Raw genomic sequence first — 72,089 nt, 5'->3', positions numbered from 1 at the left:
ATTCATGGTTAATCTTCAGTTAGTCCGCTATCATGTACACAATTAATTGCCGATCGTTCGTGATTAATGTCCTCACCTTCTCAATGCTTTCGTTAATGACGGCAGTCGCTGGTCTTCTCCTACGGGGGTTGTCAGAAACACTTTCCCGGCCTCCTTGTAAACGGGCAAACCACTCGTACACACACTCCAACAGTGTTTGATCTTCATAAACACGTACCAGCATTGTATGCGTTTCTTTCGGTGTCTTGCCAGGCTTAAAACAAAACTGTACGCTGATCTTTTGGTCGTTCATGTTCCTGTTCACAGTTCAGAACCAACGCACTAAACACGCACTGCGTAGACAGGTCTTACACGGAACACTCACGATGCTCAACTGAACATTATTGGGAGCAGGTGGTCCAAACCTGCTGCTATGCAGTTTGTGCGTCGCCAGTGTTGCCGGATCAACCTTTTGGAATTCATTCACCGAACTTTATTGTCACAGGTTGTGTATATACACATATATACTAATCTCAAATAATTGACTAAATATTGTTTTATGATTAAATAAATGCAGAATTTACAAGTATGCATTTTTATTTTGCACAGCATGTCTGAAAGATGAATTAATTCATTAGGTTTTGAATAAGTGGGTTTCTCTTCATCTGTCTTTGCTTTGTTGCTTTTATCAGGAAAATTGGCAGTCTGAGTGTAGAGGGTTTGCTGTCTGGTTTCAAGTTGGCATATTAAATTCTTTTCTTTTCTTTTTTTTTGCTAGTGTCTTTACGTCGCACTGACACAGATTGGTCTTATGGCGACGATGGGATTGGGAAGGCCTAGGAGTTGGAAGGAAGCAGCTGTGGCCTTAACTAAGGTGTGAAATTGGGAAACCACAGAAAACCATCTTAAGGGCTGCCAACAGTGGGATTTGAACCCACTGTCACCCGGATGCAAGCTCACAGCTGCGCGCCTCTAACTACATGGCTAACTCGCCCGGTATTAAATCCTTTATAACCCTGATGGTATTAAAGGTTTTCATATACATCAGTCTCTTGAGGGAACGACTTTCATCACATTAGCGTTTTGAAATCCATAAACCTAGTTCTCATGACATAGAATCAATAATGATAACAACCTATAGGTTATGAATTTCATTGAGGTCCATATTGAAGATTGATCACTATCAAATTGTAGAGAAGAGTCCACCTATTCAATACCATTAAATTAATTTTATTAAAGATAGCTCTATGTCTGTTCCCTCTTGGCAACCAGTCTGGTATTGGTGTCCGGACTGAGTGCTCATAAATTACTAGGAACATGGGGCATTCTCTTCACATTGAATTAAAACATAGATAATTATATCTGATGGATAGGCCACTTATTCAAGTTGTGAATGTCCCCTTCAAACCTATATATAATGAATTTACCAGGCGAGTTGGCCATGTAGTTAGGAGTGCACAGCTGTGAGCTTTCATCCAGGAGGTAGTGGGTTTGAACCCCACTGTCGACAGCCCTAAGGATGGATTTCCGTGTTTTCCCATTTTCATACCAGGCAAATGCTGGGGCTGTACTGTAATTAAGGCCACAGCTGCTTCCTTCCCACTCACAGGCCTCTCCTATCCCATCGTTGCCTTTAGATGTACCTGTGTCGGTGCGATATAAAGCAAGTTCTAAGAAAAAATTATAAAATGTTCCTCATTCAGAAAAGCATAATTTGTAGATCAAATGGGTCCAGTATATAGAAATGATTATAAAGCTCCAAGATCAATTCAGGGCTCTAGAGTCACAACATTAATTGTGTTATTTTAGTTTCAATTTCAGATGTGTAGTCAGACATTTCATCACTGTTTTAAATTTAGGTTTTACTTAAAACATACCAATTTATAATATTTTATTGGTGGTTCTATGTATTCATGTATTTCCATGATGAATCTAGTGGTATCAAAGAGGTGGACCTTTCACTACTCTTTGATAATGATAACAACTTGACAGTGATTTCTTTTTTCAGAAACCATGACCTGCTGTATTGAAAATGTAATATTGCTAAAGGTTTAATATTCTAATAATGTTATATTGTCAGGTTTTTTTTTTGGTTTGTTTTTTACTATTTAATTTGGTAGATGAGAAGGATACCTTGTGTTGATATACCAGTGGTATTTATAGATTCATGCATTACAGTGCTGCCATGTTATTTTTGAATCTTCTGGAAGATTGATATGATGGAGCTCGAAATGCTGGGAGTTTTGATTTGATGGTTGCTCTTGAGATAGGCAAAAAGTTTGTGGTACAGTGCAAAGAGGGTGTAATCTTTCATAATTTGATAAGTCATTTGTTTTGTTTTCTTTGAGCTGTCACATGGTAGTGAAGTAATTATCTTCAATCTGTGGAGGGGAGATCTAAAGCAGCCTTGGTTTTCAAAGAATTTTATGTGGAGGTAATTAGGCATGAAATATACAGACAGAGTATGGGAGATACTTGGAATGAATAGTTTCGTGTAAGATGCATTCTGTGAGTTGATATATGTTTCAATCCAGATTTTGGTGTAATATTTTTTCAGTGAAAGCATCCATGGCTCAGGCAGCAACATGCTGGCCTCCTCTCACTGCTGGGTTCTGTGGTTTATATCATGGTCATTCCGTGTAAGATTTTTAATGGATAAAGTAAAGGTTGAACAAACTCATCTCTCGGTACCCTGCTCTTCCCTGTAATCATTCATTCCAATATCATTTCATCTGTCAGTTATTAATAATTACCCCAGAGGAGAGTAACAAGTTATGGCAGCTGGCACAGTTCCTATCCTTGCCACTAGATGGCATTCCTGCCTGGTTGAATGACTGGCAACAATCTATAGATTTTAATTGTTTCAGTAACTTCCTGCATCTTGTCAATGGTATTGAATTACAGGAAATGATGTGTAGAGAGCAGGGTGCAATTTTAGCTGTGTGGTCTGCTCCTTCATTCCTTCAAATTCTATCTTGCCCTTTGAACCAGTGAAAGTGATGTGGTCGTTTACATGAATGGTATATTTTCTGATTGCAAGAGCAGGAGCCGGCCCCATGGTGTAGGGGTAGTGTGCCTGCCTCTTACCTGGAGGCCCCGGATTCGATTACTGGCCAGGACAGGGATTTTTACCTGGACCTGAGGGCTGGTTCAAGGTCCACTCAGCCTACGTGATTAAAATTGAGGAGCTATCTGATGGGGAGGTTGGGAAGCGAATAATAATGGCCGAGAAGATTCATCGTTCTGACCACACGACACCACGTAATCTGTATGCCTTCAGGCTGAGGAGCGGTCGCTTGGTAGGTCATGGCCCTTCAAGAGCTGTAGTGCCATGGGTTTGGTTGGAAGAGCAGGCAGATGAATTCTGTGTCTGTTTGAGATGACAGTTGGTGCTTCTTGGCAGTCTACAAGGATAGCACGAGTGGTCACTTGATGGTTTGTCTTGAATCTAATATAAGGCAATCAAAGATGGAGGAATAAGCATTGAAGGGAACAAACAATTGTGAAACCAACTCATACAGAGAGAGACAGAGGAACACATGATAGTGGAGTTTTGCAATCCCAGTTCTTCTACTTCCATCTCTTTTCAGTCTCTGACGAGTTCTCCTTCCCAGCTTCAGGATGAAGGTGGGCATTAACACTCATTCAGGGGCCATCTTGATAGATCTTCAGTCTTAAAGCAGGAAGCAAGATAAATATGGGAGAAATATAAGATAAAGTTTAAATACAGGATGTAAAAAGTTGGGAACATGGGACAAACACGAAGTTTGCAATAGTTATTGGACTGTAAGAAACCAAGTGTCATGAGAAAATGAATGCATAATAGGATGAACATAATCACAGTCAGTGCAGGAAGTGGGTGGAACACAAACAGGAGATAAGGACAAACACAAAAACACAAAAGGACGAAGACAATCTGCACATCTTCATAGACTGCCACAGGCTTTCTGCTCACCAATTCCAATTCTACATCCCTTTTTCAGCCTGCGACAAACTTTTTGATGCTTCTCACCTTGATCACAAGGGTGGGCATCAGCGCTCATCATCGGGTCACCTTCACATTACTTCACTATTGATGCGGGAAGTGTAGGATAAGAAGAAAGCAGATAATTACAAAAAAAAAGAGAGGAAACATAAGCTAAAGATAAAATATAGTTGGTGCAAAATAAGGAATACACGAAGTAAGCACTTGTTAAACAGGGTTGTCCAGAAATTATTTATTTATTTCATTTTATTTTCATCAATATCATCTGGTGGGGACTTGTGTAGTGCCTGCATTACATCCCCTATCTCATGTTTTGGGAAACTGTTTCCGCCTGCGTAGCTCAAGTTCAGTTACTTGATATTACTTTTCTTGTGATCTATTTTTGTTGGTGCCTAGCTGAGTGACTCAGTTTCTATTCTGGGTCATTCTAGTGGTATTTGAAGGTGTTGGCCTCATGCCAGTAAATTTACAACATTTTTTCATTTTTTTTATCTTGTCACATTGACCTATTTTCTCAAGAAATCTATCTCTGGCAACCACCTAGGAGCAAAAGATTTTCTTGGTGCTAAAGGAAGAAAACATGCATAGTTAATTTTTTCTATGTTACAGGAAGAAATTATGATTGATCTGTCTTATTCTTCCTTCATGGATTAGATCTGCACAGTGTCACCCCTTACTGTTTCTGTATGTGAAGAGCATATTTAGAGGCAGTATAAGGACAAGCAAAACATAGCCCATCAAAACATAAGAAATTCATCACAACATGATGAACATGAAAAACAAGGAACATCATGTAACAGACCAACCTTTTGATGGCAACCCTTCAGAAATGTCGAACTGGAGTGATGGTGAAAACAGCCCCATTCCCTGGAAAACAATAAAGAGGGTGTGAACAAGAAAGCAAAATATATTGTATTAAGTTGTGTACCTTTGCCTGAATAGAAGATATGAGAACACCCATTACCATTAACAATGGACTTTATAAATTAAAACAATTTGAATATTACATTTGAAATGGTAAAACATGACATAATTCATGATAAGTTGATAACTAGGATGAAAATATTGAATTTCCTTTAAATAAAATAATTATTAGGGATTTCTTAATAAAATATAGTTAACGGAAATTAAACAATACAATGTTATATTTGGTCTACTCTCATTTACGGGGTTGAAGCTTGGAAATAGGTTTGAATCCCACTCTCAGCAGCTCTGAGGATGGTTTTTTATGGTTTCCCATTTTCATACCAGGCAAATGCTGGGGCTGTACCTTAATTAAGGCCACAGGCGCTTCGTTTCCACTCCCTGCCCTTTCCTATCCCATCGTGCCATAAGAGTGTCTGTGTCGGTGCGACATAAAGCCACTAGCAAAAGAAAATCATTCAACATTATAATAGCAACTGCTAATTATATAATATATACCTTCACCAGCTTCTTTATTCCTTTTCATCTAATTTTCCACTATCTATCCATTGTAACAGTTTCTGTGCATTTATGACAACCATATTTCAATGTTTTCAAATATAGTCAATATATTTACAGAATTCAACAATTCCAGAAATACTAATGTAACAAAGTGCAAGGTGAGGAAAAATAACACTGAACTCCAAGGATGACAACAACGCACCACAAACGAAAGTAACAAACCTTCAACAACATGAAGCAGTCGCGGAGTGATGCAGAAGATAAGAAACTTAGAATTTCCAGAAGGAGAGGCATGGGTGCAAAATAATTGTGCAGTGCAACAAAATGAAGGATTGAGGGATTCCCTCACCACCCACCGGTGCCAGGTTAATAAATAAAAGATTGCCTTGATAATAATACAAATCACCCATTAAACATAAAATAAAAAAGAACAAAGTAAGGAAACAGTGATATTAATGCCAAATATTGCAACAAGTAACTCCAAAAAATAGCATGTGGCCTACAATTACACTTGATGATCATTGTTATGGGGCTTCCGTGGTTTACAGAGGTGAAAGAAGGTGCTGGAATGAATGAGTCTATCTGCAATTATCAAAAGATTAACTAAAAGCTTCAAAATTTGAGTTATATTTCTGTTCACTGTTATCTTTTGGTTTCTTTTCAAAACAACATTACAGTTCAGGTACAGAAGGTCATAAGATGGGGTAACAGTTTTAGGATATCGAATAACAATTAAAGAACTGCTTAACGACCTTGAGCTTAAGGTCCCTAATTATACACTCTTCAAGAGCACTGTGGCTCCTTTAAAAAAAACAGTCAAGGAGACGTATCTCCCAATACCTTCTACATCATAATCAGAGCCTTTTGCTCTACCAATTTGTCTAGGAGTCTGCGCTCCAAACCTTATAACTTTACAGCCTTCTCGAGGCACAATTCAACTTTTACCTTTATAACCTGAGCATCTTTGCGCTGTAAATTTAGCACTTTCATGGCCCCTCTAGGCACAACCTACATTTAACAAACAGTACTAGCTGTCTTCTAGGCTCAACAGTCTGATATATTTACATAAAAGGAATGAAATAGATCCATACAGGGGTATCAAATACCCATTCTACATGGCCTTTGTGGAAAGAACAACAGTTTCAGTTACTGGCCCAAGAATCAAAATTGTGTGGAGGCAAACTCTTGCACTCCTAGAAGTTTACAATTAAATGGTTAAAACCCTATTTGGGCTTGTGGCACGAATATACAGAGGCTAAGCCTATACTATTGAGGTGACTAAATGGAAAGAATATTTAAATTACAGGGTTACAGATTGAAAAAGTTTACAAAGTCATAGTCACCTGAAAATCAATTTGAAATGGAATTCGAGAGGGTACCTCACTCTCTATTCCCTGATTTCAGTTAAGTTCTTTGAACTGGTTTTAAATTCACATTAGAAGGTTGAATTTTACATTTTAGGAAATGTGAAGTTACATAATTAAGATTTGAAACTTTCCCCTTGAGCTACCTCTCAAAGACTATTACAGAGTTACAACATAACTGCCATTACCTTAAGGTGGTGGACATCTTGACGACGAAAGTGGCAACCCCCTGCCTCCTCTCACAACCACACACTAGACTGGAGCGATTGATAATACAAGGTGTCTCGAAAAACTGCCAGTTTTTGTACCCGAGAAGAAGGATCCAGACAACTTTGGGCTAAGGACACACCCCAATTTCCATTGGGTAATTAAATAGGTACAAGATGTATGTTATTGGTGAAAAATACATATAGAAAATTTCCTATTGTCAATATATGAAGTTGGCGGAAGGAGATAGAATTGTTGTAAACTTTCTTTAACATACTAAAAACAAGGAATAAACGATTCAGTTTAGTAAACCTTAAAATAGCAATTTACTTTGCAATCTTAATACTCCGTGTTCACACCAGATGGCATAACATAAGTTTTTGCTAGAGACATCTGTAGAGAAAAGTCCAAACTTCTTATATTAGTATTTGTAACTTTAGGACTGGGGCTTGATTTAAATGAACGGGGCAGGTGTGTCTCCCTGTACTAACCTCCCACCCAAAAGACCTTCTTCGTGGTGACAGTCCTATTTTAAGCGCTTGTTTAAAAAAATTATGTTGGATTTTACTAATAGGAAATTTCTTGATGAAAGTTCATTTTAAAGAAATTATGTCTAACACAATTCTTGAAATCTTGTTGCAGCTGTGCAAGTCCGGGATGTACAATTCAGGATTTGACGGCAAGATCGGCCGCCACAGCCGATACCTGGGTGGGGTCCCCCGGACCCCCCAATTACCCTCAGATACAGCTCTCCCGCTACCTTGAGAAGGGTAGCCATGGTGAAGGTCACCGCGGATCGAATTTAGAAAACACTGCTCCCATATGAGTAGGTGGTTCAGTTACTGCACTTCAGTCCTTGTTGGAAGGTTGGTGCTCCAGCATGTCATTATGAAGGAGCCTGGGCTAGAGCAGAGTGGCCCCTTACCCCTGTATTATCTGATGGCCAGGCAGGCATCAAATTTTGGAAATGAGACATAGCTCTCATAGTGCATTGGCACTGCTGGTGGCTTCAAGTAGCCTATGCAGTGGCCTCCACGGTATGCACTAGCCTTGCGTCTTGGGTGGTGTGCTAAGTCCCAACTGATGAGCCTAACTTAGCACACGAGGGCGAAACGCAGGCAACCAAGAATGAGTTAGCTGGAAAATTTGTAATGTCCAATAACGGACCATTATATTGGTATTATAAATTTACTCATTCGGGACAAATATTTTAAATTCCCTTTGGGAATCAACATCTGTATTATTAACGGGTGTAGGTGACGGAAAGGGCACTGAAACAGTCAATTACTTGGCGACAGAGATTGTTTTTATGGAGAGAGAGTTTTTAATTTTACTGCAAGTTCAGATGAGGCTGGCAGCGTTGAGGATGAGTGCATGATTTGCGGGATTGGGTTTTGGAGGCAAGGGAGATAGGTGATTGCAGTCGGATAACGGGAGAAAATAAACGTTGCTAGAGGGTAGGGTTTTACAGGATTATGTATGTTAACAAGATAACACCCTAGGTGAGTATGGACAGAGCAGAAGGCCTCCCCATACTCCTTACAAAATAATTTATTTACTGACGTTGAAAGTTACTGAACTGTAAAGAAAAGAAATACGGCAGTTAACTTAGTGGCATATATTGCAAAAACAAGAGACTTACGTGGGTTTTACTTGGGAGATGTGAACCTTAAAGATTCTCTTCATAGCGGGGTTGCTCACCAAGAGGGTGACTGCCGTTAAGAAATCCGAAATGATACATGGTAAGCTTGCCTGCAGGTATGAAATTCTTAATCATGGCCTAATCTCCGACCTCTAAATCGGTGGGCCTCTGTCCACGATCATATCTCTCTCTAACCTTTTCATGAAAAGCATTGAGGTTACTTTTAACTTTCTTCCACAGGTCGCTAATATTATCAGTACTAATTGTCTCTGGCAACATCTCATTGAGAGACCAAAGATTAGACAGCGGTGTGTTGGGAACAAATTTAAACATGAGAGAAGCAGGAGCGAACTAGTGGGACTCATGAACGCCCGAATTTAGAGCAAAAAATAAGCAATGCAGAGAAGTATCCCACCTGAAATGATCTTCATGATGAAAAGCTATCAAAGCAGATCGAAGATAACAATTGACCCACTCAGCCAGATATGGTTGAGTGAAATCAGCGGAAGTAGTTACATGGGATATGGACAGATCAAAACCGAATTTTCGGAATAAATTAGAGGTGAAAGCCTTTGTATTGTCGGAAGCTGTATATTGACAAGGACGAAAAGAAGCACAGTTAGTATTGAGATGGCAGCCATCTTAGTCCGGAATAACCATGAAAATCTAGTAAAGCCATCTACATATACAAGAATAAATTTATTCCTGTTCCCCTTCGATGGAGGGAAGGGTCCATCGTAGTCTATGTACAACCACTCCACGGGGCGAGATGCTTGATGAGATGACAATAGCCGTAGCCTCGTAGACAGGGTAAGCTTTCTAAGAAAACAAGATTTACATGCTTTGACCAGTTAGTTCTCTGATTTCTCCATCCATGCCCTTCGAAATAAACATCCCTGATTTTCTCTCTCGTTTTGAAGATGCCTAAATGCCACCCGATTTGGGTCTCATAATAGTATTTGAAGATCATGGGCATAAGGAACGCTGGAATCACTACTTTCATCCTATGATTGTGCCTCGAAGGGAAACACAAAACCCCGTTCCTCGACACATGAGGGACGACATGTTCCCCAGAAGAAATGGTTTCCATAATAGGAGCCGCACTGGATCTTCTCGTTAATATTTCTCAATGTCCTGTAATAACAGTGGCATCAATCAAAATGGCACTAACACTAGAAAGGATGGTCGTGGGAGGAGAACTATCTTCTTGTTCACTGGTCTCGACCTCATTAGACAACATGTGGCTTAGTCCACCTGCGACTACATTTTTGGATCCTCTAATGTGTCGCACATCAAATCCAAGGCAAACAGGACTGCCAAACCTTCAAATTCATAGATGGAATACTTGGCTTCTTGAGCTGATGAAGTCCTAGATGCATAGATGATGGGCCGCCTTCCCAGTTTCCTGAAGAAGGACAGCAAGAATCGCAGATGAAGAGGCATCTGTTCGTTCTACGAATTTCTTAGAGAAATCAGGCATGGCTAATACTGGAATGTTGCAAACAGCTCATTTAAGATCCTCAAACACAGCTTGCTGCTTTGCCCCAATTCCAATTTGACACCTTATCTACGAAGTAGGTTCAGGGGCGCCGCCCTATTGGCGAAGCTAGGAATACATTTCCTGAAGAACTTCACCATGCCTACAAACCTAGCGATTCCTTTGATGTCCTTAGGAGGCTTGAAGTCCCGAATAGCCTGCATTCTGGAATGGTCGATAGAAACACCATCGGGCAAAACATTATGCCCTAAGAATGATATAGAAGGCTTAGTAAATTCTACCTTAGATAATTTGAAAGTCAACCCAGCCTTACGTAGTCAATTAAGGACTTCCTTCAGGTGATCTAAGTACTCTTGGAAGGTCTCCAAAAACACATCATCATCGAGATAACGATAAAGGTATTAAAATTTTATGTCGGAGAAGACCCTATCCAGCAGTCTAGTAAGGACGGCCGCGTCCCTGGGGATCCCAAAAGGCACACTGTTTTATTCATACACATACCAGTCAGTGGCAAAAGCCGTTAGATGTTTCGATTCTTCTGCCAAAGGTATTTGATTGTAGGCCTGGTTAAGATCTAAGATGGTGAAGAACTTAGCCTTTTGAAACCATGAAAAGCAAGAAAGGAGATCAGGAAGGGGCACAAATTGTAACACAACCTTATGGCTCAAAGCCCAGTAATTAATCAAAGGCCTGAAACCACCTTGGGGTTTTGGTACAAGAAGAATGGGCGATGAATATGCTGACTTGGAAGGTCGAATAATACCATCTTTCAACATCTGATCGATGATTTCCTTAAACCAAGGTCATGATCGTTGATCGTAAGAACAACAAACAGTCCACATATCCAACAGATCGGAGGTTGTGAAGTTGTACATCAGTATGTATATTTAAGCTCTTTACTGTCCAATTCTGGTGGTTCCAAAGATGAAATAAAGCGAAGAATTGAAATAGCAAAGGTAGCAATCATCCCTCTGCGGAAGATCTGGGAAGATAACGTCACCATCAATACAACAAAGAAACTCATTGAATCTATAGTCTTCTCAGTCTTCTTGTATAGTGTAGAGTCATGGACCATCCTCAAACGTGATCGTGAACGGATAGAAAGCTTTGAAACGTGGTGCTAGAGGAGAATGTTGAGGATTCCTTGGACAGCTCATTGCAAGAACACATCAATCCTGAACCGACTTCAGATAAAAGTTCTTCTGTCGTGTAAAGTCTCCCAGCAGATTGTAGGCTACTTTGGAAATATAATGTGCCGAGATGGTGGTCTTCAAAATTGATTGTTGAGGGCGAAGTACAGGGAACCAGACAATGAGGGCGAGTACCAACACAATGGATTGACATGGGGAACGGCCCCCTACAGAGTTCTCTCAGAGTAACCACATTGAAAGCTTTAGACAGGGAAGAATGGCTAGATGGATGAATATTATGATAGTCACGACGCCTCAGACATTAGGTAAAACGAAGAAGAAGAAGAAGAAGAAGAAGAAGAAGAAGAAGAAGAAGAAGAAGAAGCCTCAAGGAGGAAATCTAACTTGAATAGAGTGGGTTAGCTCAAACTTATATTCAATAAGGTTGGTGACGTGAAGGATTTCTGAAAATACATCAGGGAAATACTGGCATAACCTTCTAATACTTTCAGCCTGATCCTCTGGTAGATGCCTAAGATCTGACGAGATCTCACTCTGGGTGGGCGAAATAGATGCATATAACACAGAATTATACTTCAACAATGGAATGTTAACGTTACTAGCAAACTTGAATGTGCACAAGACCTGAATGGGATATAAAGTCGGCCCCCAATACATTCTGAGATTCGAACTTCAACCAAAATTAAATCTAAAATTTCCAATGATAACAAATTTGCCAACACAATAATCCAAAAGTTTACAGCAAGCCTTTAACTTAGAATACCACTCCTCAAAAATAATGGGGCTCTCGTTCCCTGAATCTAATAGAGCCATGACAGGTTCGTTATTTACTTCAATTTTGAGATATGGTACAAATCCTGGAGTTTTGGAAGCAATTTTAAGGCATTCCTTAGGGCCTTCAAATAATACATTAGACGGCTTCTCTTCCTTGAAAGATTCGTTACTTAATCTAACAGGGGCTGAGCCTCTGGAAGGTGAACAATGACTCAGCCGATGACACCAGTCACTTCCTATCGCCTGGGTTAGTGGAAGCAGCACTAGAAGTTGAACAAGACGGTGTGCTGTTAAGTGAAGTGCAATTCTTGGCAAGGTAGGAAATGACCTGTTGAAATAAATGTGAACTAAGCTTTCCGACATCTTGTATTTTTAATAATGTACACATTTTATACAGCTGCCAACCTACAAGACAAAGTATACTATAGTGATTAAATTTACCTAACATACCGCCCCACCAAAAGGCATTGGCCTTTTGCAGAAAAATAATAAAATGAAACATATGCACACAAAAATGCACTAGTCAAAAATAGGGCAAACACGATTTTTGTAACAATACGTTGATAATGTTCAAGCGTTTTGTAGTTTGATGATCAGTCCCAGCTCGTTTCTGGTAATTTACACAACTTGTTGATAGGACGTATCAACAGCTTTATCTTGTTTGAGGCAGAGTCTCTTTGATAAGAGACGGATTGTACAATTTTGATACAGACCCTAAAGGCCTTATTTACACTTTCTGGTTTCAGTGGTGATGTATCGTGCTCACTGTGAGTTTTCTTGCAGTTGGAAGAGAATCTGAGACACTTACCAACTGTTCTGAGTAATCTGTTTAAGGATGAAAATCTATTCAGGAATGTATCATCATGTTTTATGACAATAAGTGATGTTATAATTCTTTGGTCAGGAATCTTCGAGGTGTCGCATCCTGATTGTGATGGCCATGATGCAGGGTCTAGACGCAGCCAGCTGGAGCCTTCCTACCATAGTGCACTGTATTGAAGAAGCAGTGGCTGTATTCCTCGTGATGCAAGATCTGCAGGATTGTCCAGTGATCCAACATGACGCCAATGGGAGGCTGGTACAGTGTCTTGAATTTCTGCCACCCTGTTTGCTACGAATGTTTTCCATTTTGTACGACATGCGTATAACCAAGCTAATACGATTGCTGAATCAGTCCAAAGTAGTACACCATCAGGGGTAGTGCGTAGAGTTTCAAGCATTTCCTTGATGAGGCGAGCCAAAATTAAGGCACCACATAATTCGAGATGGGGGATTGAAATCTGTTTTAGAGGTGTAACCCTTGATTTTGCAGCAAGAAGTCTCGTGAGAACCTCGGCTTTGTGGTTGACAGAACTTATGTATACGGTAGCTCCATAAGCAGTCTTTGAAGCATCGCAGAAGCCATGTATCTCGACATTCTTCCCTATTCCTTCACTGAGGGCCAGTCTTGGAATTTTGAAATTATTAAGTAGTGATATTTGTTGACATAGGTCAGTCCAGGTATCGAGCAAATTCCCGAGCAGTTGATCATCCCATCCTGAACCTTCTTGCCACAGGCGTTGCATGAAGACTTTGAAGAGAACAACTACGGGAGTTATCAGCCCTAGTGGGTCAAATATTAATGATATTATGGGCAGCACTTTACGTTTTGAGCACTTGGATTCCCTTGAGATCGATTGATGTGGCTTCAGGCTACAGTTGATTTGAAATTGGTCCGTTGAAGGGTGCCAAGTTAAACCCAACATTTTTACTACGCTGCTCTCACCGTCAGTCAATGAATGTTTATATTCTCGTAAGTTCTCTGTGATTGATTCAAGGAGTTCTGGGCTATTTGTGCACCACTTTCCCAGCGGAAATCCTCCAAGCTGAAGGTCTTGAAGTTCGATTCGCAACCTTAGAGCTTCATCCAAAGTATCTGTTCCTGAGATGCAATCATCCACATAAAAATCATGGCGAAGGACTGAAGCCGCTCGAGGGAATCTGGTTGCTTCATCCGTAGCCAGCTGTACCAGGCGTCTTGTAACTAAGTAAGCTGCTGATGATGTGCTATGCGTGACGATAGTGAGGGCGTAGGCTTTTAGTTCGTCCTGAGAATTTTCTCACCATAATAAGCATTGCAGTGGTTGATGTTTTGGGTGCACTCTTACTTGTCGGTACATTTTCTCTGTGTCAGCTGTAAAGGCTATTCTATGCATACGAAACCTCATGACCAATGAGCATAAGTCGTCTTGTACTGTTGGTCCTACCATTAAAATGTCATTTAGTGCCGCGCCATTGTCGGTTCTTGTAGAGGCATCAGAAACTACACTGGTCTTGGTAGTACTGCTCGAATGCTTGTGAACCGCGTGATGAGGAAGGTAATACACTGTTTGTCTTAGTGTGGAATTTGGTTGAAGTTTGACCGTGTGTCCAAGTGCTTCATATTCCCTCATAAACTCGACATTATCTTGACGAAGTTTGCTCTGCACTTGCGATTTTCCTTCCAGGAAATGAAAGCGTTGTCTTGCAATCTCTTTGAGCTTCCTAGGCTAATTTCCTTTCTCATGAGTAGTTCTACTACATATCTTCCACTCTCATCCCTTAAGGTAGTATCGATGAATTTTTTATCACATTCCGCATGCTCTGGTGAATGAATTTAACGACTTATTTCCTCTATGGACCAGAATCGTTGTATTTGATTCTTAAGACTAAGGTCAGACCTAATGAAGAATGAATTAGATCTTTGCCCATTGTCTTTTCCTCCTTCATTCATTTGCCGTGGATACTGCCCGTTTAGAATCCATTCTAGCTGAGTGTTCTGCAGTGTTGGGTATCCTGAGCGAAATTTCCTCCCCTCCTTCATGAGATGCAAAAAGAACTGAGCTCCGATTAGTAAGTGAATACCCTGAGGGAGGTGGAAATCTGGATCAGCAAGGATGATATCCTTTGGGATATTCCATTCCTTGAGGTCAATGTTTGATGCAGGGATATTGCCAGTTATCCTATATGGTACTATACATTCCATATTGAAATGAAAGTCACTGATCGTCGAGTGCACTTCTACGTTTCCTGATGAATCAGCTTCGGAAGTCAGTTCACCGAATGCTTTCAGGGATATAACGGTCGTTCTTTTCTTCTTACGTGTAAGATGTTCTACTGCCTGCTCGGATATGAAGTTGCTTTGGGAGCCGCTGTCTAATACGTCTCGCATGCGATGATATCTTCCCTTTGAGTCCTTGATTTTAACCATGACTGTGCTTAGAAGAACCTGAGTGTTTGGAGTACTTCTGAGAGATTGATACGATTGAAGTGTGTCGTTACCCTGTGGGTTTTGTGCCATAGTGTTGTTTATGTTAGTTTTTTCCTCATTCTGATCGTTTTGGTGTAGCAACGTGTGGTGGTATTTCTTGCATACCTTACATGCGGTACTGGATCTGCATGCTTTCCAAGTGTGTGATGGACTAAGGCAGTTACTGCAGGGCTTGCTATCTTTGATCAATTTGAACCTTTCATTAGAACTCAAATTGAGGAAATCAGGGCATTTATAGTCTGTGCTCTTCTGAGCAGATGTAACATCTCTCTGCTGTTGAGATGTATGATTGTTGTTGTGTTATCAAGCGTGGTGCTGATTTTGGATAATTGTTAAGACTGACTGCAGGTGGTTGGGTAAAAGAGCAGAGTTGTAGTGTCTGACAGCATCTCTCCAAGAAGCTAATGAGTTCCTCGAATTTAACTGCATTGGAAGGAGAATGCTCCTTTTCAAATTCTAACCTTAGTTTTTTGTCTAGTCGAGAGAGTAGGAGTTCATTAAGAAGTAAATCTAGGATACTTGGTTGGGCGTTTAGGGCATTAAGAGCATCTATACTGCCCTTGAATACATTGATCAGCTTGCGTATTTCACTCTCCGTTGAACCTATTTTATGTGAAGTTTCTGTAATTTGCCTAATGTGTTCAGCTGCAATTAATTTGGGTGAATGATAATGATTGACCAGAATGTTGTAGGCTACTTGAAAGTTGGCGTCAGAAATGCTAATATTTCTTATGGTGTCCTTGGCTTCGCCTTTCAGAGAGGAGAGCAAATAGTGGAACTTCTCTATGTTTAATAGGTCATTATTGTTGACCACCAGGCCTTCAAACGTGTCTTTGAAATGCAGCCAGATAATTAGAGACCCACTAAAGGTACGGAGATTTATTTTTGGTAATTTGATATTTCTAGGCATGTCATGTGATGACTGAGTGAGCACTTCAACATTACCTGACATGTTTTTTAGATTGATGGCCTTCCTTAATTTAGCCTCCAGCTAGTCAATTGTGTCTTCGAATTCTTCTCGGTAGATCGTGTTAGATTCCTCATTTTCTTCATCATACGACTCTAGTTGGCTTTGAATTTGCTTGAATTCTTTGTTGGTGGAGAGCAATCTGTTTAATTTAACCTGAATGAGGTTGATATCGGCAGAATTTATTTCTGACTCAATGAAGTGTTGAATGTGAGTTACACAAGCCTTCAAGGTTGCTCTCCTTTTGGTTAATGTTTGTTTGTTGGAGTCCTCCATATTTATAGAATATCGTGGTGCTATAAATTGAGTAGGATTTTGATAAGTTATCACAGTGTAGTGGATATTATTTATTCCGAGGTAACACGTAACTTTCTGGATGAACGGAAGAGTAAGTAAAAACTAATTACACTATTTTATAAAGGTTCGTGAATTTGTTAATAGATAGTACTAGCCAGGGTTGTTGTAGCAGTGGATGGTTGTGGACCTTGTAAGAAGTTATGACTTTGGGCGAAAGGTAGCACTAGTTGTACCATAATCTAGCTGCAAGTTCTTTGATAAGTTGTGACTTTGGGCGAAGTTTGTCCTAGGTTAACTTGGTGAAGCATCTCATATTCATTTGAATTCGATCAGAAACATGAAATTTTATACTTAAGTGACTGTAATCCAATGGTTGCATTAATTACCTTACATAGGACGGTGGATTGTAGCAGCTGGAGGTAAGTTCATCCGGGCTGCGAGGGCCATGAAATAAATGTGAACTAAGCTTTCCGACATCTTGTATTTTTAATAATGTACACATTTTATACAGCTGCCAACCTACAAGACGAAGTATACTATAGTGATTAAATTTACCTAACACCTGTACTTAAAACAAACTTGAGACGGATCAGCTCCGTTCCTGGTTCCACTAGATTTTACCAAGGGGCGTTTGTTTCTAAATTGTTCTGTCGATCCATATGCAAAACATTTGTGTGAGGAGAATGTTCGGCGAGGTGCTGGCCGAGAACTATTAGATGAGGGAGGGGACTCCCTGGCGACTCGTAAAGTGTCAGCATACCTCACTCTTTCCGCTGACACTGCCATTGCCCCAAGTTCCAAGAAGGTTTGGGGTTGAGCAGCAAAACAAAGGTGCAACCTATAGGGTGGCGAGATTCCTATAATAATTTGATCTTCTGGAAAATGAAGAGCAAATACCCTAATATAAAACTTCATATCTTGGATAGTCGGCAAGGTTCTCATCCATTTCTGTACTCTGAAGCATTACTTCTGGATTAAAGATGACATTGGTTGCTCTAGCTGGAATAAAATTAGCCTGAATACGGGCATGGAAATCTTCTATCGAAGATCTATCGGCTATTGCTTTTACTGTTTTGAAGTACTTGAGAGTGAGAGAGAGCAAATTCTATGGCATGGTCTTGAAATTCGACTAAAAACCTTGAAATGATCTCATTAGTCAAAATAATAGAAAATATAAAGATGCCCTTAAGCAACATAGTGAAGGGGTGGGGCAAGCTGCTGAAACCGGGCGACATACTGGGGGACGGCATTGGAGGTTGAGAGAGTTCAGACACTGCATTACTCATAAAGAATGGTGGAAGTTGTCTTAGATGATTCGACACTTGTTCCGATGAGGCAGATTTTTGTTGTGTAGCCACAGATTTCCTACTCTTAATAGCCCTACTAGAGTCCTCCTCTGCAGCCAAGTTTACAGTTTGAACAGGGTCAACTTTAGCATTAGCGCCCCCCAAAAATAATTGACTAACTCTATTCGATATATCAGACAGGTGTTCCCGTAGATTACTTGCTTCCTTAGCATGATCATCCTTTAAAAGAGACAATAGGTCCCTAGCCCAGTTATAAATATGAAATAGTCTAGCTTGAACTCTTTTAAGTTGATTAGTAGAACGATCACTTACTTCAAAAAAACTAACTACAGAAGCTAGCTCGGTGGTATTATCAGTGATCGTGGACGAGCCTCATCAGTGTCCTCCTCCCCAAATACTGGGATACAAATGGGAAATTCTAACGATTCCTTATTAATTAGAAGCTCATAAATTAATTCCTCCTTGTGCAGGTACCCAGGTGCAAGGACTTCGTGAGGACAGGATATAGTGAACAAATTTTGAAATTTTGTTAGTAGCCGGCAAAAGGGGCTTATCCAGACCCATTCAACCATGTTCTGCTACCAATTGTTATGGGGTTCCTGTGGTTTACAGAGGTCAAAGAAGGTGCGGGCATGAATGAGTCTATCATGTTCAATTACTGGCCCAAGAATCAAAATTGTGTGGAGGCGAACTCTCGCACTCCTAGAAGTTTACAATTAAATGGTTAAAACCCTATTTGGGCTTGTGTCCTGAATATACAGAGGCTAAGCCTATACTATTGAGGTGACTAGATGGAAATAATATTTAAATTTCTCATTTACAGATTGAAAAGGGTTAAAAAGTCATAGTCACCTGGAAATCAACTTGAAAGGGAATTCGAGAGGGTACCTCATTCTCTATACCCTGATTTCAGCTAAGTTCTTTAGACTAGTTTGAAAGTCACATTGTTTTGGAAGTTTGGAGTTAAATAATTAAGATTTGAAATCCTCCCCTCAAGCTAGCTGTCAAAGACTAGTACTGAGTTATAACATGACTGCCATTACCTTGAGGTGGTGGACATGTTGACGATGGAAGCAGCAATCTCTTGCCTCCTCTTATAACCACACACTAGACTGAAGTGATTAATAAGGCAAGGCAGCTTGAAAAAGAACCAGTTTTTATACTGGAGAAGGAGGATCCAGAAAACTTTGAGCTAAGGCCCGACACACCCCTTGATTGGTTAATTAAATAGGTACAAGGTGTATCTTATTGGTGGAAAAATACATATACAAAACTTCTTATTGGTCATTATTTGAAGTTGGTGGACAGAGATGGGAGTGTTGTAAACTTTAGCATACCAAAAACAAGGAATAAATTATTCTGTTTAGTAAACCTTAAAATAACAAATTACTGTACAATCTTAATAGTCCCTCTTCATACCTGAGGGCATAAGATAAGTTTTTGGTAGAGACACCTGTAGAGAAAAGTCCAAACTTCTTTTATTAGTATTTGTAACTTTAGGATGGCAGATAGTGTTCTTCCAGGTGCTTGATTTAAATGAACAGGGCAGGTGTACTTCCTAGTCCAATAATAAAAACAAGAAATGGAAAAAAGTACTTCCAAAAAAATTGCATGTGGCATCCAATTACACATGTGGTTTGATAATCCCAATCATTCCTTGCAGAAATATTACAAACTAGGTAAAGTACTCATGCTTCGCTACAGTATTCTACTTTTTATACAGATTTCTACGTAAATTACTGTACATGCAGTGAGTAAGGTTATATTAAATACTATGTCCTTTAGCCCAACCTGAGAAACCAAACATGGAGGACTCCGTACACTGTTTCCAATGTAAGGTGGGTGCCAGGGAGTTTTGATGATAATGGCAGGCCACATTTCCTACTACCATTCAAAACAGAGTTCAGGGGTTTGTACCATAATGGCAAACTAACTTGCCATTGACAGGCCACATTTCCTGCCATCATTCAAAATAGAGTTCAGGGGTTTGTAGCATAATGGCAAACTTACTTGCCAATTGCCATTAACAACAGAGATGGGGAGTTTTCAATATAAAGACAGGCCCCTTTTGCTATTGCCAGTCACAATTGAGTTGGAGATAATTTAAAATCTCAGGAATAGAACTACCTTTCAGCTGGTTAGGCCATGTGTGTTTGCAGAGTTTTGCCCAGAAGTGCCACTTGGGCTCATCAGTTGGATTGGCATGCCTCTCCAAATCCATGGTCCCACCAAGTTAGCAAATAGGGATTGCTGACCTGTTAAAGGAGAAGTGAATTCTTCATTTTCAGAAATATGTACTGCTAACAGTCAGTCCCAAACAGTACATGTGTTTTTTTTAAAGTAAAAGCCCTGTCCCTGTGTTTTGATTTCCATGGAAGATTAGATGCTGCATGGCTGTGATACAAATATTGAAAATATTGGAGAACTACAGGCCTGTCTGCTTACTTCATTGGTCAATAAACTAAGACCATAATGGTGATGAAAATAGTAATATATATTTCTGGTACCTTTATTTCAGTAAAAAGTTAGTGGAAGTAATTTTTGGCTCATTTTCATATAAGAACTTCTGTTGCAGTGTGAAATGGGCCAGAAAATAGAGATGAAGGAGGATCCTGTCTGGCTTGAAGGCACAGCAAGTACATCCTTTGTAAGTATTGTTCCTCATTACTAAAAAAACCAAACCAAACCCCATGGCACTACAGCCCCTTGAAGGGCCTTGGCCTACCAAGCGACCGCTGCTCAGCCCAAAGGCCTGCAGATTACGAGGTGTCGTGTGGTTAGCACGACGAATCCTCTCGGCCGTTATTCTTGGTTTTCTATACCGGAGCCGCTATCTCACCGTCAGATAGCTCCTCAATTCTAATCACGTAGGCTGAGTGGACCTTGAACCAGCCCTCAGGTCCAGGTAAAAATCCCTGACCTGGCTGGGAATCGAACCCGGGGCCTCCGGGTAAGAGGCAGGCACGCTACCCCTACACCACGGGGCCGGCTTATTACTTTATAGTGATCATAATTTGATATTCAAAACATTTTCCAAGCTATAAGTTACAAAGTATTTCACCTAGAATAATGTCTGGAGAATAACAAGAGGCATAAACTCTCCAACTTTTAAAAGGTACTTTGTCAGATGATTCATTATGTTCCACTTTCATAGCATGACATATCTACGTGGTAGTCTGGTAGGTGTAGCTGTCAGTGGCCATCAGATGAGTGGTAATGGCATGCTGGATGTCATTCATTGTTTTTAGAAATAGCAGATAGTTGTTGACATTGGAACCCTTTTTTCCTTACTTTTCCCATGGATAATTTAATGATTGGTTACATAACACTAATTATTTTCAATGTAAAATAACTCAACAGGCCCTGTTCTTTAGAGAATGAGCACAGGGTCCCAGTAAGATTCTCAGCAAGTTTGAGATATCACTTCTTGAATCATGGAGTTGATTAGGGATCCTGTCCATGCTATGACATTTTCTCATATTGGTAAACTACTATAGCGATATTTAGGTAACTGTTTATGAAAAAATAACTGATTGTGACTGGTTGGGTCATTTTTGTCTAAAATCATAAGAGGATCGACTTCATTATTGCAGTATTGATAATTGCCACCAAGAGATTTATATAGATGTGTGTGTGGGGGGGAGTGTGCTAATAATGGGTCTCTTCTCCTGATTTTATAACATAGATGGTCCTTTAATAATCATATACAGGGAATCTGAAATATTTGTCCCTCTTGTGTAAATTTGTAATACCAAACTAAATGGTCCATTATTGGACATTATAAATTTTCCAGCTAACTCATTCCTGGTTGCCAGCATTTTGCCCCCGTGTGTTAGGTTGGGCTCATCAGTTGGTACCTAGTATACCCACCAACATGCATGGCTAGTGCATACCGTGGAGGCCACTGTGCAGGGTACTTGGAGCCACCAGCAGTGCCAATGCACTATGAGAGACTTTGTCTCATTACCAAAAATTGATGCCTGCTTGGCCGTCACATGATATAGATGTTGTTTTCCATAGGGAATCTGGAATATTTGTCCCGATTGAGTAAATTTATAATACCAATCTGAATGGTCAATTATTGGACCTTATAAATTTTCCAGCGAACTCATTCCTGGTTGCCAGCGTTTTGCCCCTCTCTGCTAGGAATGAGTTAGCTGGAAAATTTATAGTGTCCAATAATGGACCATTTATATGGGTATTATAAATTTACTCATTTGGGACAAATATTTCAGATTCCCTATGGAAAACAACATCTATATCATTCCTCTTCTTGCATGGCACCTTCACCGCAAGGCCACTTTTCTTCTCCAATCTTCACCATGGCAGTTCCTTCCCACCACTTGGATTCCTCGGAAACTCATCCATATTACAACTGTGTGAAGACAAATCAGCTGGATGAAGTCTTCCTCATAAATGCTGTCACTCTGTTCTGTGGGAGAAAATCATTACGGTATTTCCTTCACTCTATTTCGTATAGACACACCATTCTTTATCCATATCAATGTAGTGTCCAAAAATTGCATTGCACATGAATGAGCCTTATACAGTTTTTTACAGTGGTTAACATTCAAACACCAATATGGCAGGAAAGCAATTCAAGTAGTGGTGTTATAGTTCTTTTAATTGGTGCTACCCTCCCTTTTGTGAATATTAGTTGCAGACTGATTTCATCATGATGCTTGCCTCTCAAAAATACAACTGCCTCTTAAGCATATTTACTGGCATTGCAGAATGTAGGAAGTTATTAAGACTTCCTTACATTCATCCAAATTAAATCATCTTGGTATAGCGATACAAGCTAATGGAGGTAATTGTTAATTCCACTTTATGAAGATATGTTTTTTTTCTTGTAGTACCTCTGTGTCACAACTAATTCTCCTCTCCCAACTGTCCTGCGACAAGGTCTTAGGCATCAGTCACAGGATGGGAGAAACCAATGGGGGCAAAGATGCCATGACAGATAGATAGAATACTTGTCTTGTTACAGGTTTGTTATGAATTCTGCAATTTTTTGTGACAAGACCTAGCAGCCTGAGTACTGGAGAGACTGAGTGTTTTGTGCCGGAAAAAAGCATGCTACTTTCCCATCCACTTGCGACGATGAAAAACCTTGAAGCTCGTATGAGTATTATCTCCCCACCACAGAAATGAATCAACCCTCTTTACTGACACTTGTAGGAACACCTTATGTTTGACATCACATCCCCTGACCTCTCTCTAAACCTGAGAGGGAATAAGATTGATTAAGTTCGGATCTTTGTTCATGCAGTAATTTAGTGACAAATCCCTCTTCCTTTTACTGGATGTGGTGAATATGGGTCTAATTCACATAGTTGCACTGTCCTTAAATACATCCCGATGATGTAGAATATAGATTTTACCTCGATCCCCTTTATAATGTCTCTCTTCATCAATACCATCTTTAGCCCATGCTTGCAGTACTGCATCATACTCTTCAAATTGGTCTTCACAGATAATTTTCTCAGCCATAGGATATAGTCTTTTTTTCTGCAACATCCTTATGCTGTATTTTACTATTAATCCATATTGTTTCTCAACTCTTCTGTCAAGAAGACATTGATGTTGGTGAAATTACATTTAAGGAAGTGAAAACGGCAGTAAATAAAGTCCATTGTCATAAAGCAGCAGGAATAAATGAAATTGGACCTGAAATATTTAAATATAGTGGGAAGGAATGATACCATTCATTATACACTGACTGACAGAGCAAATGCAACACCAAGAAGGAGTGGTCAGAACTTTATGCCAATTGCAGGGTAGACTGACGTCACTGAGGTATGCTCATGATGTGAAATGCGCCGCTGTGCTGCGCACGTAGCGAACGATAAATGGAACATGGCGTTGGCGAATGGCCCACTTCGTACCATGATTTCTCAGCCGACAGTCATTGTAGAACATGTTGTCGTGTGCCACAGGACACGTGTATAGCTAAGAATGCCAGGCCGCCATCAACGGAGGCATTTCCAGCAGACAGACGACTTTACGAGGGGTATGGTGATCGGGCTGAGAAGGGCAGGTTGGTCACTTCGTCAAATCGCAGCCGATACCCATAAGGATGTGTCCACGGTGCAGCGCCTGTGGCGAAGATGGTTGGCGCAGGGACATGTGGCACGTGCGAGGGGTCCAGGCACAGCCCGAGTGACGTCAGCACGCGAGGATCGGCGCATCCGCCGCCAAGCGGTGACAGCCCCGCACGCCACATCAACCGCCATTCTTCAGCATGTGCAAGACACCCTGGCTGTTCCAATATCGACCAGAACAATTTCCCGTCAATTGGTTGAAGGAGGCCTGCACTCCCGGCGTCCGCTCAGAAGACTACCATTGACTCCACAGCATAGACGTGCACACCTGGCATGGTGCCGGGCTAGAGCGACTTGGATGAGGGAATGGCGGAACGTCGTGTTGTCCAATGAGTCACGCTTCTGTTCTGTCAGTGATAGTCACCGCAGACGAGTGTGGCGTCGGCGTGGAGAAAGGTCAAATCCGGCAGTAACTGTGGAGCGCCCTACCGCTAGACAACGCGGCATCATGGTTTGGGGCGCTACTGCGTATGATTCCAAGTCACCTCTAGTGCGTATTCAAGGCACGTTAAATACCCACCGCTACGTGCAGCATGTGCTGCGGCCGGTGGCACTCCCGTACCTCCAGGGGCTGCCCAGTGCTCTGTTTCAGCAGGATAATGCCCGCCCACACACTGCTCGCATCTCCCAACAGGCTCTACGAGGTGTACAGATGCTTCCGTGGCCAGCGTACTCTCCGGATCTCTCACCAATCGAACACGTGTGGGATTTCATTGGACGCCGTTTGCAAACTCTGCCCCAGCCTCGTACGGACGACCAACTGTGGCAAATGGTTGACAGAGAATGGAGAACCATCCCTCAGGACACCATCCGCACTCTTATTGACTCTGTACCTCGACGTGTTTCTGCGTGCATCGCCGCTCGCGGTGGTCCTACATCCTACTGAGTCGATGCCGTGCGCATTGTGTAACCTGCATATCGGTTTGAAATAAACATCAATTATTCGTCCGTGCCGTCTCTGTTTTTTCCCCAACTTTCATCCCTTTCGAACCACTCCTTCTTGGTGTTGCATTTGCTCTGTCAGTCAGTGTAGTTATTTTCATGGAGTTACAGATGGTTGAACTATCAGTTAGCCTAACATTATTAAGATAACTTATGCATTTTTTCAATATCAGTACAAATTTTGGGCTCGTTGGATTATCTGTTTGCGGCCTTGGTTTGTTTACTCATAGGATAGCATGAATTTATTATATTAAATGCAAGATTTAGGAACATTACAAACTGAATTGTACTTTCACAAGCAGTAAGTACTTCATGACCTATACCTCTGCAAAATTTACAGAATTACTGAAGATTTATGCACCTAAGGAAACATTAATCTTCTGTCTCACCCAGTCTAAATTATTCCTCCTTAATCTATAACCAGTGTGCAGGCCTTTCACTTCTTGTAATAGTACCAAATTTTTCTAGGTATTTCACCTCAGTAATATTTTGGTGGCCTGGAGCTCTAACATCTATGACAACCTGCTTTTCTGTTAGCAAATTCATTGCAAGTTTTATATTGTGAGCAGGACCAAGGGAAGATTACGCCTTTTGCTCAGAGTTTGCTGGATGAGGAAAACAATACTAGCAGTTCAGTCCAACAAACTTCATTCCTAAGGCTGTTAACCTCAATCCCATCACCACTGTTGGCAATATGATTTTTTGTACTTGTCTCTTGCAGTTTTCTCAAATATTCATTCACCAAATTTTACTTCACTTCTTCGAGCCCTTCACCCACTGGTATTTTTGAGCTCCTATTCAGTGCTGTCACCATAAAATCTAATGCTTCCTTGGCCACTTCATACTCACCAGTATCTAAATATCCCTTACCTAAGTCAACATACACACCAAACTGTTTATTTTTCCACCTCAAGACCTTCTTCACAGCCATTTCATCAAACTTCTAAGTTCCGAGGATTGGTTCTGAAATAGCCCTAACTATTTTCTTTCTTTTAAAAACTCTCTTCTGTAAAACCTGTATTGCCATAAATAGATATTGCCCAGTGACGAAGATTTTGAAGATGTGATAGTGTAAGAAACTTTGAGGATCTTGAATGATTTCTAGCTGATCAAAGACTTTCCTCCTGTTTCTGTTTGCTCTGCCATGACTTCAGCTGTTTTATTTCTCTGGTAGCCTGCACCAATTGCTGCTTTATTTACTTAGGGCTGGACAAAGTTTGTAGTTTAGGTCGTTGGTTTGGTAATTTAAAAGATAAAATTTTTTGAAATAGTGTCATCCTGATCACTACAATTTTATATTACACAATAAATAAGAGTAGCAAGTGATTAGGAGTAAATAATTTGAAACTATTTAATAGTCCCCGCTTTATATACTTCAATTTTAATAGGATGTTCCTCATCAATTTCTTCTGGTGTGTTTTCTTGGTTACGTTTTATTGGCAGTGGGCACTCTGTTTTCTTTGTTTGCAGATGTGAGGTAAAATAAAATATGGTTAGAACTGTGTTTGGCAGTAGTCGCCCCTGGTCATTTGATTCGTGTACTTATTTTCAAAGTGTGTAGAACATAAGTGAATTAATTCCTTGGTCTTTAAAAAGGAAATCAGTGAACATGAGAGACTGGTGTGCAACAGTACTGTGCGGCCTCCACAGTGACACCTAGCTCTAAGTGGCAGCTGATGAGGATCCTCCCTGCCTTCAGGCTGAGTACTTCACAGATGACAGGAGATGTGGAAGATACATACCTCATGTTGAGCAGTGCTTGCTGTTATAGGATGTGAAAGATAACAGTGATAAATTGTGACGTTCTTAATGCAACACCCAACTACACAGAAGACAAATACAGAGAAACAGTAAAATCTACATTAAACACAGGGATACTTACCTTGGGGCCAGTAACGTACTAATGTAAAACATGGAAGAGGGCCCAAAACATGTAAAACTTGACAAGTTTCTAGGTAAGGTGACTAAGGGTACCAAATAAAAGACGAGATTAAGGGTTAAATCAATATATTTACTTAAAGAATAATAAACTTGTCATTAATAACATTTAAATAACAAGATTCAGAAATTCTTGCAATGTATTGAAAATAATGAAAGTTAATGCTAAATTAATTCATTACAATAGGTATTAAATATATAGATTTATATTAATTAAAAATTACAAACACACATTCAGATAGCAAGCTACTGTAATTATTGCAATGAATCGAAAAATAAACAAAGTCGAGAACTGACGTTCCAAAATATTAATTAATATTAAATAGATCTCTTCCCTAAAAGATAATAATACTACTGGCCAGTAAGTTTAACTAGGTACCCTACAATTAATCTGGTTAGAATGAAATTTTTTTCCAGTCCCTCTACATAAATGTTTGAACAATCCCAGAAACATGGTCATACACAAAATTCAAAATGTAGCTACAACAGCAATTAAAATTACACGGAAAAATAATTAAATGAAATGACAAATACATTGCAGAAAATTTCCTGAACAAGTTACAGATTACAAAGGGAAAACACAATTAATGTTCCACAATTAACAGAACAATGACACACAAACGGGAGCCTACAGCTACCCAAGCTAAGCTATCATAATTTTAACAACAGGCATAGCCTCTTGAAATCGAGGCACACCCACGAGGTAGGATAAGTGAATGTGATGCAACAAAAGAAAGGAAAGAGAAACAGAACACAGACAAGAATTAGACAGGGGAGCATAAACCAAAAGATTTAAAAAATGGGATAAACAAATTTTAATTTGCTACAATCGCGGTATTGCATTAATAATAATAAGATATAGTTGATTGAATTTAGTCGGCCACATGTTGTAGGGGTAGCATGCCCGCCCCCGGGTTCGATTACCGGCCAGGTCAGGGATATTTACTGGGACCTGAGGGCTGGTTCAAGGTCCACTCAGCCTATGTGATTAGAATTGAGGAGCTATCTGACGGTGAGATAACGACCCTGGTCTAGAAAGCTGAGGGTAACAGCCGAGAGAATTCATTGTGCTGACCGCACGACACTTCATAATCTGCAGGCCTTCGGGCTGAGGAGCGATCGCTTGGAAGTCCAAGGCCCTTCAATGGCTCTAGTGCCATGTAGTTTTGTTTGGTTTGATTGAATTTAACATTTCATTTAACAAAAATTTTAGAGAATACCGAAATACTTGTTATTAAATTTAAAGTTAGGGGGCCTTTGAAGTACAGAAATATGCATATTAGTCAGAATATAAACCCAACCCTAGAAAGGCAGAAAAGAACAATCCCATTACGAAAAATTAAACCAGCATGCGGCATCATGCAATAAATAATGGTGCAATTAGAGACCACAAAACAATAAACCAGGAATTATAGAAAGAAATCCACCAACTAAAATTAATAATAATAAATCCTAAGAAAATTAAGAAGCAGAAAATTTAACGCAACGATAATCTCAGTTAAATAAAACAAATGAAATACTTTTAACACTCATAGGCGCATATACCGTGTTTCCGAATTACCCCGATAATCCAATTACAGTTCCAAGGATGAATTTTATAAAAACCTTATTACATTTTAAAAATCTTGATGATGCTGATTTTTTCCATATTATGAAAATGTTGGAGGGACAAAGAGATCGCAGTTTAATTTAATTAACAAACCATTGCCAAAATATCCAGGACGTATTAAATCTGCAAGAGATGTCACAAGGAGCTCTTAGGACTGCAGTGAAATGGTTTTCATCTAATAAACTACTCTGCAACAAGAATAAAACCCAACATATTCTGTTAGGATTGTCCAATAATATAGTAAGTCAGTCAGTTAAGCTACTGGGTATTCATATTGATACCAAATTAAGCTGGTAAGTACATGTCAATCATGTCTGTAAAAATGTATCACAGGTCTCATATCTCACATGGAAATTGAGGGAATTAGTAATAGCAGACTATTTGAGAATGGCATATTTTGGACTTTTCCAGTCCCATATTTCATATGGGCTGCTATTGTGGGGACATTCATGTTATGTCCATAATTTATTGCTAATTCAGAAGAAGTTTATTCGTGTAATGTGTAAAGCTGGTTCTTCTGAGCACTGTCGTCCCCTTTTTATCAGGCTTAAAATATTAACAGTTATAAATCTATATATTTTTATCTCATTATTGTACGTTAAAAACTATCTGAATGAATTTACCATCAGAGAAAAAATCCATCAACACGATACTCGTAATAAGGGTAATATTGATGTCCCAAGACATAGACTTGTAAAAACAGGTAACTCACATAAAGTAAATAGTATAATATTTTTTAATAAATTACCATTCTCTGCACAGGATGTGTCCATCAATAATTTTAAAAGAATACTGTATAACTGGATGTTGGAAAATCCATTTTATGACAAAAGGAATTCTTAGAAATGAAAACTGTTAATATTGACTTTTAATAACTGTATATATATAGTAGAAATAATACTGTAGTATTGGATGACAAAACCTATTTCATGTAAATGATCAATGGTGAATAAATATTCTTATTCTTATTCATAAATGGGTAGGCCTAATTTTGTCACATTATGAAGCAAGTTTTGTTACTTCCATTTACGATAAGGCCTTCTCCACATAATCCACGGCAGTAGATGTTCACCAAAATATTAAAAGGTATCAGTACTTACATTTTCATAATAGAGTATCCCATTAAATTAATCACATGTTTCATGAAAATAAAAAAAGGAAAATAAAATAGTAAAATTGAATCACAAGAATTAAGGCAAAAGCCTCAATTTACATGTCTGTAGTATCAGACTCCATTGCACTAGCACTCAAGCATGTCTTCCACAACACATGCCAATCGACTTCCATCTTGTACAATGGCTCAAGAACAATTCCTCGGGAAGCCGGAAGCAGCCATAGTTCACAGTTCAGAAGCAAGTTATGTGCATGCCTGCCAGAATAGATTTACTTATCAAATGAATGGGATGATCGCAGCTCAACGTAATAATGGCAGATTGCAGATATTTAAGTACATTGACATTGTAGATCACTCCAATTAACAGCCGTTTCAAACAGTGGAAGCTGAGGGAAGAAATAATCCCAGTACACAAGCCCATTAAGTTCAAACAAATACCTTTTTTTCATATTCATGTCACAGATTCTCCCATCCAGAAGCCAGAACACTGGGGAGGTAAAAAGTTCAAAACGGTAATACCAGGTTATACGGTACAGTTTCAATGTCCAAACAAAATCTTCATATGCTGATTACAGGAAGTTACAATCCAAAATTTTCAAGTACAATTAACATGGAATGTTGGTTGATGAAAGTCAGATCTTCACAATATACCAACTGATAAACAGGTTGTGTGACCAGAGGGAGATACAACAGGGCCAGCGTCACATCCCACACCACACAGGTTGACTGTACATAATGTAGAAGTTTAATCACACAAGTACTCAGTGCAGTAACCAACCAGAATTATCACATACTCTTGCTCTCTGATCAGCAGATGCATGGGTGTAATATCGCGCAAATTAAACTGAAGCACCACACACAAGAGCAGAAATCGTGGGGGCAAGTGCAACTCTACAGATCACAACAAACCAAAATGGCTCTCTTACAGATGTGGTTTTTTTTTGCTAGGGGCTTTACGTCGCACCGACACAGTCTCACAGATGTTAGGGAGCACATAAAATCCAAACTGGGTTTCCAAGACACTTTTTCAGTACTACTTTAGAATTTTCAAGGGGCAATGCCATTTGGTCCTTGTTTCAATGACTGTGAAATCCTGACATTCACCTCCCCGTGGTAGATAGGGGGCAACGACTGCAGCAGGCGGCTAACGAATGAAGGGACTGTTTATCTCCCTGTATAAGAAGATCCCCTATACCAAGTGCCAACAGTCTCTTTGACAGTGGATGAGCGGTATGGGTAAGGGCACTCTATTGTCCTGGGGACAAGGAATTGTTCACAAAGGCAGAGGAGCCAGTTTGGTCAACGGCATTAGGATGCAGAAGGCAATGGGAAACAACTGCATTAAAGATCCTGAGAGATATTCCAGTAAATCCACATGGCATGGCTGTAACGTCAAGATCAGGGCTGGCCGTGTAGATCGTCTACCTCTGTTTGGAGACGACAGCTTAAGAGGAAGAATATTAAGTTCCACATGCCTACAATAACGGGAGAGAGCTCTTCCAAATTTAGCTTGAGTTGAACACAAAAGTGACAATGTTCACCTGACCTAGTTAATTAACATTGTTAGTATTGACTTTTAAATGATCATCAAAATACTGATAAAGATATTTTATATTTCCTTACTGGCGTGTAAGCCAATATACATTAAATTCCTTGAAGTATAAGCTTATGTACTATATTATTAATAATCCAACAAAATTATTGATCAGCGACAATTACATAGTAAGAAAAAGGTGAAATAATTTAACTGAAATATTCCCAAGAATTAAAGTACTGATATTGAGAATAATATACCAAGAACGGAGGAACAATTTTGAATATACAAGTTGGCTCACGGAATTCAGTGGTAAGATACAGAACTTGTGACCCCAGCAATAATTAAATAATTAATTAAATAAAATTTAATTAACCTAACCTGAACATCAAGCACCAAATTATTAGGTTGAAGACCGTTACAAAACACTTTCCACATTCATTTACATGAAATACCAGCATTCTTCCACACTTTACATAATTCCAAAGTTCAGTACACATAGTAGTAGGATACCTAAACAATGAACAGAAAGGATAAAACAATGGAGGGTACATGGAGGTAGTAATGGGTAGGCTTATTACTAGATGGACCCTGTAGTACTCACAATGATAACCCATCTACACAACACCATCCTCCTCAATAACAAGATAACCCAGAACATGAAGGAGGTCGGGAAAACAAGTAGCAAAGAGACAGAAAAATATAGTAAACCAAACCATACATAATCGTAATGCAGAAATCACATGAAAAATCGACCCGGAATTGAATTGAATTGAATTGAATTTAATTTATTGATCATAATTTACATGCCACTGAGGCTGAATAGCCCCTTTATGTAGCGTCTTCTTATAATACAAAACAGGTTTATGAACACACTAACTACATTTTTATAATATTAAAGTATTAAACTAAACTTAAAAAATGAAAATACAGATAACAAATCCAGTAAGGTTAAGACATTCATTATATAATAAGTAAGAAAGTAAATCATTAAGCCCTTCTGTTATTTTGGACTACATGTATCTAAAGGATATAAAGCTAAAGCAGAGAAACAATTTTCTTCAAAGTATACATATTTCTGATTGTTCGACACAAGAATGTCTGATCTCAGCCTCTTGCGTACTCCTCCAGAAAGATAGATGTTAGGAACTGCTTTAGTTGGGTACAGTTAGTGTTATTTGCGAAACGGTGAAGATTAAAGTCTTTAAAGATACGTGATGCAGTGCAAACAAAGGCTTTGTAGAATTTAGTGGTACGATGAAGGGGAATTTGAAGGGTGGTTTTTGTAAACCTATTATCTCTGTTATGTATCGACTCCATAGGTTTAAATGCATTATAAAGGTGGGATGGTGTCTTCAGTTTGAGAATTTTCTGCGTAGCAACAGCTACTGAGATTTCCCGACGTTCATGGAGTTTCAACCATTGTAGCTGTATGTAATAGGGTGTTATGTGTTCATCACGCCTGGCATTTGTAACGTAACAAATACACGCGTTTTGTACCCTCTATAGTTTTATGTTCAAAGTTTCAGATAAGTCGTTGTATACAACTGAACCATAGTCAATTATTGGAAATATAAGACTTTGAACAAGGAGTTTTCGCATGAAAGGTGGTGTACATGACACGTTACGTTTCAAAATATGCATGGATGACACAACTTTTCGGATTACATTTGACGTATGATCAGACCAGGATAAGGTTCTGTCGAAAATTAGACCTAGATTGTTAACGGTGTTACTATAATGAATATCTGTCTCTTGAATTTTTATTGCTGAAAGGTATTTGAGGTCAACAGTTTTCAGGAGTTTTGTGTAACCTATGCAAATAAGCTGGGTCTTAGCCACATTTAATTGGAGGTTATGATTTGCGCTCCATTCGATCAATCGAGAGATGTCATGGTTAAAATGCGTTATACAAGAAGATGCGTTAGTGGGACAAAAGTGGAAGTAAGCTTGTAAGTCATCTGCATACATGTAAAATGTACTGCTTTTAAAGACTTCAGATATGTCGTTAATATGAATAGAAAAACATAAAGGACTGAGGACTGATCCTTGTGGTACGCCACAGTTTACTGATTCCCAGCTAGAGAATCGACCGTCAACGAACGTGACTCTTTGTGATCTATTTGACAGATATGATTCAAACCACGAAAGAGCACCCTGGGAGAAGCCAGTTGACTTCAGCTTAGCAAGAAACAATTCATGATTAACAGAGATACTAAGCTGCCTCTTATCGGTGGCTGCGTGTATATCATCTGTAACCTTCAGAAGAGCAGTAGTAGTACTATGGCCCTTCTTGAAGCCAGATTGGTAGGGATTTAGAATGTTGTATTTAGACAAATATTCACATATCTGCTCATGAACAATTTTTTCTAGTGCCTTACTAAGTGCACAGAGGATGTTGATAGGGCCTAAAATCACTACAGACTGTTGGTATTTTCTTTTGGGGCACAGGACGTACATTGGCACGCTTCCACTCTGAGGGATAAGCTCCATTCTGTAGAGAGAAGTTAAATAAGTGCACAAGGGCAGGAAGAAATGTGTCCATGCAGGTAGAAATCATGGATATTGGAATATTATCTGGACCTTTAGGTTTAGTTCGTATTGGTCTGACTGCTTTTTCTACCTGTGAAAGGTGTATGTACATGAAATAGAATTTATCTCTGTTACTTGGAGTGAGATGTCTATAATGTTTGGCAGTCTCTGATACTTTCAGAGAGTTGGAGTTAGAGACTGATGTCAAGTGATATTCACTTAACTCAGATGGAGTAACAGGCATCTGGCTATCTAGAGAGTGACTGACTCCAATACCAAGAGATTTTGCAGCACGCCAAGAAGCTGAGGTGCTCTATTACGGAAGATGTTGTACGTATACTTCACTCTAGTGTTCCTAATTACTTGTTTTGTCTCATTACGTTAGATCCTGAATTGCTTGTAATCATCTGGAAGTTTAGTTTTATTAAATTTCTTGATAGCTCTTTCCCATTTACTTATCAATTCCTTAATACGCTTATTGAACTGTGGTGATGACCGGTGTTTTACGAGAATTCTTTTTTGGGGTGCTTGCTTGTCATAGAGTGAAAGTACAAAGCTGTTGAAGAGAGATACTTTTTGATCTACGTCATTCGACTGAAAAAACATATTCCAGGGTAGTAATTCAGCGTCAGCATGAAAATTGTTCACATCAAATTTACTGAAGACTCGAACAAGAATAGTTTTAGGAATTTGTTTTGGCGTGGATAAAGTGAATACAGCATACAGCAAGTCATGACCAGAAAAACCGGCAGCTGGTTCTTATCCATATTCTACTACCAACTCATTGCAGTTCGATGAGATTATGTCAAGAGTGCTATCGGAAATGGCAGTATGAAAGGTTGGATTGAATGGAAGGCAGTCGAGGTTACAAGCATTGAGCACATCACGTATTATTTCGCTTTCAAACGACCCAGTTCCGAAGCGAGCATTAACATCGCCCACAACGAATATGTATTTATAATTCATAACATGAGAATACATATCATTCAGGAATGTATCCATGAACCCTACTTTTGGTGGATGATATATACAAGCGAAAAGAATTTTAGTATTTGAAAGGGCTATATTAAGGATTATGTATTCAGGTTTCTTACTGTACTCTCCAGGAGATTTACTAAGTACGCTACATTTTATGTTATTCTTCAAATAAATTGCAACACCACCAGCGGCTCTGTTTAATATGTCGTTATGGATAATATTATACCCATCGAGACAGGTGGCAGAATCTGGTACTGAAGGTTTAAGAAATGTTTCACTGACTGCGATAAGATCAAATGAACTCTTGCCGAAAATGTGCCGGAACTCAGATATATGGGAGGAGTCGACAAGAGACTGAGAATTGATATGAATGACCTTAAGATTTCTTGTGTTTCTCACACTAACATCGTATAGTTAATTAGATAAGACACACTCAGTACTTGTCATGAGTACAATATGGTACAAAGGGTTCATTAGTTCAATAGCAGATCGTTCAAAGAAGTACGATGAACTACAATAATTTAAGGATTTAGAAATTATGTGATGAAGTGAGAAAAATAAATGAGTAGAAAATTGGTATAAAATGAATTGCGTTAGCAGATATTTCTAAATATTAAATAAAATTATAACTAATATACTACACTAAATATAATGGTTGCGAAAGAGAGACTTTTGTATCGTTAGCCTCGCCAGAATTATCTCTACTTCTCGTCTTAAGTATTTCCAGTAATACAGTGATATACAGGAATACGAATTATCTCACCGCATCATTTCAGTGGAGCTGGGTAGCATTTCTTCAGTTCCTCAAGGTCACGTTCCATCTTCACTCAATGTTTTACATCACCAGCCCCCACCATTATAATACAATCCATAGTCCACACTGAATTTAGTCCGAAATGGCTCACAGCACGTTGGAGAATATCAGTATGGGTCTTATTTAGGTCCTCCCGTATAGTTATACCGCTGTTCTTTAACAGCCTCTTTGATTTGAAGACTGCATTTTGGTAGGTGTATGAAACAAATTTCACAATGATGGGCCTGGTTTTGTTGTGACTTCTGATACCAACTCTGTGTGAACGGTCAATCATCGCTGGATCAAGTGGAACATTGGTCCGAGTGGCAATCTTCTGAATGCACTTGTCCGTGTCTTCCCCTGTAGTTTCAGATACTCCAAATATACGTAAACTGTTCCGACGTTGATAACTTTCCAACTCGTCTGTCCTATCGTCTAACTGCCGTTGAAGTTCAATTATTGCCTCGTCTCGTCTGCTGAGTTCACATTTTAATTCTCTTATTACATCAGTATTAAAATCAATACTTTCCTTTAGTTTCTGTATGACCTTATCGGCTACTCTGTCTACAAGTTCGTCGAGGAGTGAACTGTTCTTAATGAGGTTATCCAAAGTTAGCGACACCATAGTATCTATAACCTCCTTGCTTACACTGGTTCGCAAAGTGTCCGATGGAGTGCACTGATCATCACAGGCCGAGATGTTGGCAGCGCTGTTGTGTGAATTTACAGAACGGTTGATGTTCTTCACTTGTTCCCGCGTAGTTTCAGCAGTTGCCACATGAGAGCATGGGCTGTCACTGTTTGTTTCCTTGCCGTTGGAGAGTGGGGTGGCACTCCTGCTCGCGGGCTGAGCGATGCGGGCTTTAGACTTCACTTGTTTACGTGAGTTACCCATTGTAATTCGATAAACGTTTGCAAATTACTTACGAATCACGATACCTTCTTCCAGTTACAGTACCACAGCCCATGCACAGGTTAAAACACCACTGAATGCACACTTGAAATACACTTAACACCGTCTTATAACACCTTCGCAATGATAAATACTGGAGAGGCTCTCACTCGCGTCTATACCACCGTGAGGTAACAGAGAGAGAGAGAGACTGGATACTTCACTAGCGTAATTTAGATGGGGAGGAGTACTCAAAGTGTGTCCGCACGAGATTACCATGCAACATTTTCTAAAGCGAACCACATGACAGTTGACAATTACAGAAAGGATGTCAGGGAAAAACAGACAAGAAATGAAAATGGTATTGCCGTACCAAACAGAAACAGCCCAACACAGCATAAACAAGGCCAAAATTCAAGGAAACTTCACCTCCATATAAATTATCTTTGATAACAATGAGCATAGGTGCTTCATCAAGACCATCAAATGTTCAAGGGAACCTCTGAAAAATCCAGGACTAAATAATTTTATGGTGGCATAAGGACAGTCCACCCTTTGTGAATATGCCAATCAACACAGAAACCCTCCCAGCCAGTCAGAATTCACGTGATATAATAAAACATAAACGATGCAGAAATGATAGATATCATGATCACAAAGCTATATAGTTAATGGAGGGAGAAGAACATTCTGTCAGTCTATTGGGTCCCATACCCCAACAGCAGATAAGGAATTTTACCAGCGGGCCAAGAACTACGCCAAATGATCCCATACTCATTGGAATAGAACTTAGATCAGTCAAATGATAACCAAGCAGCAATGTAAATTGCCATTACATGCAGGGTAGAGCTAGAAGCAACAGGATTACAAGATGATAAACAATAAAACCAGGTGACGAATGGACAAAGAAAAAATTATTATTAATACAAGATATTAGAATCTTTTCGTATTGACGGTTTTCACTTTAAATGGCAAAAAATGAGAGTATCCTCCTATTCAATACATCATATATTCCGTCATGTCTAAGTAAAAAGAAAAACTTAGGAATAGGTCATATAAATAAGCTTGATCAGATGAAACTAGCAATTGGGTGCAAAGGAAAACTTTTCATAATAATACCACATCACACACAACAATTGACCTACAGATTATTATTCAAAAGGTCATAAGCTCTCATATCAAAAAACATCAAATGAAATATAAATAAAGCCAGTGTACAACCATGAAATGGCAACAATGCGCAGAAAGGCCTCGGGGAAAAATCCTCGGCTAATAATAAGTTGAATTACGTCACCTACGAGACATCCCACACTGACTGGCAAACACCTTACCTACCTCTAGGATTCCACATACATACGTTACATACATTATCAGAATAGACTGTTATGCATTTCAGCGTTCAGTCTGCAAGACTCTGTGAATTTACTAAACATCGCCACAATCCTTGATTTGCAACTAGTGTTGTGGCCTCATTTAGTTGAATACCTCTTATCTTTAAATCATTAGAAACCGAGTCTAACCATTGTCGTCTTGGTCTGCCTCTATTTCTCTTACCATGCTGAAATAAAATATACCAGCCAAGACATGGACATGCAATATCAGGTTGGCGCAATGTAAGACTAGAGAAGATTTCATATTAATCTTGAAGACCCCATAATCAACTAGACGGATGACATTACACACTAGACAGACAACTTTTGCAAGATACAATCCCATAATCAATAGGAAAATAAACAGGAAGAGTTAAGGAAATGGTTTTATTTCAGACCAAATTCCACACTTACTAGTTGAAGAAATGTACTGATGACTACATACCAATTGCAAGACCCAGAACCAAACTCCCAGAATGAAAACACAGTAAAAATGAAGGATTATTTCAGCATTAAGCCAGGTGTGCTCCACACCAGTATCGAGAAATGAGCCCACAAAACCACGAAGCAGCAACAGTAGCATATAGATAATGGAAATAACCAAGCATCAACACATGCAGCAACCAACCAGGACTAGCAATGTAAAATCAGGAAGAATGAAAAATTCACTCAAGCACATAGCCAAAACTGACATCATTAACCAGATCAAGAAGGTCACATTACATGCGTGACACTGGTCAGTTACCATAAGTAGCACAGAATAAAATCCCAGAACATAAATTCAGTACACAGACAGCCAAGAGAATATATGCAAGGGGGGAGGAAGCTAACTAGCAGTGACTATAATGAACAAGTTCAAGGAAATCATAGGAGCTGGGAAGAAAAACTTCACCACCAACTTGATCCAATGCACAATGTACCAGGGGACAATAGGAAAGGAAGTAGCACCAAGAGAGGATCAGACATGACTAATAATCCCACAAGAGAACAGACAGACATACCCAACATGGACATATCAAATTAAAAGATAATGCCGGTGTTTTGTAAAAAGGGCCTTATCATTAATTTTTATGAAATTGGGTTAAATACACCATTTTTCCTAGAAAACGCCAGAAATTGCCCTGTAAAAGGGGAATTATCATATTTGACATAGTATTCGGGATAATGGCGCATAAAAGAGCTTTAACGACAGTCGCGGCAAGAAATAGAACTGTGAAAGGGGCCTTATAACAACATGCTACTATTTGTTATCGGCAGGTATATCCCTGGTAACAAAGTTTGTTACAATAGTTGAACGAATTCACATAAGAGAGAAACTGCTAAATAGTTTTCTACAATTACTAACTTTGATTATGTTTCTCACATTTTTAGCCTCATAAAATTCAGCTGACAATGGACTAAGTTCCTGTTTACAATTTATAGTGGTTTATGTTGTGAATTGTGGGTGAAGATGGCTTCTAGAAGCTGGAAAATATTACAGATGTGCTGTGAAGTGAATAAACTAGCTGAACAGGTAACCTGTAGAAATGGCAATATTCATGGGAGTTCTTCTTCCAATAAATCTAATGCTGTTGACAATCAGTATACTGAAAATAGAGACTCTAGTTCTGACAACAATTAGGATGTTGCTTTTAATTCAATGATAGATAACATACATGTTTCTGGTGTATTGACCATTGAATATGAAACTAGTTTAGTTTTGCATGGCAGGAGTAGTGCTCTTGAACTTGAAAATTATTGTGATAGCTTATAAAATGACTTCCCTGAAAATCCTAAACTTCTTAGCAAAGTACTTACAGTACCTGCAAAACCCCTTGTGGACTATTCAAGCAGTGGCAGTGAAAGTGTTGACGATCCCAACTGTGTGATAGATGAACAAGTGTGTGACAAAGGAAGAAATAGAGACAGAGTAGGACACTCTATAGAAGATGCTGTAGTAGAGAGAAATGGAAGAATGAGGGCAGGAACTCTGTATGAGAGATGGAAGAAAAAGGAACCGAAAGTTAGTGGTAAAATGTACCTTTGGGTTCAGAGGAAAAGTAAAACGAGAGAAAAAGGTGAGACCGAATCTATGTCTAGATAAGCGCTGTCCAAACAGTTGTTCGAAAATAGGAGAAGGGGAAAGAGAGTCGCTTAATCTTAAATATGCCAACATTATAGGAGTTGTTCAGTGATTTTTAACACTAACAATAATATATGCACAATAATGAACATTTGGAAAAAGAAGTAATAGGAAGAAAAGCAGAAACACCAAATACCTGAATGTTAGGACAGCACAACTTAATTTTTTTAAATATTAAATAATACTAATAACCAATATTTACAAGACAAAATAAAAATAAAAATAAAAATGTATGAATGTGATGTTAATAATATGTGCATAATCAGTGTGACATTAACATATTTTTAAGGCTGTATACTAGATATTAAGAACGTTTGCAAGTTAATAAGTAATAGCATCATTACCACCACTTCATCATGTATTCTTTTGTATTATAGAAGCCACTACTCAGCAGATTTTTTGAGGATGTGTTGAATGAACTGACAGGGGATAGCAATAACACTATTTTGTAACTGTTAATGAAATGCAGCATAAAGTCTGCATAAAGTTTCTAGGGAAAACATTGGACATATCCAGGAAGTTATTTCAGTATACATGGGACAATAAAACTTTAATAGAAACTTCAAAAACTGATGAAAGAGGTAAAAAGCCCTCCGCAAACAAAACTCCTGAAGAAATTTGCAAAAGTGTTGAAATATTCATTGATGGCCTTCCTGCACTACCTTCACATTACTGTGGAAATTCATCTACTTTAAAGAAGTATGTACCATTAGAATTCATGTCTCTTGAAAACAGAATTTACGAGAAAGAATGTCAGGAAAAACGTACCTGGAGACATGAGTATAACATAGGTATTCACTTATCAAAGAGAGATAAGTGTGCCTTATGCCTAGCGTTTGAGCAAAAATCTGCTGAACGAAGAAGTGTGCAAGATTTATTTGCTTATGATGAGCACAATAATGAGAAGAAATACATTCTTGATTGCTTTTTGGCTGATCAGAAACGAAGTGGAAATGATGGATTTTGTGTTCTGTTTTCTTCTTCTTTTGATCTACAGAAGGTTTTAAATACATCCCATGGGGATAACCAACTGCTGTACTACGCCAGAAAGTATTCAGTTTACAATTTTACAATCTATGAAAGCAACACAAAGGAAACTTACTGTTATATGTGGGGGGAAAGTGATGGAAACGGGAAGAAATGAAATTGGCAGCCATTTGTATGACTATTTGAAGAAAGTCGATGCTAGAGGAGATGTAACCTCAATTGGTTTTTACTGTGACAACTGTCCTGGACAGAATAAGAACAATCTGGCTTTTTCAATAATTATGCATTACCATATAATGGGTTCGTATATTCTATACATGATAAAATTCTGGTATATTTGAAATTGCTTGAAAAAGATCACAAAAAAAGAATTGGAGTCTATCCACCTCCAGATAGCCCTACGGTACGACATATTCCTCCTCCTTTGAAGCTGAAGATAACAACAAGGAAGTTCATGACACACCAATATCCCCTGCTCCTCCACCTCCTCAAGTATGTGAACAAGAGAGAACGCATCATCACTACTACACCAGACTGAAGACCGTAAAAAATTACAGGAGACACTGTTCCAGAGGAAAGCAGTTTTAAAAAAAATTGACAACTAGGAATTAGTAATATTTTCATCTGCAATAGTAATAGGAGCCACATGATGAAATCTGGATTAATTCATTTGGAGAATTACTTATAAAGGTATAAAAAATTTAATTTAGAAATTGGCCTTTTTTTGCATGAACTTCTTAAGAAAATAATAATTATTAGGACATATTCTCTATGGATTATTATTATACATGTGTTTCCTTGACAACTGCTCTCAATTGTAGAATGAATTTATATTATTTCTCTTAAGTATTTTATTTTTGATATTGTCATTCTTATGTTAATTTTAAGGACATTTCCTCTAAAACATTGATACTTTGTCAATATATGAATTGGTTAAATGGTGTTATGTGGCTGAAGATTTTGATAATATACGAAACATGTACCACTTTTAACCAATAAGTTGCCTTAAGCAATTTAGTGTATCGACAAGGTGGAAAATAAAAAATTCTTAGTTGTGAAACACCATCTGGAGCCTACAGCTACCCAAGCTACATACATACATTATCATAATAGACTGTTATGCCTTTCAGCATTGTCATCAAGCCTCTGTGTGTTTACTAAACGTCGCCACAATCCTCGATTTGCAACTAGTGTTGTGGCCTCATTTATTTCTATACCTCTTATCTTAAAATCATTAGAAACTAAGTCTAATAATCATCGTCTTGGTCTACCTGTACTTCTCTTACCCTCCATAACAGAGTATATTATTCTCCTACGTAACCTATCCTCTTCCATTCCCCTCACATGACCCCACCACCAAAGCCGGTTTGTGCGTACAACTTCATCCATAGAGTTCATTCCTAAATTAGCCTTTATCTCCTCATTCCGAGTATCCTCCTGCCATTGTTCCCACCTGTTTGTACCAGCAGTCATTCTTGCTACTTTCATGTCTGTTACTTCTAGCTTATGAATAAAATATCCTGAGTCCACCTAGCTTTTGCTCCCGTAAGGCAAAGTTGGTCTGAAAACAGACCGATGTAAAGATAGTTTTGTCTGGGAGCTGACTTCCTTCTTACAGAATACTGTTGATTGTAACTGCAAGCTCACTGCATTAGCCTTACGACACCTTGATTCAATCTCACATTATTACCATCCTGGCAGAACACACAACCTAAATATTTGAAATTATCGACCTGTTCTAGTTTTGTATCACCAATCTGACATTCAATTCTGTTGAATTTCTTACCTACTGACATCAATTTAGTCTTCCAGGGGCTAATTTTCATACCATACTCATTGCACCTATCATCAAGTTCCAAGATATTAGACTGCAGGCTTTCAGAACAGTCTGCCATTAAGGCAAAGTTGTCAGCATAGGGCAGACTGCTTACTGCATTTCCACCTAACTGAATCCTTCCCTGCCATTTTATACCTTTCAGCAGATGAATGAACAGCAAAGGTGAAAGATTACAGCCTTGTCTAACTCCTGTAAGTACCCTGAACCAAGAACTTCTTCTACCATCAATTCTCACTGAAGCCCAATTGCCAACATAAATGCCTTTGATTGATTTTAATAATCTACTGTACCTTTAATTCCATAGTCCCCCAGTATAGCGAAAATCTTTTCCCTTGGTACCCTGTCATATGCTTTCTCTAGATCTATGAAACATGAACACAACTGCCTATTCCTCTCGTAGCATTTTTCAGTTACCTGGCGCATACTGAAATTCTGATCCTGACAGCCTCTCTGTGGTCTGAAACCACACTGGTTTTCATCCAAATTCCTCTCAACGACTGATCGCACTCTCCCTTCCAAGATGCCAGTGAATACTTTGCATGGTATACCTATGAGATACCTCGATAGTTGTTGCAATCCTTCCTGTTCCCTTGCTCATAGATAGGTGCACTTACTGCTGTTGTCCAATCTGAAGGTACCTTACCAAGACTCCATGCTAATCGTACTAATCTATGAAGCCATTTCATCCCTGCCTTCCCACTATACTTCACTATTTCAGGTCTAATTTCATCTATTCCTTCTGCTTTTAGACAATAGAGTTTATTTACCATCCTTTCCACTTCCTCAAGCGTAATATTACCAACATCATTTTCCTCCTCCCCATGAGCTTGGCTGTTGGCAACACCACCAGGATGATTTCATTTCACATTGAGAAGATTTTCAAAATATTCCCTCCACCTCTCCAGTGATTCCTTGGGATCTATTATGAGTTCACCTGAATTACTCAAAACACTGTTCATTTCCTTTTTCCCTCCCTTGCTAAGATTCTTTATTACTGTCCAGAGAGGTTTCCCTGCTGCTTGACCTAGGCTTTCCAGGTTATTAACCAAAATCTTCCCACAACTTCTTTCGGGATTCAACAACTATTTATTCTGATCTATGTACAAATCCCTGTCTGCCTTGGCACTTGTTTGGAGCCATTTCTGATAAGCCTTCCTTTACATTTACAAGCTGCTCTCACTTCATCATTCCACCGAGATGTTCGCCTTTTCCCATATTTACAAACAGTTTTTCCTAGGCATTCCCTTGCTGTTTCTACTGCAGCATCCCTGTATGCCACCCATTCACTTTCTATATCCTGAACCTGCTTACTGTCTACTGTTTGAAACTTCTCACTAATCATATCCATGTACTTCTGTCTAATTTCCTCTTCCTGGAGATTTTCTACCATTATTCGTTTGCCAAGCTATCATATTTTAATAAGAGGCAAGGTCTACCAAAATCAAAGCATACCCACGAGATAAGTGAATGTGACACAACAAATAAAGAAAGGAGAAAGAAACAAGACACAGACATGAACTAGACAGGGGAGCATAAACCAGAAGAAGATTTAAGGAACAGGAGAAACAAATTTCAATTTGCTACAACTGCAGTATTACAATGATAATAATAGTAATAAGATATAGTTGATTGAAGTTAACATTTCATTTAACAAAAATGTTATGGAGGATCAAAATACCTATTATTAATTTTAAAGTGGAATTATGGTAATGTGTGTGTGTGAGTCAGAATATAAACCCAACCCCGGAAAGCTGAAAAGAACAGTCCCATTATGAAAAATAAACCAGCACACGGTATCATATAATAAATAATAGTGCAATAAGAATCCACAAAACAAGAACCGGGAAATATAGAAAGAAATCCGCCAACCAAAATGAATAATAATAATAATAATAATAATAATAATAATAATAAATCACAACCAAACTAAGATGCAGAATATTTAACACAATGAAAATCTCAATTAAATAAAACAAATAGAGTAATGCTAACACTCATAGGCTCATATACTGCATTTCCAAATTATCCCAATAATTCAATTATAGTTCCAAAGTTCAAATTGATAAAAACCTTCTTAATTTTAAAAATCTCGACAATGCTGATTTGAATACCAATATAAATGGTCCATTATTGGGCATTATAATTCTAATTATAAATTCCGTATGGGAATCAACATCTATATCATCAGATGCTGATTTTGTCCATGTTATGAAAATGTCAGATGCAGAAGAGATCGTAGTTCAATTTAATTAATAAACCATTGCTAAAAGGTTAATAAGTAGGTAGGCCTAAGTTTTCTCATTAGGAAGCATGTTTTTTTACTTATTCATTCATTCATTCATTCAGTCATTCATTTATTTTGCTTCCATAGACTCTACAATTACACATTTTGAAATATGCCAACAGTACCATAGGAGTTGTTGAGTGCTTTCTTAACACTAACAATAATATATGCACAATAATGAACATTTTCACAAAGAAGTAATAGAAAAAAACAGAAACACCAAATACTTCAATGTTAGGACAGAACATCTTAGTTTTTAAAAATAATAAAGAATATTATTAACCAAAATTTACAAGACATAATAAAAATATATGAATGTGATGTTAATAATATATATATAATCAATGAGACATTAACATATTTTAAAGGCTTTGTAATAGATATTAAGAATGTTTGCAGTTTAATAAGTAATAGCATCATTACCAGCACTTCATCATGTATTCTTCTGTACTACATAAGCAGCTTCTCAGCACGAGTTTTTTTTAAAGCTGTGGTGAATGAACAGACAGGAGTAATATGTTTGATCTTATTTGGAAGCTTATTATATAATCTGATTTCCAACAGAGTCTACATGTCTCAAGGTAATGGTTTTACTCTTGTGCTCGATAAAAAATATTATTTCTTGTTCATGTCTGGTAATTGTGATTGTCAAAATTCTTTCTGAAGTGATCAATATTTTTTTTCATGTGCAGAATGCATTGCTAAATGTACATGCTTGGTACTAGGAGTTTCCTTAGTCTCTTAAATAATGGTCTGCAATGATCTAACCTGTTACATCTCGATATAATTCTGATAGCTCGTTGCTGTATTCATAAATTATCATCAGAATTTGATTTGTAGCAGCCCCAGAGACCAATAGCATAAGTGATGACTGAATGGAAATATCCAAAATATGCTATTCCAACAAATTCTTCACTACAACTGTTAGACAAAATCCTTAAAGCAAAACAAACAGAACTCAGACTCTTCCTTATTTTATTAATACAACTATCCCATCTTAAATTTTCATCTATATGGACACCTAAAAATTTTGTGGTCAATATATTTTCAGTTGCATTTGCATTTAATATAAGGTTGTGTTTTTTGCAGTTTTGTCATGGTAGCTAGACGCCTTGAATTCCATGTGTTGAGTCTTTTTTGGTTCAACATTAATTTATTTTCCTGAACCATGATTCTAACCTAGACAGGACTGTATTTGCTGCAGTTTCTACAGACATAGGGTCAGGATTATTAATAATTATATTTGTATCATCAGCATACAGAACTGCAGTTTCTACTTGATTATTGTGAGGTAGATCATTCACATAGACCAAGGAAAGAACGGGCCCCAAAATACTACCCTGCGGAATACCCAAGTCTATGTTTTTACCTGAGAGTGATGTGTGTCATTATGCTCTTTGCTGTTACAATATGTAATTTCAACAAACTGGGATAATTTATCCAGGTATGATCTAAACCAGTTGTTAACAATTCCTTTAACTCCAGTCTGCAACAATATTTCATGATCAACAGTATTAAATGACTTTGAAAGGTCAAGAAATAGTCCTATCGCAGTGTCATCATTATGAAGAGCATTTACGACCAACTGTGTAAAATGTGATAAAGCAGACAAAGTACTTCTGCCAGCTCTGAACCCATGTTCTGCATTATTTAACAAGTTATATTTGTTTAAAAATTTAGTAAAGCACATTCAAACATTTTTGAAATAATGGTAAGTATTGATATTGGTCTGTAATTATGTAAATCATGTAAGTTTCTACTTTTAAAGACTGGGATAACTTTAGCTATTTTGGAGATTAGAGAACTGACCACTAGAAAATGATTCATTGATGAGATAAGTTAAAGGCTGTACCAGATAAGGAGCACATTTTTAATGTGTTTTGTGGGAATTTCATCTACACCTGTGGAAGTTTTATTCTTCAAGGACTGTATGATTTTAAGAACTTCCAATTCTGATACTGGATTTAATTGCATAGAGTTTTGCACAAAGTTTGGGAGTTCTGGTAATACATCTGATGTATGTGCATTTTCAAGTTTGTATGGCAGGGATAGAAATGAATCATTTATATAATTTTCCAAAAGATTAGGATCATTCATATTTATTCCCTTATCATTTTTATGGCAGCAACTTCATTTCCATCTGAGTGTCTGTTTGTTTCTCCCTTGATTACATTCCATATGGTTCGTGAGTTATTACATGACTCTTTAAATTTTTCATTATTGTGCATTATCTTAGCCACCCTAAGAACTCTTTGATAGACTGATTTGTAGTTTTAACAGACTTAAAAAAAACAGGTCACAACTCTGATGTGCTAGCCTACTTAGTAATTTACATTTTTGACTTGAGATCCATATACCCTGCGTGATCCATGGCTTTTTTTGATGTTTCATTAATTACTGCAAGTTTTTTCAAAAATGTAATTCAAATTGCATTAAAAATATTTAAAATGGTTCCATACTTTTGGACAATGCTATGACCAAGTATTATTGGAGCCCAGGTCTGAAGTTTAACACATGGGTGATGGGCCCCGAGAAATCTCATAGTACGCTCGCCAGTGGTAGGTGACGGGCCCCGAGAAATCTCGGTTTTATTCACGACATTGTTTTCGGTCTTCCTGTGACATCTCTTGACCATATATTGAACTATTTCTGACTTGCACATTGAGTAGAATAAATTGTAGATGTATATCTGCCACTTTTCTTTTATTCACGGCCTCTTTTATTCTTTGATTTAGTTTTGAAGCGTCGACTTTCTTTCTGCCGGTTCAGTCAATGACAAAATGGAGCGCCCGCGGAATACGGTGTTAGCTGACGATGATATTTTACAAGAATTATATGCCGATGATCATTCAAATGGGTATAGTGTTAATGAATTAGTGGAAACTGAATGTGAGAGTGATAGTGAGATTGATATTCAAGCCTCTCACACCGTAATTTACCGAGTGTGCTTATTTATTCAAGTGACTCTGACGACGACAACGATGTAAACATTAATGGTAGGTTAGTAATTGACGCTGAAGATGGTTTTGAAAAGGCAGATCCACCAACTTTAAAGATAAAATCTTGACTGGTTTAATATTTATGTACATTTTTATAATCAAGTGCACCCTAGTATGCTTAGTAGAAAAATGTTAATCCATGGCAGTAGATGTTCACCAAATAATAAAAGGTATCAGTACTTACATTTTCATTATAGAGTATCCAATTAAAGTAATTCAGTAGCTTACATCATTAAGTCATGTTTGAAATCAGTCACACTCCCAGCAATTCAGAGGTCACATGTTTCACGTAAATAAAAAATGGAGATAAAATAGTAAAATTGAATAACAAGAATTAAGGCAAAATATTTAATTTACATAGCTACTAGCTTGGAGTATCTGACTCCATCGCACAAACATTCAAGTATGTCTTCCGCGTCACATGCCAGTGGAACTCCATCTTGTATAATGGCATAAGGACAAGTCCTCAGGAAGCCGGAAGCGCAAGGGTTTATGGATCTCAAGTCAAAAATGTTCACAGTTCAGAAACAAGTTATGCGCATGCGTGCCAGAATAGATTTACTATCGAACAAATAGGATGATCGCAGCTCGACGTAATAATGGTAGATTCCTGACTTAAATACATTGACATTGTAGATCACTCCAGTCAAGAGCCGTTTCAAACAATGAAAAGGGGAGATAGGATCCCCGTACACAAGCCCATTAATTTCAAATAAATATTTTTGCCATATTCCTTCATGCATAATATTTCAGAATTGGTTTGTTTATGATGAGCAGATTATTTTTAAGTATGTCTGTACATTTTCCTGATCATTCATTGTTATTTAAAAGGTTTTATACTGTGCGGTATAATTGTTCTGCTCTTCAAAAGTATCTCTGAGCATTCAAACAGGACATTTCTCAAGTCTCTTAGTTGTCATTTTGTTAAGCATAATCAACAAGGAAATTTTCTGAAAATGATGTAGAAACTGAAACTGACTCATTTTCTAGGAAATTATGAATTGTTAAGCCCACTCATATATAAGTAAATTTACAGATGTGTCTGAAAGATGTGCCTAATATATTAATTTTTCCACAGGACAATTATAAAATTACATCAGAGGAGATGAATTTTAAAGAAGAACCGAAATCGGAGTTGGCAGAGCCAAGAGAAACACAGGTGAACGCATTTGAGATATTCTATACTTTGGTGACATTTTCCTTATAATGGAAATTGTAAGATATTACCTAATAGATTTCATTGAGCAACTCCTCATTTTAAAGCAGCCATTATGAAGGTCATTGGAAAGATTTGTAGTGAGATTCCCAATATTTTGAAATGATTTTCATATTTTCGTCATATTGTTCAAAATTTTATGCTAGGTAATATGTAGCAGCTGTTGTTAAAAGTAACTCCACTTTTTAATGTCACAAATTTCATTTTTGGTCCTTATTGAATCAAGATTTACATTGAGAAATATGAGTATGTGGTTCAACCCATTCAGTACTACAAAGTTGTGAAGTTATTAATACATGACATGTTTATTTAATCTCATTATTGTGACCAGTTTCGGCCATCACCATTCTAAGAAAATTGTTACAAGGCATTCTGAAAACCACACTAACATAATTTTAAAAATCTATGTGTGTACAACTTGTTCTTAAACCACGTTTCTGTATTGCGTGTATACCACAAAACTTGTATATTTAAAATACAAAGACCAGAATAATTCCTATGAGATACAAGTCATAAATATTATGCAATTTTTTGAATATAAAAATAGTAAATGACATTGTCAAGTTGCTTGTAGATCTTATAAAAGTTGATTATAGTATTGATGTTTTGTAAACAAATCTTCATAAAATATCTTAACTGGACATTAAAGGCATTCAATTGGCCTTGCCAAATTGTAAATATTTTTAATTACCTTTAACATACAGTAAAATTGGCTGATTAGAATATTAGAAGTCATTATACGTGAGGGAAAAATCAGATTACAGCACCAGTTCCTCGTAGAATATATGTTAATGACCTGTGAAGAATGTTCGAGTTTGCCTTGATAGTATCTAAAGTATAGTGACTGATATTTTGTGTGGGTACAGAAAATTAAATTATATTAGTACATGTGCCACGTAATATTGATCTTATATTTTAATAGCTGTATCCATAAATATGCATAAATTTGAGAGTTGTAGATTGATAGCCAAGATTTCTTGAAAAACAATATGTTCTGAAAGATTTTGGTGGTTCTAGATAGATCTCGAGCCAAGAGGAACCTAAAGGAAGAAAATAAATTGTGTATTATCGTGAAGGAAGCGGAGACAAGGAGAAATTCTCTTTAAAAAAAATAGAAACTCACCTTGAGCACCTAGTTGACAAAGGTAAAGCTGATGAGGAACTGCCCTGCAAAATGACAGACAACAGACCACAAACTCTAGCAGAGAGGCGGAGCATGTTATGTAGGAGAAGGGGTGGTAGCGGTAGCTGGAGGACATTGGTTGGGAAGGCGTGGATTAAACCGGGGGTAGTAGGCTAGCGTGATATGAATTATTTTGTATACTGATTGATCTTTTGGTATTTTTAGATTATTAATTACAGAAATAAGTGTATCAAATAAAATTTTCGGACAAGTCGTTAAGATTGTAGTTAGGGTTATAATATTGATCATGTAAAAAGGAACATTGCTCCATTAAGTCAAGCAAAGGGCCTTTGTTTATTATTTCAATGATGTCTATATCATGATTTACATCGTGGAAGCTCTGTTTGTAGTCATTTATATGCTGCCCAATTGTCAAAATTCTCCTGTATTTTATAGCATTGACATGCTAATTATATCTTAAAAGGATGTGGCTGTTTGTCCAATATATGTGCTGGCACAGTTGTTACAGCGAAATCTGTATGCACCTAATTTGTTAAAAGGGCTAGAAACATTAACTAGGCTAGACTTATGAAATATGTCAAGATTTCTATTATTGGTTCTAAAGGCGATATTGATATTTTTCTTCTTAAATATGTTTGTTATTCTATAAATGTCAGGATTAAATGTAAAGGTTGAATAAGTTTTCGATCCAGTTGTTTCCTTTTGTAAATTGGATTTTGGTTGATGCTTAACCTTATGTATTATATTATGTGTTCTATAAAACTATGGTTGTAGCCATTGTGGAGTGCAATGCTATGTATAGTGTTAAGTTCTTTATTTAAATCTAAATTTGACGTGGGAACATTAAAGGCACAGTGTATCAAGCTATTATAGGTAGCACGCTTATGATTAGGGGTTGTACGGTGTCTCGTTTAATGGTAATAGTGGTGTGTGTTGATTTTCTATAAAGTTTGTATTTAAAAGAAAATGGAAGTCTAGTAATGGTTAAATCTAAAATATCAAGGGCCTTGAGATTCTCTTGTAAACTTGATGTCTGGATCGATATTAATAAGGTGTGCTAGGGTGGTAGTGCATTGGTCCATAATAATAAACGTATCATCTACAAATCTAACAGTAACTAACAGTAACTACATCATGTTCAACAAGGTAATGTACAAACAAAACGGCCTAGCCATGGGTTCATCAGCATCTGGCATTTTAGCTAGCATATACATAGATTTCCTAGAATATACAAAAATAGAGAAAGACAAGAAATTTAACAATATACTCCTATGGTCCTTTTCACTCTTAGCCCTGTCCTATCCTGTCATTACCATAAAACCTATCTCTGTTGTTGTGACATAAAAATAACCTAAAAGATTTATACCATTTGCCATTATATCCTCATCTTAAAAGTTTGGATCCTCTTTTTTTCTGGGTATTGAAATGCATATGGCTCTTCAGTATTCTGTAGGATGGGGAGGACACAAACCTTTGTTGTTCTCCTTTTGGGCTTTCTTATGAGATCATTTCAGGATAGGAGTTGCCACATGTTAATTGTGATGGACTCTGCCTTCACTATCAAGCATTTGATTTCAGCAGAATGGTCCTATATTACTCCCGAGATATACCATATTTTTTACCCTGTCTGATTGTGTGTTGTACTCCAGAAATATTTTAGGCACCTTAGGTTTCTTTTTTTTTTACATTGCTTTTGTTGTGTTGAGGACAGAGTTGTAATTCTTGCGTACAGCTTTTGCAAAATGTGGAGAACACTCGTTTATGTGCATGACAGGAATAGCATGGCAGGGAGGAGCACTGTGGTGAAGGCAACAAGGACTAGGTATGGGCATACATAGGAGAGTATAAGCAAGGATATTTTACAATCCAGGCCTTATGAACTGTACAATCTTATTGCAAATTATAGCATTCCTGTTAAGAAGATTTTCACAGATTCTTCCAATAATTACACAGAAAACTGCATAGCTCAGTATGTTAATCACTTGACAGGAAACTAAGGATTATTCATTGTCACTATTTCCAGACATAGGAAATCTCTTAGAGAATGCCCCTCCCACTGTTTCATCATACTCTGTATCCATGTCTATTTCACTTCCGCTGGCATATGTTGATCGATTTATTATCACCTTCTCTTTAGGTTCCAGTATTGCTTCCGTCACTTTTACTATTTCTGTCTATTTCACTTCCCACATTTATGTTTACCAAGGTCTAATAAATCTTCACTTGAAATGTACTGGTCTTCAATTTTCTTTACATGCACACAAATTTTTCTTCCCATCCACATTTGTAATAGAAGCAATTAGTTCACCCATAAAGTTGGGTATTGCTTCCATTCTGAATGTCACGTGATGTTCAGAAATGCCATTCTTGACACTTGCCCAAATGAACTTAATGGGATTCAATTGTGGGTGATATGGACGAAGGTGTTATACAGTATGACCATGTTTGGCTTAAATACAGTTTATTTTATAAGTGCACTGGACTGGCTTGTTCATTTTAATTATTGAATATAACCGGGTCCTCAGCATGTCCTCTTGGAAAGGAATTCCAGTCTCTGTTAAGCAGGACACAATTTCTCACTTGTTATCGTTTGAGTCATCGGTCCCATGACTGGTTTGATGCAGCCCTTCGTGTGACCCATAACCGATTCATTTCTAGATAGCCAATACATCCTACATCTGCTTTGAACTGCTTGTCATATTTATATCCTGGTCTACCCTTACTCTTCTTACCAACTACACTTCCCTCAAGAAACAACTGCACAAGTTCTGGGTGTCCTATTATTCTATTTCTTCTTGTTAAATCTAGCCAAATTGATCTCTCAACAATTTAATTGTGCATCTCATCATTCGTGATTGGATCTACTCATTTCACCTTCAGCATTCATTTTTAAGACTACCTTTCTAAAGCTTCTACCATCGTTCTTTTTTCCTGAGGTAATTATCGTCCATGTTTTAATTCTATACACTGCCAGACTCCAGACAAAAGTTTTCAAAAAACATCCAAGTAATTCATTTATCAGTCTTTGAAGATTGCAAATTTCCTGTCTGAAATAAGTTCTTTCTTGCTTCTGCTACCTTGCAGTCTGCATTTTAAGTCCTTACTTCTGCTGCTGTTGGTTAATTTACAGCCCAAGTACAACATTTAATATCATTGGCAAACTTCTGTGTTTTGATTTCCTCTGCTTGGATTGTGATTCCCTTTCTGAATTCCTCTTTGAATTACATTACCGCCTCTTCTATATGAACATTGAAAAGGGGGAACCTGCAGCCTTGCCTCACTCCCTTATGGAATGCTGCTGCTTTCTCAAATTTTTCGATTCTTATCATAGCAGACTGATTTTTGTGCAGATTGTAAGTAATTCTTCTTTCTCGCTATCTGATACTGATCACCTTCAGAATCTCAAATAGCTTAGTCCATTCAACAGTATCAAGTACCCAATCCTTGGACTTCAGTTTCATAGCATTATCAGCAAACTGTTGGCTATGTTAATTACAACTCATGGAAAAGAGATGAATGTTATACCATTATTTACTGTCCTTCAGAGTAGTCACCAGCCTTGTGTACATCCCATTACCAGCAATGCAGAAGACATAGTATATATATTGCAGCACCTGTTGTGTTGATAGTTCGAATGGAGCAGTTTACTGCCTGACAAATCTCTGAAACATTTCTTGAGGAAAGGCCCAAAGTGGTTCTTTCATCTTCTAAATCGAGTTACAAGGGCTTAAATCCTTGGATTAAAGTTGATAGTACAGTAATTCCCAGTCCCGTCGACCGAACAAATCAGCCACAATTTGCAATGTGTGCGGCTGAGCGTTGTCGTGGAAAGTTAGGGGTAATACACACTGACAGTATGCTGTGGAGGAACATAGTGTGTTAGGATTAAACACTCACAGTTGTACATGAAAATAACAATAACGTTCACATGGCTGAGATTTCCATGAACTCCCAATCTTCATGGTTTCCCATTATGATGCCAGTAGTTCGATCACCATTTTGGTTGCACCTCATACAATATAGCCCTTGTCTTATTCAGTGTAACAATATATAAGAATGTCTCATTTTTGCACTCTACAGTACTTCAAATTGTTACAGGCAGCATTGTATCGTAATCATTTCTACATTTCTGTTGAAACATGTAGAAGCCAAGTGATAAAATTTCTCTTATGCCCAGGTATTCCTATAAATATGAAGCATGGTCGTTATCACTTATCCGGTGTCTGGGGCAGCTCACATGTCATGCAACATCAACCAGTGTCCATTAACACGGCAAGAGCATGCATTTCTCATTCACTGACATTAAGATGACCTGGCTGACGCACATCTGCCACATATTGACGTCCCTCGTTGAGGGCTTTTACCCACCGTGTCACTGTCATGAATGGCAATACATATTTCCTGCAAGCCTCTTGAAGACCTTGATGACACTGTTGTGCTGTACTACCTCTGGCACATTCACATTTTATTTAATTCCATTGCTCCTGTTTCAAAAATATCATGATAACACTATCTTAGATTGCCATCTAATCCAAGGCTGTGTTCCTTATGCCAGTTCTCATGCATGTGATGTGAGAAGGGAGAGTCCATATGATCTGAGGTAAGGTAGGTGTGTAATTAACATGTGCGTCAGTGACATTATTAGATTCCAATGCATGGCGTGTCTGCACCAGTCTTGTCACTATTAAAGTTCCAGCCGTCTTATCTCCCATACTCCTGTTTGCTTTCATTTTCTAAAGCTAGTTAAACATCAATTCTGTTTTCTTCCACCTGTGGCCTACTTAAATTTAACACGTTCAGTACCTGCTTCTGAGCGGGACACTTGAATGCCTGGACCAGCCATTTTCATGCCCGGCCCTCTAGACGTGCATTACTTAATACAATTTACAATTACTCCTAAACTATGAATGTTAGAAAAATGATACTTCATGCTTACCTCTAGTAAATATTTAGGGTGTGATATCTGGTGTCACAGGTTTCAAAATACATCTAATTTTATACAGCCTATCTGTATTTTCGGCATAATGATTACTGTCACTGAAGTGAAGAAATGAAAAAATATGAAGGAAGCGTATTCGGAACATTGTTTTAGAAAATATCGGGGTATGAAAAACAGAGTCTTCTTTCCAGTATATTTTTATATCAGGATTTTGGATTAATCGGTTTCCACGATTGCATGATCGAATTCTTTGTGAAAGGCCGGGGCGCCGCACTTATCACTTGACTCGCGTACAGATTGGTCTGCTCACACACATACTGATAAAATTTGTCATTCATGAAAATACTCACGTAACTCAAAATATCCTGCTTATTTTCTATTTGAACATTTATAACTGAATTCTCTGTAAATAGAGGAACAGGTGGACAATAACTAGGATGATATGTATCAGGCACTTCACTTACCTATATAGGCCTATCGGATTCGGGAATCGGAATTTCCTCATCACTCTCACTTTCACTATCTGAGTCTGTCTGAGGAATAAGTTCATCACCAGAATAATCATTGTGAACAATATCTAATAATTAATCTTCCATAAGAAACTTTGTTTTATAAGCCATTATACTACACTCGGTAAGAACGACATGCACTGCATTGAAATCTCAAGTACCGACTTGACGCGCGAGGAAGTGCTGAGATATTCCTGCTAAAACAGCTAAGATAACATGAGCCCACTCAACGCCAGGGCTATCTCAAAAAGGTAAACCAACTTCCTGCTACAACCAGTAACGCTGACTAAGGTGTAAGATTGCATAGATGACGAATATAAACAGCATTGCTTCGCGCGGAACATTAAACGTCTTACGTCGTCCACGGCCCGCAGCATAGGAGCAAGCTTAAGCGTCTTAGGCCATCCACGGTCCGCAATGAGTTAATATGCACAGTCCAGTGAGAACATGTTTTGGATATATCTTGAGAATTGTCCGTTTCTCATGAAGTTAATATAGATTGTTGTTTGAAGCTTTTTCGTTGTGAACAAATGAGGTTAGCTTTTCAATATAAAATTTTACATTAAAGTCAGTGTAATGATACATTTTCTACGTGGCATATCCATAGATGCAGCCGGTCCTGAAGAGACTCATCTGTGAAGATGTGAGCCTTGAGAGATTCCAGGGCAGTATTTCGTATGTACTTTGGTTCCTTGATTACTTTTTGCAACATTTGCTACACAAGACATTGGGATTTAATTGTCTTTTGCTGGTTGTTAATATACTAATATACAACATTAGTTTTTCTCCATCTTTCTTCATAAGGTTTAGATTGATGAATTCATTTGTCCATTGCTCTGTTGGTGAAATACTCAATGACACTCGACAACAGTTAACTAAATTGAATCTTTCACCTCTGTTAGAACAGTTGAAATTTCACTCGTGAGGATTGAAAGTGTACGGTTACTTTCTTTCAAGAAACCCGGAAGATAACATTTATCTAACATTGCATATAAAGTCAAGTGTAGACTATGTCAGTTGAATGATAATTTTTAAATATGTTGGGCTGTCCTGCTCATATCTGTGAAAAATATTAAGTAGTTTTAAACTCTCTGAACGGAGTCTTTTAAAGACCTAACCAAACTCCCATGGCTCTACAGCTCTGATGAGTATTACCCTGCCAAGTGACCTCTGCTCAGCCAGATGGCCTGCAGTTTATAATTCGATGTGTGATGAGCACAAGTTTTCTGGGCATTTCTTCTTGGCTTTCTAGATTAAGGGCTGTACCTCTCTATCAGTTGTTCATTGTTCTCATATAGGCTGTTTGGACCAGCAGCTAGCCATCGGAGTCTGGTAATAATCCCTGACTTGTCCAAGAATCAATTCTGGAGCTTCTGGGAATGCAGTGTACTCTCTATCACTAGAAAACGGGGCCAGATAATTCCTTTAAAATCTAATCGTAAATGTTGTAACTCTATATTGATTGTCTAGAGTCAGTGAAAAGTTCAATAACTGACTATTTGTTGATTGAACTTCAACATGGCAGGCTAGAGATTGACCTTTCTCAGGTTAAGATCCAGTGTATGTCTTTGGCAATCAGAGTCATCTGTGGGAAGACAAGAAACAAACAAGTGACAAGTTATTTAATAATAATGTTATTTGTTTTACGTCCCACTAACTACTTTTTAAGGTATTCGGAGACGCCGAGGTGCCATAATTTGGCCCCGCAGGTGATCTTTTACGTGCCAGTAAATCTACCGACACAGGGCTGTCGTATTTCAGCACCTTCAGATACCACCGGACTGAGCCAGGTTCGAACCTGCCAAGTTGGGGTTAGAAAGCCAGCGCCTTAACCGTCTGAGCCACTCAGCCCGGCTACAAGTCATTTAAGAACACATAATAGGGTGAAAGCGATGACAGGATGTTATAGGAAGGAAAGGCAAGGAATGTGGAGATTATATTTGCCCTTGAAGTTTTTCTCCTTCTTTTGCTCCCTCTTCCAGTGCTGTCCTCTTTATCCTATTATGAGTTCCTTTTATTGTTCCTGTTCTTCATATACTTTTTACTTGACACTTATTTGTTTGTTTTCTTTTTACATTGGGCGCATAAAATGATATTTTTACTCTGCAACTATGAAATTTAGATCATCTGCTGTGTACTCTCTATTTGTAAACTTTTACTCTGGTTATCTGTTTACTCTATATTTCTTACTTTGTTTTGCATTTTTGTTCCCTGCAGGCTTCTATTGATATCAAGGATGAAATATGCATAGATGAACACACAGTTGGTCAGCTGGTCACCTGTTTTAAGGAAGAAGATAAGTAAGTACAGTTTAGCTTAATTAGATTTTACACCCCTGACCCTCGACAATATGGAATTAGCTATTTATGCCTTCAGTAGCTCCCTCTCCAGACAAGAGGTGGAGTAACAACCTCAAGATCCCAGTATCATGGTTTGAAAGTGAGCACAGGTCCTTTCAGGTCATTCTTGAATACTGTCACCTGTACTTCACTCATTGTCCAAACCTGTTGGTTCCATTGTGGCCTGTGAGAAAATTCCACAAAATAAAAATAACTATGCCTGAAGTGTCTAGTCATCAGCAGGCCACCTAAATGTCACCACTTGGTATCTGAGCCAGTACAATGATTATTAATATTACCATCCCACTTGTGCTCTCCATATTGCTCCTGGGATGCCTGGTTGATCATAACCTTGCTGCTGGTCATTCTTGCAACATGGCCAGTCCACTGAATGAGGCACTCAACTCAGTCCCCTTTCATATCTCTGTACATCTCTGCATTCTTCTATCGAACCCCTATTCCTTTCATTGGTGATACAGCACATATATCTTCTTTCTGTGATATCAATATATTTACTGTCACTTTCCATGGCTTGTTACATTTCAAAGCCATAGAATACAGTGGCACATATGATGACATATTGGATTTCTATTTTGTGATATTAGGTTACTTTGCTCCCCATTCAGCTCATATTGCTAAGATGTGCAGAAGTGTGTTAATACATCCGACCACAGCAGTCTTCAGAAAATTCTGTGGCATGAATCCTCTGATGAAGAGATCAAAGACTACCACCTTACTAGTGTTTCAACCTCTGCCCCTTTCTTGCTATTAAATTTCTAGTTCAACATGCTGACGAACACAGAGAATCTCACCACATAACATCCTCTTGTTTTATGTTCATGACCTGTTATATATCATATTGTATTGTATTTTATTTCATCCAACTGATCATACAGAGATATGGGACATGTCAGTAATCATATTTACAGTAACATAGGATAAAACTAATGTACATGCCATGAGAAATAAAGAGAAATATACAATGTGGTAAATAGGCACAGAATTAAAAAAGATGATACATGAGTTAATTTTCAAGAGCTAAATATTGTTCAGTAGAATAAAAACAATTGTTAGCAACAAATTCTTCAATTTTGAACATGGTTTTATCTGTTTAATGTAGTTTGGAAATTTATTAAATAAATGTACTCCTGCATAACTCAAACTTGATTCATATAGCTTAGTTTTGTGTGGTCCTATGTGCAGACTGTGTCTATCTCTAGTATCCCTTTCAGACCTGAAAGAAAACTGGAGGTGTGAATTTTTGTTTGTACGTCAAGAACTTACTAAAATGCTCCTCAATACACATATTAATAGTTTATTTTACAAAATAAAAACTAGCATCCGAAAAACAGGACCCACACAATTGTGCGTATCAAAATTCAAAACCTCGTTGTATCACGTACGATGGTGTTAGCTTCAAAATTTACGTTCACTAACCAATGTACACACTTCCTTGAATATATTCCGGTATTCAGTAAAGCTTCTAGATTAATATAAACGCAGTAAATAAATACTTACTTTCGGCACTACTGCTTCCTGCCATCTCGCCGATCAACTGTGTTTTTTAAACTCTTCTTCCTTTGCCCTGGCGGTCAAGCGCATACTAAAATCAATTGAAATACACGCCACGTGTCCTGCACAATCACTGCAGTCCGGTGTAGCGCCGAAAAAACATCAAATACGGTCAGGGATAACTAAAATACGGACCCGCACAATTGTGCGTACTCGGTCTGAAAGGGGTATTATATCTATGTACATGGGAGTTTATGGTGAAGCTGTTTACATTCTCCTTCATATATACAAGTGTGTGGAAGATATAAAGGCTAGGAAATGGTAAAATAAAATAAAGTTTAAACTATTTCTTGCAGCTTGTCCTCCTGCCAACACCGACCATTCCTCTAATTATTTTCTTTTGTAATTTAAAGATGACGTCACTGTATCATGATTTCCCCCAATAAATGATTCCACAGGTAAGTATGAGATGGGCATATGCAAAATACATTATTCGCCAAGCCTCTAAATTAAAATTATTTTTCAAAGGCTATATCATGAAACAAATTCTGCTAAGCTTCTTCTCTGTATACTCTGTATGTTTTTCACTGGTTAAGGATTCATCCAACCACAAGCCAAGAATCATTGTTGATGATGTCCTCTTCAAATGATAGTAGACAAATTTCCATATTTAGATTAATCTTATGGTAAAATGTAATCACAGAAGATTTCTGTTTACTTAAAATTAATTTATCTTCAAGCCAGCTCAGGATATTACTCACTATATAGCCTGCCTTTAATTCTAACACTTCAGAACTTTCATCAGCTACAAAAACAGTAATATCATCTGCAAACAAAGTTAATTGCACCCCTTCAATATCATCGATAGTTTGGACGATATCATTAATAAATACTAAAAATAAAATTGGTCCTTAAAATGACCCCTGTGGAGCACCATGATCTATGTTTCTGGCACAGGAATACACATTCTTAATGACATTTTTGCTGAGATCAGTACGGTATATGATATTTCAACAATCTGTCTTCTATCCCCTAGAAATTATTTACAGTTAAAGGAGCAAATGAGCTTCAATCGGACATTTTTCCATGTTTTATAGTACACATGTATAACTCAGAATGTGGATGTCAAATTGTACAGAAGCCCTTTGCCAATATCTCTGAAGATGATAGAGAAATCTTGTCAACTTGTAACTTCACTGAGGATACAGTTATTAGACATTAGGTATTTTTTTTCATTCTATGTGTGAAGAGTTTTGTTACAAATGATATTTAAAAAGCATTCTTACAACCATTGCTTCCATAATTGACCCTCTTGATTTTTTTTGCCTGTGCTGTTAAGTGCAAAGTTATACACTCCCTTTGGCAATTGAAAATGATTTGGATTATCCATTAGAGCTTTCATTTGAAAATATTGAGATTTACACCTTGTAATAAGAAAGGAAATATATTCAGCACATAATTGCGTTTGCTTCTGGACACTGTATTTGATTTTGCTATCTTATTTGGAATAAGGTAATAACTTTTGTTTTTCCTGTTTTCTAGACTTGAGAATGTTGCTGTATCGACTGAAGGTGAGCGACCACATTACTGTGAAGTATGCCGTAATAATTTTTGCACTAAGTACTATCTTGAAAGACACTTGGTTACTCACACTGAAGTGAACCCGTATATTTGTCGCCATTGCGGTAAGAAGCTATCTACAAAACAAAGTCTTAAACGTCATCTGCTTAACCACACTGGACAGCGTGCACATTCCTGTCATCTATGTTGTAAAAGGTTTTCCACCAAGCAGAATCTTCAACATCACCTTCTCACCCATACTGGTATACGTCCTCATTCCTGTAATGTATGTGGTAATAGATTTGCTACGAAGCAGAATTTAAGACAACACTTTTTTACTCATACTAGAGACCATCAACGTTCTTGTGGTCAGTGCCCTAGTAAGTTTCAGAGCATGTCACAGCTTGAAAAACACTTGCTTAGTCATACTGGGGAGCATCCATATTCATGCCATAAATGCGGTAAAAATCTTTCTACCAAACAAAGTCTCCAGCTACACCTGTTTACACATACTGGCGAGCGTCCATATTCCTGTGATGTGTGTGGTAAGAGGTTCCCTACTAAGAAGAATCTTCGAAGACACGTGCTTACACATCCTGGAGAGCATCCACATTCCTGTGATGCTTGCGGACATAGGTTTTCTACCAAGCAGCGTCTTCGACGGCATAATCTCACCCATACTGGTGAGCGTCCTATTTTTTGTGATCAATGCGGTAATAGCTTTTCTACAAAGTACTATCTTGAAAAGCACTTACTTAGCCATACTGGAGATCGTCCGTATTCGTGTGATCATTGCTGTAATAAGTTTTCAACAAAGTACTATTATGAGAAACACTTGCTTTCGCATAATGAGCTGCATCCATTTTCCTGTGATAAATGCGTGAAAACATTTTCTACTAAGCAAAGTCTTAGAAAACACCTGCATAACCATATTAGCTAGCGTTCAAATTTGTAGGATCCCTGCGCTTAAAAGGTTTCTACAAAGTAATGCATTCGACGTCACTTGCGTACTCATACTGGTAAACGTACACATTCCTGCCTGTCATATGGGAGGTAATAGGTTAACTCACGAACAGAATAGTTGACAATACTACTGAGCGTTCATTAGAGCATGGCTGGTTAGATGTTCGATTTGTGGAAATATCTTTAAATTTGTAATTTGTTTGAAAGCAACACTGGAAGATCTTTGCTTTGTTGTAGTAAAATAGAATAGTATTTTTGCTGCTCAGCAACCTATAGTTCAACCCTTCAAGCACCTTGACACTCTAAAATACAGTTATGCACATGTACTTGCTGTGCAGAAGTGCCCTATTTTTATGGTCTGCAAATTGTAAAGTTGTCAGAAATCTATTGAATGTGTAGTCATGTGTATTGTTTGCAATTATGATGGATAATACCACAAAGGGCGGCACATGGGTACAAGCAGGTAATTCTTATTTGAATTTTTATTGTATGAAAAGACATAAGAGGAGTGCAGTAAATGAGAATTTCAATTATTAGAATTTTGTAATTCATTTACAGATGCAATGGCAACTTGAGGTAAACAAACAATACATATTAAAGACAAGAATATTATTACTTGCTTAGCACTGGTACAAAATTCATGTATACTACCAGTTACCACGGATGGAAATCTTATATGTAATATCATGCCACATAAAATATACATCCTTTGCTCTCTCTAATTGATGATAAATCTGAATATCATTAAGTAAATTGTAATTCTCTTCATGGAGTTGTGATTTTTTTCCAGTCTGTACTTATTTACAAAGAAGTACCTCAGAATATGTGATGCAATGACTGTTGACACTTATATCCTTCCTACCAGTTTCATAATTTATCATTTCCCAAGCTGTGTTTTAGAATCTTGGATAATTTTGATGTTGGCATTAATTTTTATATTTCCCTTGCTTAGAATATTTTGTTAGATTTCTACCGCAATCTTCCTTTAGAAATACGGTACTCTGCTTAGTGTACAATAAAATAATTTTGTTTTGGTTTACATGCAAGAACAGAAATATTTTCTGCCTGATCATCATGGAATGTTTCATTTGGTTAGTGTTACCTTCCTGATAGCTTTCCATGCTAGTTCAATCCCGAGAAGTTGATGATCAGGCAATAAATATTCTCTAACAAAATATAAAGGATTAATTTTGTCCTCATTGTTATAATGTTTTCTAAATGAAAGTCAATTCATGTCGGCTGAACATTAAGCAAATAATTCTGTACACTCATGATTACTTTTATCTGTACTGCATTAACTAACTAATACTCCCTTAGAGAATCCATCGACCATAAAACGACATGCATTAACCCAATTATAACCAAAGTAATTTGGAAAACAAAATTGCCAAGTATAGTCGTTAATAAATGATGTTACATATTCATGTAGATGACAATGTGCGGTTCTACTTTTAAATAAAATAATAAAAATGTGTAGTACTTACCTGGTCTCTATTTTGTGATGAACATCGTCCTCGTAGAGTCCGCCATTGGTGATTAGTGTTTCACGGCCATAATATAGACTTCAGGGAAGTGATGTCGACCACCGTACTTCTGAGGCTTTATTCTTGATGGGTTGAAATATGCGCCACTGCTACACGAACTGGCGGTCCTCACGGATGACACGTTTACCGCGCGCGATACTCGAACTAAATGGCTCCTACTTTGAAAGACTGCCAATAACAGTTTCGAGAGCTTACCTGCCAGACTGGAATTAGTCTGTCCACTCTTAAGTACATATTATATAACACGTAATGGTCTTAGTTCGTCCAGTTGTAAGTACATATTCCTTAGCACAAATTTTATAAGCTGGTCTAGTTCAGCATTATCATTCAATATATTTATAAATGCACTGCTCCTACCTCTTAAGTTTCTCCATATTAATTACAGGGTCCTATTCTCTAACCACTCCGTTCGAAGAGTAAAATGTAAAACTCATTACCTGGCTGTGACGCATACTTTCCAGGATTCTCGCGAGACAGCCAGGGCTTACGTCAGCCAGAAATCCTAGGATATAAAAGGCCAAGATCAAGGCCACTCTAGTAGTGTAATTTCTGCCTGGGAGACTGATTACCTCGGATCGAGTAGGGGTGTTTCAGTCGCCTTGACAAAGAATACTGCAATGTAATCGAAACGTCGGCAAACTGTACGTGATGTGCTTACAAGTACAACACGGTTCAACCCGGAAATTAAATTAAATAATTCTTCACACCGTGGAATCTTCACTTCTGAGATACGAAACCTTTACGGGGAGGATATTCTCAAAGCTACTAGGCAGTTCGACAACCTTCGAAAGAAAATGAGTAACTACCTGGCTCGACTCGCCTTTCTGAAACGCGGCAGGGACAACAGCATTATACCAGCATGTATGAGACTGAAATATCACACCAAGAACCGACGGAGTGACCGTACTCTTCACGAAACCAGCACAAAACTCCTCAGAGAAAGGATCAGTGACACAAGACAGACTCTGGACTACCTCAACAATAAATTATTTCATCTCCACCTGCAACTTGCCAGCACTTTGTCGCTCAGTGACTGGACCACGTTAGACAGCATTAGCAACACACAATCCCAGCGTACACTGGAACTAGCCACTGCCAAGCAAAACAAGAAATTCAACCGCCTCTTACAGAAACCGAAACCACCTGCTCCACTGAAGAAGAATGTAATAGTAAACGTCACAGACAAGCCACTCAGTGAACCTACTACCTCGGTCTTGAGAAAAGGACTCAACTACGCAGTAGCTCCGAATAGTATACCGGTAGAAGAAATAATTAGCAAAGTAGAAATTGCAATCCGGCACCTTCCTACCGAATCTGCAGAGGCGATCAGACAGGCTATATCATGTCTACTGAGAACCGCAAAGCCGCCACCATCCAATTTGACTAAAGAAGAAATGCATGCCCTAAAAACACTACGTCAAGATACGGAAACATGTATCCTACCCGCAGATAAAGGCAACGCTACGGTGATAATGACACGCACAGACTACACTCGAGAACAATTACTCACCGATTCTACATACAGGAAAATTAGGAACCCTACCAACCGCATTAAGAACAAACTCCACACACTAGTAAAAATTTCCAGTATCCCAGCCGAAATACAGAAGAAACTGATATCCTCGAACCCGATACCTCCAAAATTGTATGGCCTTCCTAAAATCCACAAAGAAGGCATACCTCTGCGACCTATCGTGAGCGCTATAGGCTCTCCCACGCACGATATCGCCCGTTACCTAGCTGGACTACTTCATCCACATACAGGAAACACTAAAACCTACGTGAAGGACTCCCGACATTTCATCCAGCTCCTTAAGGACCAATCAATTGAAAGTACGGACCTGTTAGTAAGCTTTGACGTCACGTCACTTTTCACCAAGGTGCCGCTAACAGAAGTATTTCCGCTATTAGACCAGAAACTTCCAGAAGACCTGTCAACACTAGCTAAAGAATGCCTTAGCGCCACTTATTTCTATTTCAACGGGGAGTTCTACGAACAGACAAAAGGAGCCGCGATGGGGTCGCCACTCTCTCCAATAATAGCAAACATGTATATGGAACACTTCGAACAGAAAGCCTTAGCTACATCTACCCTGAAACCGAAATGTTTTCTCCGCTTTGTGGACGACACTTTTGTAATCTGGCCTCACGGGAGCAATACCCTACAGCTATTTCTCGACCATCTCAACTCTATACACGTAAATATTCAGTTCACCATGGAAATAGAAGTAGACGGAAGACTACCGTTCCTGGATGTGCTAGTAATACGCAACCCCAATGAGACGCTGAGTCGCGCAGTATTCAGGAAACCCACTCACACAGACAAGTACCTACACGCCTCGTCTCATCATCACCCATCACAAAAGCAGGCTGTCCTAACATCACTAGTGAACAGGGCCATAGCGATATCTGACGCAGAGCACCTCGAGGAAGAGAAAGAACACCTCACGGAAACCCTTAGGAAAAATGGCTACTCGCTCAATAACATCCGACGAGTCCTCAAAAAATCAGAAGAGAAGAAAGAAAAGGCCGCCGCAGGAGAAAACAACGGGAAAGAAGAACTGACCCGCCAGAAAACAGCGATACTGCCAAACATTAAAAACACTACAGACAGGATCGGGAAGATACTGGACAAATACAACATAAAAACTATCTATAAACCTCACCGTAAGCTAGCCCGTTATCTACCACCAGTAAAAGACACAATAGAATTACAGAGCCCTGGAGTGTATCACATTGAATGTAGCTGCGGAGCTTGTTATGTAGGTGAGACAAAACGTCTGATCTCCACCCACCTAAAAGAACATATCCGTCACACCAAGAACCAAAACACAGATATTTCAGCAGTAGCCAAGCATTCCTACGAAACTAGGCACGGAATATCTTTTGACAAGACCAAGATCCTAGCAGCTATCCCTTGGAATCTGTAAAGGAAAATCGGCCAGGCTATCAAAATCAAGAAACATCCGAACAACATAAATTTAGAAGAAGGATATAAAATCAGTAATTGTTGGATGCCTATCATTCATAGTTTAAGACATACAGACCACAACATAAACACATGGGCCGCAACCACATTACATAACACCGCGGGCAAGTCCCCACTACCTGGCTGTGACGCATACTTTCCAGAATTATCGCGAGACAGCCAGGGCTTACGTCAGCCAGAAAGGCTAGGATATAAAAGGCCAAGATCAAGGCCACTTTAGTAGTGTAATTTCTGCCTGGGAGACTGATTACCTCGGATCGAGTAGAGGTATTTCAGTCGCCTTGACAAAGAATACTGCAATGTATTCGAAACGTCGGCATAACTGTACGTGATGTGCGTACAAGTACAACACGGTTCAACCCGGAAATTAAATTAAATAATCATAAAGACCTCAGCTTGCATCTCTGACTTCTCGACAGGCAACACGTACTTCTAGCAACATCGCTGGACACAAAACAAGGGAAGCATCGCACCCTCATGCTTTGTAGTCACGGGCCCCTCCACCGACGTGGGGTACATCCCTCACCTAACAAACATGTATTTCTGACCGCAACCGACTTTCTGTTAAAGGTTTACTGTAATTTCTATAGGGTAATTGAAAAGATGAGTGACTGTGAATTGTTAGTCTGATAATAATATTAGTGATTGGTGCAGAACGTGGCATTTACCCCTAAATGTTTCAAAATGCAGTGCAATATCCTTCAGGAGAAAATCGTAAAATAACACTCGTATATTCAAGTACATGTGGAGGATCAAGAAGTGACGTGTTACTAAAATGAATGATCCTAGTGTTAAATTAAGAAATAAAAATGGCTTATGTTCCAATGAGCATGCTTTCAATATTGTTAATATTGTTAACAAGGCATTTAAAACCTTAGGCTTCCTCAACAAAAATGGCAAGTGTTTCAAGTATGTTGACTCATTTCTCGCTTATACCGTTTACTTTAGAGTACTGCTATGATGTGTGGCTCCCATTACAGCGAGTGCAGATTAGATTCTGAAAATGAATAAGTAAAAAGTGCTTGGATATCAAGCTTTCATCGATAAATTATGATCTGTTTTGTACAAAGATGCGTAATGAGTCTCTTAGGGATACGCGCAGGTATCTTAATACACGTTTAATACACAGATCTACCGGCATTTCCTTAATAGTTCTAATTTACTCCAGTTGCTACTAATTCATGATCCTTCCCATAACACACGATAGGCTGTCACCATTAACTTACCCAGGTGCTGAACTGAGTCACAAAGGAACTCTTGGATTATGTAGGCCCTAAGATCCCTGAATGAAAGTAGCGCGATGGTGGATGTATTCCACTCGCCAGCTAGTTAAATTCGCAGACATCTTATGGACGCCTCATAGCCAGAGAGTACCTTGTCTCAAGTTTTGAGTATTTGGTAAGTTAACTGAAAGTTATATTTCCTTCTTTTCTCTGTCGGTCATTTCATATGTATTAAACACTTTTCTCTTTTCATGTTCTTTCCTTCCTTATGTGTTTTGTATGTATATATTGCTTAGTTATTATTAGTAATAGTACAAATTAATATTCTTATTATTTGAATTTATTATATCGTCTGTAATCATAGAAGTAATAACTCTTTTGATGATAAATAAACACATCAGATCAAAAACAAGAAAAGGAACATTAAATGCCCTTCATTTAGCATGGAATTAGAAACACGGGAAATAGAGAATGCTCCAAAATAAGGATACTATTATAAAGCAGCTTTAAGGAAGTTAAGAAAAATTCCAGAAAATCTCAGAAGAAAATATAATAAGGAAAGTAGAAGTGGAACCTTTCTCAATCATGAAGCAGAGACAGTCAAAAAATACAAGATAGATTCCACTAGAAACCTGGAAAGATCATTTCATTGAACTATTACAAGCAAATGAAATCCGAGACTTGACTGAAGATGGCGATTGGGATAAAATACCAACTGAATCCTTCACAACAGACAAATTAGCAAAAGTCGTCTGTGAGAGTATAGCCAGAAAAGCAGAAGGGCCAAATAACGTATTTTACGAACATATCAAAGAGAGCCGAGCAACAATGAAGGAACTTATCACAGAACTCATGAACCCAAGCCTTATAAAAGGAAAAATACTAGACAAATGGAGAGATTCAATTATAAAAGTGGTTCGCAAGGGCAAAGGAGATGTGAATGAACAGAATGTCTAGCATGGAATTGCACACTTTTGAAGTTTTTAATGGAAACTCTAACAAACCGATTGAGAGATACAGTAAATGACAAAATACAAGAAGTAAAATTTTGGGTGTAGAAAAGATAGATCAACAACCCATTCAATTAATTGCTTAATTGAAAATAAACAAGAAGCAATCAACCCACAATAAAGGGAAGTTACAAACAGTGTTTGTTGACATTCACAAGGCCTTTGACTCCACACGCCAGAGCATAATCCTTCAGAAACTGAAATATATAACCAGAGAAATTTGCTTTACAAAACTGATAAAAATGTATTATCCAAAATCTATGTGAGATTATGCAATGATGTAGCTAAACCAAAACCAATTCTTCAGACTGCATGGGTCCTTGAAGGGTTCCTCTCCGTCCACTTCTTTTCAATGTAGTAACATGTGATGATAATCATGCTAGTATTTACCACACCGAGGTGGACATCAAAGAACCATCACCAACCTGTCAAAGTGGTCCAAAGAGAACAATTTAGAAATTACTAAACGGAAGATAGTAGTCATGGTTTTTAGAAGGGGAAGAAGACGAGCGGAACCAGTTACACTCAGTTATGAAGGCTCACGTTTATGAATTGTAAATACATCCAAATATCTCGTAATGACTTTCCAGACAACTGGCACTACACTGACAGAAAGGACTGGCAGCAATAAACGACATAGAACTTATCAGTCAATTATCGATCAAAACAGCCTTGAAACATTTCCGTTTAAAAATAACACCAAACATCACCTACGGCATTGAAATCATATGGACCTTACTAGAAAAGGAAAATAAGGAGGTAGAAATGGTGAAAGCAATTTTTCTTTAAAGAACACGTGTTTATCTAAACACAAGCACTCAACTTGAATATGAACTGATTCGGGAAGATTTCTTCATTCGGGTCCTAAGACAAACTATGAAACTACAAGGATGCCAAGAGCCGATACATGAATTAAAGCCAAAGAAGAGAGAAATTTGGAATGAGTTTTATATAACGGGTGCAATGAAAACAGACAATTGGTGCCAAAGTTCCTTCGATCTCGGACATACAATGATTCGTGCAGCGGTTCATGGTCTCCATCAGAAGGATTGTGTTGTACTTAGTTTTCACGAACGGAGCTATGATTTTGTGTGTGTGTGTGTGTGTGTGTGTGTGTGTGTGTGTGTGTGTGTGTGTGTGTGTGTGTGTGTGTGTGTGTGTGTGTTGATTGTGTGAAAATGTTGTGGTCATAACTAAGCCCTGGATTGCCCCAAGAGGCCTTGTTCTCTGACAAATTTTTGTAGCACATAAGTTTATGTTCTTGCATATTGAGTGCTTTTATATTTAATGATAATGTAACTTCAGTGGTTCATGGTGTGGGTTACTCTAGTTATGCCCTAGTTCATGAACTACGGGCAACGTCTGAGTGGCCTATCGAGGGTCGTGAGAGTCGGGATACCAGTTGATCTGGATTGGGAGTGGTTTCTTGGACATATTCTGAATCATGGCCCTCCTTGTTGTCAGACGGCTAGGACTATACCATCCACCGTTCGTCCCTAACCCGTTAAAGGAGAGATCCTCACTTGGATTATGTATAAGTATGGTATCATTCTGTTTCACGAATTTACCAAGCTCAGAACATTTTAAGCAAGCTTCGGACCTATGGGAGTAACGGAGTCCCACTCCCATTTGACACGCGAGGGACTCCTTGGAAACAACTTGGTGAACGAAATGGAATTCGATGGAGTGCTATTAATATTAATGGGCTTATGGATGAAAGACAGTAGAACTAGCTGAGTCAGCTATGAGGATGCATCTGGATGCGCTACGAGTAAATGATACTCGGGTAAGGGTAGATAAGGAGGAAGTGATAGTAGATTACAAAGTATACTTGACGGGTGTTAAAAAGGGAGGGGTAGAGTGCGGGGTAGGTCTGTTCATCAGGAATACTACTGCACGCAACATTGTTTCTGTTAGGCTGGTAAATGAGCGAATGATGAAGGTGGGTATGTCAGTTGGAGGAATCAGGATGAGAACTGTCTCAGTGTAGTCACAATGTAAGGATGCAGATGAGGATGAAGTTGAAAAGTTTTATGAATCAGCAAGGATAGGATAATGTTAATGGGTGATTTCAATGTGAGAGTTGGAATTATAACTGAAGGATACGAAAGGGTGATTGGTATATGTGGGGAAGATTTGGAAGCTAATGGTTATGGCAGGTGTTTGCTGGATTTCTAGTATGGGTTTAGGAGTTACGAATACATTCTTCAAGCATAAGGCTATTCACCGCTACACATGGGAGTGTAGGAGTAATAGATCCATAATAGACTATATCCTGACCGATTTTGAATTGAAGAAATCTTAGCAATTTAGGATTTTTTAGGAATTTTCTATGGTGCAGACCACTGTCTGACCTGCAGTGAACTAAGTATTTCTAGGCCCAGGGTAGAGAAATTGAAAACCAGTTGCAAACGAATAAGCTTAGAAAATCTCCAGGACGGGGTAATTAGACAGAAGTATATGGATATGATTAGTAAGAGGTTTCGAACAGTGGACACTAAGCAGGTTCAGGATACAGAAAGGGAATGGGTGCCATACAGGGATGCTGAAGTAGAAACAGAAAGGGAATGGGTGCCATACAGGGATGCTGTAGTAGAAACAGAAAGGGAATGCCTAGGAACAGCTGTGTTATGAGGTAAAAACGAATTAGTGGAATAATGAAGTGGGAGCACCTTGTAAACGTAAAAAGGCTTATCAGAAATGGCTCCAAACAAGGTCTGATGCTCACATGGAATTGCACGTCAATGAAAAACCAGAGCGAAACAAATAGTAGTTGAATCCAAGAAGAAGTCGTAGAAAGATTCTGGTAATAACGTGGAAAGGCTGGGTCAAGCAGCAAGGAAACCTTTCTGGACAGTGCGGTGTTGGGACATTAGTATAATAAATACCAGCTATGACTTTTTACTATGTGATGAATTTAAAATGTATCATTTAACAATGCACCATAAACTGCAAGACAGCTATTGGCTGTAATGATTAACTGATATATATATATAAAATCTTGACTTGAAGACGTGGTGTAACTTCTACGGTTTTCATTCCATAACCACACCTCCTGATCGTCAAGTGTTTTAGTGTGTTGGTTGGCGCACCTCTCTCTGGACAGGCAGTTGGCATCCGGTCATCATCCAGAATGACAGCGATTGGAACAACTCTCTGTCTACCTATAATAACTAGACGAAATGACCACTCACGGGGCTGACGAGTCTTTGGAGCCTCTT

At 38.3% G+C, this 72,089-nt stretch overlaps 1 protein-coding gene and 1 long non-coding RNA gene across 3 annotated transcripts in view; both read left to right on the top strand.

Moving 5' to 3' along the window:
* Window positions 1–5,081, top strand: part of LOC137502928 (uncharacterized) — a 17,324-nt gene extending 12,243 nt beyond the window's left edge. For both annotated transcript variants that reach the window (XR_011018929.1, XR_011018930.1), the window contains exon 3: window positions 4,574–5,081. This is a non-coding gene — a long non-coding RNA (uncharacterized lncRNA). The remainder of the gene's footprint in view (window positions 1–4,573) is intronic.
* Window positions 5,082–20,477: 15,396 nt separating this feature from the next.
* Window positions 20,478–63,569, top strand: LOC136884887 (gastrula zinc finger protein XlCGF57.1). Its single transcript, XM_067157190.2, has 4 exons — window positions 20,478–20,532; window positions 48,999–49,079; window positions 57,946–58,028; window positions 61,122–63,569. The coding sequence occupies exons 1-4, from the start codon at window positions 20,485–20,487 to the stop codon at window positions 62,077–62,079; spliced, it is 1,170 nt and encodes a 389-aa protein (XP_067013291.2). The 5' UTR covers window positions 20,478–20,484; the 3' UTR covers window positions 62,080–63,569.
* Window positions 63,570–72,089: the final 8,520 nt, after the last annotated feature.

Source organism: Anabrus simplex, chromosome 13, assembly GCF_040414725.1.
Source record: "Anabrus simplex isolate iqAnaSimp1 chromosome 13, ASM4041472v1, whole genome shotgun sequence".
Lineage (NCBI taxonomy): Eukaryota > Metazoa > Arthropoda > Insecta > Orthoptera > Tettigoniidae > Anabrus > Anabrus simplex.
The sequence above is the reverse complement of the archived record's forward strand: the minus strand, read 5'-3'. Positions and strand labels throughout refer to the sequence as shown.

Excerpts from the sequence above, each read along its gene's own strand:
- LOC136884887 (XM_067157190.2), top strand. The coding sequence starts at position 20,485 with ATGAAGGAGGATCCTGTCTGGCTTGAAGGCACAGCAAGTACATCCTTT. Across the intron at positions 20,533-48,998 it reads GCACAGCAAGTACATCCTTT|GACAATTATAAAATTACATC; the intron begins GTAAGTATTGTT and ends ATTTTTCCACAG. Across the intron at positions 58,029-61,121 it reads TGTTTTAAGGAAGAAGATAA|ACTTGAGAATGTTGCTGTAT; the intron begins GTAAGTACAGTT and ends CCTGTTTTCTAG.